At 40.4% G+C, this 72,089-nt stretch overlaps 3 protein-coding genes across 3 annotated transcripts in view; 1 reads left to right on the forward strand and 2 right to left on the reverse strand.

Annotated features, from left to right (window-relative positions):
- Positions 1 to 2,451: 2,451 nt before the first annotated feature.
- On the forward strand, positions 2,452 to 29,008 carry LOC306885924 (gamma-aminobutyric acid receptor subunit rho-1-like). The gene is made up of 10 exons (XM_079442745.1): positions 2,452 to 2,697; positions 5,892 to 5,936; positions 6,209 to 6,315; positions 7,059 to 7,126; positions 7,628 to 7,851; positions 13,217 to 13,299; positions 13,484 to 13,624; positions 25,551 to 25,703; positions 26,015 to 26,211; positions 26,316 to 29,008. The coding sequence occupies exons 1-10, from the start codon at positions 2,582 to 2,584 to the stop codon at positions 26,610 to 26,612; spliced, it is 1,431 nt and encodes a 476-aa protein (XP_079298871.1). The 5' UTR covers positions 2,452 to 2,581; the 3' UTR covers positions 26,613 to 29,008.
- A 14,038-nt stretch (positions 29,009 to 43,046) lies between these two features.
- Positions 43,047 to 51,139, reverse strand: LOC306886344 (uncharacterized protein; the record flags this gene model as incomplete). The annotated part of the gene is made up of 6 exons (XM_079443385.1): positions 43,047 to 43,250; positions 43,326 to 43,493; positions 44,770 to 44,966; positions 45,169 to 45,175; positions 46,429 to 46,570; positions 51,123 to 51,139. 6 exons carry the CDS (start codon positions 51,137 to 51,139, stop codon positions 43,047 to 43,049), a joined length of 735 nt encoding a protein of 244 aa, XP_079299511.1.
- An 8,093-nt stretch (positions 51,140 to 59,232) lies between these two features.
- Positions 59,233 to 72,089, reverse strand: part of LOC306886003 (sprouty-related, EVH1 domain-containing protein 1-like) — a 69,704-nt gene continuing 56,847 nt past the window's right edge. The window contains exons 5-6 of the mRNA XM_079442852.1: positions 64,950 to 65,093; positions 59,233 to 62,771 (exon numbers count right to left, since the gene is read on the reverse strand). Of these exons, the coding sequence (XP_079298978.1) occupies positions 62,190 to 62,771; positions 64,950 to 65,093 (726 nt within the window). The 3' untranslated portion in view covers positions 59,233 to 62,189. The remainder of the gene's footprint in view (positions 62,772 to 64,949; positions 65,094 to 72,089) is intronic.

Here is a 72,089-nt window from a genome sequence, read left to right on the forward strand (position 1 = left end):
GGCGTGCGACCTCTGACATATATAGCAATTGTAAGTCGCTTTGGATAAAAGCGTCAGCTAAATGAATAAATGTAAATGTTATGTTATCTTTGCAGTAACATGATATGAAGATTGATTAAAGCAGTCACTTGTTTGATTACCTGAGTTTCCACAGTCTACACTACAATGCGTAAACAAACCTTTCCATATTGATCTATTTTGGATAATCTTGGTTTTACTGGACAAAACAAAACAAAAAACAAACAAACAAAACAAAAAACAGAGAGAAATAGATGCGGTTTCAATTTATCTGGATTAACATGAACCAGGGACGGATTATGACACAGCAGTGCCCTGGGCATGGACCAATTAAAGGCCCCCTCAGTTGAAATTGTGTTCCTTTTTATTCAAAATTTTATTCAAAACAGACTCATCTGTGATTGGTTATAATGTACAGCACTGTCAAAACTCGTCTGACTCAGTGCCAGCCAAAGCACTGAACGCAGATTTGAATTTGGCAGCTGATGTTGTGTTGCACTGAACTATTAAATCACACTGGTGTGATCGCAATCGCATCAAATATAAAATATTACTAAGCCATTTTTTGTCTTTTGGAAGCGGCATTTAAAAATCTGAGGGGCACAGTTGAAATTGTGTTCCGGGAGGAGCAGTATTTCAGCTGGGCCCCCCTCTGGTCTAGGGGCCTCATTTATAAAGCGTGCGTATGCACAGATTTGATCGTAGAATGTCCGTACGCTTAAATCCACGCCAGTGCTCATATTTGTAAAAACAGTCTCTGACGTGGAAAAGTGCTTAGCGTCACGTCAGGGTCTGAGCAGAAGTAGGCTCTTTTTCTTGTCGGAGTACTGCAGGTTTTTGAAAATGTAAGCTGTTCTTGCAGCTTGCTGTTCTAAATTATGATGATTGGTGATCTTTAATATGTTAATGACATTAATTACGAGTCGTTTAAATGGCAAAGAGCTGAAGCCATTCAGTTGCGAGCAAGTTCAAGACCATTTGCAATTCATAGATTTCACATCTGAAAGAGGTACGCACATTTTCTGTTCGAGATTCTATGAATCACACGCACGTATATTTGAGAGATCAAAGATCAAATTTAGGATGGTTTCTGCACAACATTTTATTAATGAGGCCCTTGGTGTCATAGATTTGATATAATAATGATAAAATTAAATTGAAGGGGATAAATAAATCAATCAATCAGTATATTAATTACATTCTATTATATATTTATTTATAATGTTAAATGCATTCTATTATTAATCCCTTGTTTACAATTGAAACTATTTTAATTTTGAAACCTAATAGCAGTTACTGAACATGTTTTGTCCCATGTCTCAAGAATCAGTGACTGTCTAAAACACACACTGAAGGTTTGGCTTTGAGGATCGTTGGTCAGAAAATGAGAAAATCAGAGCTGGTGTTGTGATCTTATCTCCCTTCCTCAATTCCTGATCAAGCCAAGTTAGGTTTATTTGTATAGTGCTTTTCACAATACACATCGCTTCAAAGCAGCTTTACAGATTATAGCTGAGACAGATATTGTGGTATGTACTAATAATGTATGTGATAAATAATTACTTATTTTGTGGTGTAAATCCATAATTCTTTTTTTCGTGCTTTAGTCACCCAGTGAACAAAACAAGGGCAACCGACACTAGATAATGAATCATTGAGTAAGGACAGTCACTTGGCACAGGCTGTGATTGTGCTCGTCAGATATATAGTAGGAGCATCAGAACATCCGACTGGACTGAGTCTGGATCCCGAAGGGACCGGGGCCAGAATCACACAGGTGAGAAAGAAAACATAAAGACTAACATTAGCGTACATCCCACTGGTTTCTTAATTTAGTGATACTGTTGTAAAATGTTTCTCAGCTCATGAAATGGCTTTGTTGAGGAAGAGGAGCCACTCGGTCGACTTAACGGTTAAAGGGTTAATGTACTGTAAACGTCTACTCATTGACTCTTCTCTTACTTTTCTCTGTGATGATGCTCAGGTTTATCACATGCTTTTTCATTTCATAATTCCACAGCAACTGCTCTGCCATTATTTATATTTCTTCTGCCTGCCATGCATCAGTCCTTGCAATTGCTAGATGTAAATTATTGTAGTAGTGATGTTCAGTTTAATGACAAAAATATGCTTCCTTCCTTTTATCAGAAAACTGTGTTTTACTGGAGACACACAGTCTCTGTGGAGGGAATGTCTCAGCTGTGTTTTCAGAGGCAGATGAAGGCGCTCAAGCATCTCTCCCATCAGCAGCGTCTGTCTGTCTGCGCAGCATCCTCACGACTGACCTCGCCAGAGAAATGCAGAGCACAGTATCATTAGGAGAATTGGTTTGGGGCGGCGCATCACGAGCAGAGCGCATCCACCACTGGAGGGATCAAATCTGTGCCATCTGACGCTCAAGGATTTATGGGTTTAGTTGAAATTGCTTTTCCCAGTGTGGAGATTAAGCTGTGTGTGATGTTAACAGGACAGACGTCCGTGTTCGTTCCAGCTGCACCACTAAAGAAAGGATGAGGCTCGTTTGGGCTGCAGAGCGTTGAGGATGTGAACACTGCCCAGGGATATGTGCACCATGCAGCTGGATACTGTGTTTGTGTTCATCTGCGTCTGTCTGGTGGGCGCCGCCGGAAGATCGGCCCACAAAAGAGGTCACAAACTGGAGCCCTACAAGCAAAGCAGGTAATAATCCTGTTGTGAACGTGGCCTGTCGAGTGCAAAGGAATGAAATCAGCTCTGATGGGAAACGATGGCTCGCTTTTCTAATAGAGTTGTATACTTTCAAAGTGTTTGCCTGCATTCAATTGAAAAAAATTAGATTGTCACTCACTGGTTCTTTAAGGACTTTTGACAAGGTGTGGCGCCCCTTTTTAGATTATTTGCTGGCTAACTCTCTAGACACTTAGACCCCCCCCCCCTTTTTTTATTTTCTTTTCTTGTAAAGTGTGCTGTGTTTGTTAGAATTTTAAGATTGTGTTTTCTTTTTCATGGGAAGTTAATTGATTGAGGGAGGTGTTTACTGGGTTGTAATAGCATGGAAAGCTAATTTCTTGTTGTCTGTTGATTTGATGGTCCATACAGGAAAACTTAATAAAGAAATGTGGAAATAAAAAACAATTATAACACACACACACACAAAGAGCTGTACTTTCTCCCATCAGGAAACAGTGCATAGAACATAGAAAACAGATAATGATGAAATGAACAAGTCTGAAAATGAGGATGTTTTGTTGTCTGTTTAAATCTGATGATATTCTGTCTGCCTGCTTGTTTAATGTAGGATTCCAGATCAGTGTCAGAAGCTTCACTTTATCTCTTCTGAGTCTTACCCTTCTCATGTGTCCAGAAGGCGCTAGAAAGGCATCATCTCTTAAGAGTTGGTATATAGACAGCATATGGTGATTTCCTAGGAGTTTCTCAAACATATAAAACTACTAAATTGTGCTTAATCGCAATGTTTATTCGCAAGATATAATCATTGCAGTTAATAGTGTTCACCGTCTGTTTGATTATGTGTCATTTGCATGATTTTTACTGTACATTTCTGCCATAGTCACCTACTCCTAAATATAATGTAGAAACTTAAAGTTTTCTGTAAAGCTGCTTTGCAACAATTTGCATCATGAAAAGCGCAATACAAATAAACGTATTTTTTTTTTAATGTTTCTTATCAGCGATCCTCATCTAGTTCAGTGGCTGCAAACCTTTTAACTCGGTTTGATGGAAAAGCAGCATTCATCGTTACCAAAACTTCAAGCAGTTTCTTTTAAAACATCCTCATCTCAGTCAAACATGTCTCAGTGTACACAGACTCCTAAAAATAACGGTTCCAAAAGGGGGTTTTGCAGTGATGCCATAGAAAACCCATTTTTAGTCCCCCCCAAAAACGCTTCAGTGAACAGTTGTTAATAGATGCATTATTTTTGTGTGAAGAACATAAAAAGATCCTTTTGTGCAATGGAAGGCTTCCATGGATGTTTATGGACCCATCGATGCCAATAACCAAACTTTATTTGTAAGAGTGTGTGATCTCCCTGTGATTGTCATGATGTCAGACGAGTGTTGTGTCATGGCAGTGGAGGAGATGCACTGCTGGTTTGTTCTGGAGAACAGAGAGGATTTCTACTGAGCGGATTATTAACCAGCTGCCTGTGAGCGGCCGCAACCAGTAACATCACCTCAAACATCCCTTCACACTCACAGCTTCATTTTCACATAATGATGAGTGTGATGTGTTTGATCTGAGCTGAAGATCAAAGATGCTTTAAAACAGCTCAGATGAATGTGATGCACAGTCGGGAATTATGCTGTACAACACAAGCTGGAAATTATCAAAAAGTACAAATGTCTGCTGCATTAAAGCAAACACTGAAGAAACGGCCTCACAAATGTGCAATAGTACAGATGAAGCGCAGTACTCGTCAAACATCCCTCTCTGTTTGTGTGCTCGTTTGTTAAAGGGCTAGTTCACCCAAAATTGAAAATTAGCCCATGTTTTATTCACGCTCAAGGCATCCTAGGTGTATATGACTTTCTTCTTTCACACAAATGCAATCGGAGTTATATTAAAATGTTTCCTTGCTCCTCCAAGCGTCAGAATGGGAGTAGATGGTTGTTTCTGTTCAACAGTCCAAAAGTATTCAAATAAAGCGCATGCATCCATAATAAAGCGTGCCTCACACGGCTCTGGGGGGTGAATAAAGGTCTCCTGTAGCGAATCCATGCGTCTTTGTAAGACAAATATCCATATTTACAATGTTATAAATACTTTTCTGTCACTTCCGCTGACTGTTGGATGAAGTAGGACGTATGCGCAGCATGTGCTGGTGAGATATGCTAGTCTCGCCAGTTTGTTTACAGGAGCAAAGAAAGCAAAGTTTCCTTAATTTAGCAAAGGAAAACCAGTCTTCTCTTGTTTTATATCGAAATTGTTCTTTACAAATCCTCGTTTTGTGCTTCTAATTCGTAACCGGCTTTGTGTTTTGCTCTCTCCTCTGCATTCATCACTAATCTCCGGCGCGTGTGCGACACGTACATCTTACATTGCATCCAGAAAGTATTCACAGCGCTTCACTTGTTATGTTACAGCCTTATTTCAAAATGGATTAAATTAATTATTTTCCTCAAAATTCTACAAACAATACACCATAATGACAACGTGAAAGAAGTTTGTTTGAAATCTTTGCAAATTTATTAAAAATAAAAAACGAAAAAAGTCACGTTGTCATTATGGGGTATTGTTTGTAGAGTTTTGAGGAAAAAAAATTATTTAATGAATTTTGAAATAAGGCTGTAACATAACAAAATGTGGAAAAAGTGAAGCGCTGTGAATACTTTCCGGAAGCACTGTACGCAGAGCTAGAATGGCTTGCACGTATGACAGTCAGCAGAAGTGACAGAAAAGTATTTATAACATTGTAAATATGGGTATTTTTCTTACAAAAACGCATGGATTCACTACAGGAGGCCTTTATTCCCCCCTCGGAGGCACATTTTATTATGGATGCATGCGCTTTATTTGAATACTTTTGGACTGTTGAACAAAACCTCCCATCTACTCCCATTCTAACGCTTGGAGGAGCAAGGGAAAATTCTAATATAACTCATTGGATTCGTCTGAAAGAAGAAAGTCATATACACCTAGGATGCTTTGAGGGTGAGTAAAACATGGGGTAATTTTCATTTTTGGGTGAACTAACCCTTTAAATATTTTGTCAAATGTGAGCAATACGAGTGCAGTACAATCAGCTCCATTGAAAACGTGCAATCATGTTTACATCCACTCCACCGAATCAGTGCAGAAATGCAGGAGAAAGGTATGCAGATCCTGTTGATTGCTTAAATTTCATTTAATTCTCTTTATCTCGTACATTAAGGAGAGAAACGACACGAGTGGATGGACGAACCCACAAGTCTGGCAGGTACAAAATAATTTAATTTGGATCTTTATACGGAGCTCACAGTCTTTTGTTAATATTTCTATTAAAAAACTTTATGGTTTTATGGTGTACGTTGGGATTTTAAATATATTTTTTTCTGTGGAGAAGAAAAAAAATCTAACTTCTAAGATCATAATCTATGATAGTCATACTCTGTTGGATGTAGCTTTTGAAGCATCTCATTGAGTCCCTCGTCCACACAGAGCTTTAGCTGACAGCTTTATCTAATAGTTCTACTCTCATTGTCATTTTAGCCCAATCTTCAGAAGAAGTCCAGACATGACAAAGTCTCCTATGACCAAATCTGAGCAGCTGTTGAGGATAGATGACCATGATTTTACAATGAGACCAGCATTCGGAGGTGAGCACGAGCCACATATAATATCCAGAGATACACAATATCTGCAGTGATTGTCGAGTTCCGCATGGACTTGTGTTGTTTATGGTTTCATGGCTAACACACTGCAGATGTTTGATGCAACACATCTCAGAATGTTTGTCTTGTCAATATCTTTTGTATTTATGGATGCTTTTAATTGCTTAGTTCATGTTATGCTGTCCAACTCTACCTAAAACAATAGACACACACTTACTGTATGCATTTGTCAGGCTCTTTAGTTCAAAGGTGTGCATTTTTATCAGGAATCAAACCCACTGTGAAGCTGCATGTTAAAAACACCCTCTTAATCCAGCTTCACAAGGCATTTCTACTGCAGAGAAGAGCACAAATTCCTTTATGACAGAGGCATCATAACTGGCCGCTGATAACATTACAACACTCTTTTCATGAGCTCTCCTGCTTTGGCTTGTCGTGTGCGCGTAGGAAAAGAAAAACAGAGCCGGGTGTCCAGATGTGAGACGGCAGCACTTTGATTGGTCGTGACCCACTTGTGTTTGAGCGCTTGTGTCACAGACGATAGTGAGTCTGAGCTAAAGTAGGCCACAGATACTGCAACGTTTAATCCCGTCTGCTCACAGAAAGAGAGCGCTGCTCTACTGTAATATCTCCTGATAATGATATATACTTTCTGTTTTATGTATAAAAATATAACCGACACAAGTGAGGAGCAAAGACAATTTTTGCCTTTGACTGTCCACTTACAGGACCTCCGATTCCAGTAGGTGTGGATGTTCAGGTTGAAAGTCTCGACACCATCTCTGAGGCTGACATGGTGAGTGCTTGATTAAGAGCATGCCATTATTATTGTTATCGTGAGTCTTCTGTCAATCATTTGAATTGACAGACATATTCACTGAAAAGAATGGGCTCCTTCACTACATCATTATCACTGTGTGTTGGTTTCTACAGTTTAAAATAGCAAGGATTGATATGGTTTTATGAAATGTAGTAGTACAAATACTACGTTACTTTCTGCCACTGGTCAAATAAAATTCTTGGGATTGTAACTATCGTATATTTTGGGACTCTTGTTTTTACTAAAGAAAATAGTAACATAATCAAATCAGTTGCGAGTCATGTTTAAAGTCCTATTTCCTATAGTGCTGTGTTGTTTAGTAGTTATTAATCATTGAATGTAACATTGATGTCATAATGGTTTGCGTCATGCCTCACCTGTGGTAAAACCACTGCGACGCACAACCTCAAGTGACTCTAATATCTGCTGCTTTCGGTTCGCTTTTAATAGTTTTTACCATCTGCTGTTTCTCCTCAGGATTTTACCATGACACTGTATTTGAGACATTACTGGAAAGACGAGCGTTTGTCCTTCCCGAGCACCAATAATCAAAGCATGACGTTCGACAGCCGGCTGGTGAAGAAGATCTGGGTGCCTGACATGTTCTTTGTTCATTCCAAAAGATCTTTCATCCACGACACGACAACAGACAACTTGATGTTACGAGTGTATCCCGACGGAAACGTCCTCTACAGTCTGAGGTGAACACTTCATATGAACCTGACGGAAACAGTCACAGATGTTAATGATCTCAGTCAATGAAGAGACTCTCTAATCATTTCATTCCTTCTCAACCGATTCAACAGTTCCAAATGTCACCCAAGACCACAAAAGCAGTCATGAGGGTCATTTTTTTATTATTGAGATTTATGCATCTGTAAGCTGAATAAATAAGCTTTCCATTGATGTATGGTTTGTTATGATAGGACAATATTTGGCTGAGATACAACTATTTGCAAATCTGAGAAAAAAATCTAAATATTGAAAAAATCGCCTTTAAAATTGTCCAAATTAAGTTCCCCTTTAGGAACTCAAGCTGCATCGCAAAACGCTTTGGAACACGTGTGTAATCAGTCCAACGGAATGGTGATACATCACGGGCGGCGTGATGTAGAAATCAGAGAGCTTAAAAGCACACCCGAAAACAAGCAACGTTAAGATTCTTTGTTTTCAGCAAGCATTCTGTGTGAAATGTGTCAGTCTTATTTACTGTTGTTTGTTTATTAGTCACAACATCTACAGTATATGGCGAGCTACAGCCAGCACTTTAGGCCGTGTGTTCTTCTCTGCCTGCACTAAACTTTATGGGTGTGGGGATGCACGCGATATATGTGTGGTTTGTTTTGGAGCAGGGCACGCACAAAAATGCATTACATTAGATGTTTAGCTCTGCTCCCGCTGGCGTTTCTTCTCGAGGGAAGAATGTTTTATGCAATATAGAATCAAGTGGCTTGCGCGTTGCCAAGGTCTGTAGCAAAATAATGCCGCGGGAGATTCTCTTCACCCAAGCACGTGCAAATGTAGAAATGCGTTTGCAGGCTGTTATTCGCCATTCTTTTATATTGCATCAAATATTATAATCAAACCGTGTTCACTTGTCTGGTTGTTTGGCTGCATTTAATTCTGAGGAATTAAATGATATATATTCCTCTGGCTTTGAGAAGTTAGATATATATTACGGATATATTTTTATATATATATTTATATATATTATTCAGCACAGGGATCAGAGACGGGCTCCCCTTTCTCCTCCCTCACTCTCTAATACAGCGCTCTCTTGGGATATAAAATTCTTGAGTGAGAGCACAGTGTTTACCTCTCTTCCTCCGAGGAGGTTGATGTGGTTAGCACGTTATTACAAGACTTATGAGGAGTTGGTGGAGGTTGTAACTAGAAAAAGTGTGCCGTAGCATTCTAACACAACCTCCATGTAGGGACTTCTGGTTTTCCCTGTCTCCACACCGAGATGCTGAGAGCATGGGTTTAACCATTTTTCATTCCAGCTCTTTTGCCCTTATTTGAATTTTTCTATTTAGGGGGCTGTCTAAGGTGGGACAGACGCTTGCAGGCTATCTGTTCCATTGCAGCATCACCCCTAAGGCCCGACATTTTCCAATGCTGCACACAGGCCTTAGGGGCTGCTGGGCGGGAGCAGCCCCAACCGTGCTCCAGCTCTTAATTTGGGGTCAAAGGCTTATAAGCACAAGGCGGATCTGCAGACCATCATTCTCGCTAGATAGTCTTTGACTTAAAGTCTTAGATAGTCTGACGCCTTTGGCCCAGGACTTCTGAAGGCAGGCCCCTCTGGGGAAGAGCGATGTACACCTCAGCATATGGTGTCCATCTCTCCTCAGTGCCCTCAGGAGATCGTCTCGTTAACCCTGCCACCCCTGGTGCATCAGGGCACAGCGGTGTCCAGCGAGCACTTCTCTCAGCATCCTCCCGGAAACGTAGCGGTTCTGGGAGGCTCGATACCTCCTAGGAGGTCTTCAGAGCAGCTAGATCTAGCCGCTCTAAGCACACCAGAGGTTTCCCTTAGCAGATTAGGTTTCCCTTAGCAGGGGGGGGGGTTGTGTCTGATTCTAGATCTGTGTCTGTTGAACCACTCAGTCATAAGACTCAATTTCAAAATGCTCACGCTCAAACAAGTCGTGTCTCAAATCAGCTCCGAGGACTGGTTTGTCATGATAGATCTTCAAGATTCATACTTTCATATATCCATCCTTCCTCAGCACGTTCCTGAGGTTTGCTTTCGGGGGCAAAGCTTACCAATATCGGATTCTTCCTTTTGGTCTTGTACTCTCATCCTGCACATTTACCAAGTTAAACATGTGGAAGAAACCATGGTTCCTGTCACAAGGCCCCATGTTGGGGGCTCCTTGTCGACATGTAACGCTAAAAATGGACGCCTCCCTCACGAGCTGGGGGGACAGTCATGAGCGCTCCGCCCTTGGTCTGTGGGAGGGTCCTCATCTCATGTGGCACATTAATTGCCTGGAAATGCTGGCCATGTTTCTAGCATTGAAACATTTTCTCCCAGACTAGAGAGGCCATCATGTGGTAGTTTGCACAGACAACACATCGGTCATCTCTTATAAAAACCAGCAGGGGGGTCTGCGGTTGCGCCCCCTTTACAGGCTGGCACGCCAGATCCTTCTGTGGGCCCAAGGAAAGCTGCTCTCACTGAGGGCAGTCTACATCCCGGGGCACCTCAGTTAGGAAGCAGACATCCTGTCGAGACAGGGGCAGAGGCCCAGGGAATGGAAGCTCCACCCAGAGGTGGTGGAGCAGATATGGAGGATGTTTTACAGAGGACAAGAGGATCTGTTTGCGATTCAAGAGATTTCACACTTTGCCCTCTGGTTTTCCTTCACTCACCCAGGTCCACTTGGACTGGACGCTATGGGACAGACGTGGCCGAGGCTGTGCCTGTATGTTTTTCCCCCAATCGTTCTGCTCCCGGGAGTTCTGGAGAGAGTTCACCGAGAAGGGGTTCATCTCCTATTAGTAGCCCAGTACTGGTGCCATGCTTTGCCGACCTGGTAGCCCTACTCGAAGACTCTTCATGGGAGATTCCCGTCTGGCGGGATCTCCTCTCTCTCAAGTGGGGGGTACCTTCATTTCACCCCCGTCCGGAGTTGTGGAAACTGTGGGTGTGGCCCCTGAAAGGGCACAACTCATAGCTTCCGGTCTCTCAACTGAGGTTGTTGAGACCGTACTCCAGTTCAGAGCTCCCTCAACGAGGAAACTGTTCTTGAAGTGGATTGTGTTCACGGATATCGTGAGCTGCTCCCAGTTAACTGCCCGGTTGGTTAAGTTCTGGAGTTCCTGCAGGAACGATTCTCCGCAGGTTGGACCCCCTCCACCATTAGAGTGTTCCTGGTGGCCATAGCTGCTTACCACATCCCTTTGGGTGGTCAGTCATTAGGGGTGATACCCGTTGGTACAAATTTCTTTCGTTGTGCTTGAGGCCAGGAGAAGTATGGGACCGTTCCAGACTCTCAAGTGAATCTGTCTTAGCTGTGCTCGCCATGATTTCACACTAGACAGGCATTTGTCAGTATGGTGGCATGGGCATACTCGTTCTCAAAGCATTTTTTGCGACGCAGCTCGAGTTCCTGAAGGGGAACGTCTCTAGGTTACGTCTGTAACCCTAGTTCCTCGAGGGAACGAGACGCTGTGTCACGCTGCCATACTTCTTGCATCCCTGTGAGCGACTTGCTTCATCTTTTCAGAAGCTAACGTTGCTTGTTTCGGATGCGGATGCTTGTAAGCTCTCTGGACTCTATGTCACCCCACCCATGACGTTTCGCCATTCTGTTGGACTAATTAGAGACGTGTTTCAGAGCGTGGGAACACAGGGGCTTTCCCAAAGCGTTTTACAATGCAGCGTCTCGTTCCCTCTGGGAACTAGGGTTACAGACGTAACCTAAAGACGTTCTTAGCAATGCATATTACTAATCAAAAATTAAGTTTAGATATATTTATGGAAGGAAATTTACAAAATATCTTCATGGAACATGTATCTTCATATCATGTACATATCTTCATCTTTACTTAATATCCTAATGATTTTTGGCATAAAAGAAAAATGGATAATTTTGACCCATACAATGTATTGTTGGCATTTACTACAAATATACCTGTACTACTTACGACTGCTTTTGTGCTCCAGGGTCACGTATAGTCTGAGCAGGGGCTAAATGAACAATTGGCAAGCACCAAATGAGGGTAACAACTGCCATTGGCGAGTTTATGAAACAGTGTTACTTGTTAGGCCGGTAACTTTTTAATGTTAATTCTATAAGTTTAGTGTAGTTTAGTGTGATTATCAAACTGCAAAGACTGCACTGTAATTCTATAAATATGTAATCTGATTTGCTGTGTGTTTCAAAGTAAAGCGCTGTAGTGTTTTCACATGAGCCGTTCGTGATAACAACACTGTGAATGCAAACACTGTGAATCTGAGTCATTTATAATGTGCCTTGAAACATACAAGAAAATTTAACACAATCTTCCCAAACTAGTACTGAGATGTATTTATAAATCTGTTGTCAACAAAAGAGAAGTATTTGAAAACAGACGTTTCTCTGTATTTTTCTGCCAAAATAAAAGCTCTATGGTTTAACACTTGAATTCAAAGGGGAAAAAGTTTCTTAAAATTCTTCACATTTTCTGTTTTTAATTATTATTATTATTTTTTAAATAAAAAAGACAGTTCAACAGTATTAGAGAGCTATTTCTTTATTGATTTAATTTTTAAATGATAATAATAATTGTTATTATTATTAATGTTATGGAACGCTCCTTTAAGGAATGCAGGAACTAGAGGGTGCTAGTCAACTAGTCAAAAACAGGTCTTTTAATAAAACAAGAGATTCAGAATACATGAAATCAATCGTCAAACAACGTAAACATAACTTTAAGACATGACAACCTAGACCAGGGAACTCAAGACTTATAAAGACCAGGTAAAAAAAGAGCAAACGAGATAATTAACACAAAACAGGTGACAGGACTAAACGATGATTACTAATTAACTAAACCAGAACAGGAACTACCAAATAAGGTCAAAACAGAACTGAAAGGAAACTAAACCATGACAACTAATACTAATAATAATAAAAATAATGACAAAAAATGAACAGTGCTAATAAAAATTTGATGTTTTTTTCCCCAATTGTTCTGCCTGTTTTTTTTTTTATTAAATAATGCACATACAGTTGTATGGTTGGTAAAAAAAAAAAAAAAAAATTATGGCTGGTAAATTTTCTCAAGTCACCGGATATTGGCAGGTGTGGTAAAATGTTCATTTTAGGCCCTGGTCTGAGCTGTACTGTCAATCAACAAAAACATAAACAGCACAAAATAGATCTCTTGTTCCTGCTTCTTTAAAGAAGAAAACGATAAAACATGTAAATCCAACAAAGGTGAGACTCTTAAATATTGAAAATATCAATATATATATAAATATAAAAATACTGAATGTAGCAATATTTACGATTTTTTCACTCTTCTGATGTGTGTCAGCATGTGTTGAATCATCTGTCTGTTGTGTTGTTGTAGAGTGACCGTCACTGCCATGTGTAACATGGACCTGAGTCGATTTCCTCTGGACACACAGACGTGCTCACTGGAGATCGAGAGCTGTACGTGCACAAACACAGCACACATTTATCCATGTCGCCTTCTCTGACATCCACGTGCATGCGGTTTTGTTGAACTGAAGAAATAAGATGCATGTGGGGCAAATGGCCAAACCATTTTCTACCAAAGACGGTGATTTATTTGAACTAACTGTGATGATGCAGGTTAAATGTGTTATTATTTCAGATGCGTACACTGACGACGACCTTATGCTTTACTGGAAGAAGGGCAATGAGTCGCTGAACACCGATGACAAGATTTCTCTGTCCCAGTTTCTCATCCAGAAGTTCCACACCACGACTAAGCTTGCGTTCTACAGCAGCACAGGTAACGATGCAGCGCTCTCAGATGTGTGTCTGATAGGTTTGTGGAATAAGAATGTTTAGCGCAGATCCTTCAACTTGACAAATAAAACCACCAAATCCTGTGAAATATACGCAGTGACTCTGGACATGTCTTAAAGCTCAGATGTTCTTGGTTTTCATCACTGGACAAAGGCTACATTTACAGCTACATTTACATTTATGCATTTAGCAGACGCTTTTATCCAAAGCGACTTACATTGCATTCAAGTTACAGTTTCAGCTCTTGCTTTCCCTGGGAATCGAACCCATGACCTTGGCGTTGCTAGCGCCATGCTCTACTATTTGAGCTACAGGAAAGCTAAACAAAAGCTCATCTCCAGTGTGAATTGCTTCTGTTCTTGTTCTGCCTGAATACTGAGGTTTGCCAGGAAAGGCCCTGGTGAATGTCTATGATGGAGAGTGAAGGTTGTTGGTCTGAAGGTCACTGTGAAGGTGTCACTCATTCACTGACTGACACACAGCATTTAGGTACGAGGGTGCAGACCCAGAGATTCAGGCCGCCGGAGAGCGAGAGGACTGACTGAAGAACAGATGGGCTCGGGATCATCTGTAGCCTACAGCTGGAGCCTGGAGCAGGAGCTGAGCATCTGGCTTCAGTTCATATTAGTCTGGGTTATTTTCACTCGAATACACAACGAACACACACTGCTGCTACAGAAGGGCTTTTTCAAGCTTTAACTAGTTTAACTTAAAAAAATTTAAATTTGCTGTTCATTTTCTGATAACTTTACAATACGGTTGCACAAATATGCATTATTTCATGCTTATCTGATGCACAGATAATCACAAGTTAATATGTGACCCTGGAGCACAAAACCAGTCATAAGGGTAAATGTTTTTAAATTGAGATTTATACATAATCTGAAATCTGAAAATAATCTATAATAAATAATAAATAATAAAATATAATAATCTAATAAATAATCTGTCCATTGATATGGTTTGTTAGGATAGGACAATATTTGTCTGAGATACAACTATTTGAAAATCTGGAATCTGAGGGAGCAAAAACATCTAAATATTGAGAAAATCACCTTTAAAGTTATATATTTAATATATTATAATATATAGTTAATATTAATATTTATATATATAGTTATATATAATATATTTACGGTAGGAAATGTACAAAATATCTTCATGGAACATGATCTTAATATCCTAATGATTTTTGTCATAAAAGAGAAATGTATAATTGTGATCCATTCAATGTATTGTTGGCTATTGCTACAGATATACCTGTGCTACTCATGACTGCTTTTGTGCTGCAGGGACACCAGTGTTGTGCAAGTTATTTCCAAACTGTAATACATTACAGATTACTTGTTACTGTTATTTAAAAGTAATTCCTTACCTTACAATATTATTGTCTCAGAATTGTAATGCGTTACATGACTCCTGTATTACTTTTGAGTTGCTTTCACCAAAATATCTACAGAAGTACAACTTAACATTCTAAAATGACAAAATGCACTAGAGCCCAAAGTAACGACCAAGTGGGTCCGTCTAACGAGGAGATGGCGAATCCTTACTATTTCCCCCGGACACATTCATGGTAATTACGTTTGCTAGGGCTGCAAGCTTTATTGTGTGTATTTGAAGCAGAACTCTTCATCTGTGCTGACGGCTCGCTGCTGCTGCGGGACACTAAACACCGTCGAGACGCTCTTGACAGTCACGGACTCATGTTATTTCCACCAGCGCGGCAATTTTTTCATCAATAATTGATGGATGTCATGAATTGATGATGATCTTTAAAATATAAAGATAAGGAGAAGCCTAAAACAGGCCCGAGGCCCGGCCCGTGTCTGAACTATGACGTGAATATTGGCCCGAAGGGACATAAAAAAGTCGGAGCCCAACTTTAAATTAAATAAAAACAATAAATGAATTTTGGGCTAAAAGTGTGTTGTAACGCAAGCGTTACTGAACATGTACCGAGTAAAATATTACTGAAAATTGAATAGTAATGCCTTACACTACTGCGTTACAGCAAAAAGTAATCCGTTACTGTAATGCATTACTTTTGTAACGCCTTACTCCCAACACTGAGGGTCACATATATAACTCATGAAGAAACAAACCATTTATTAATGATTACTACATCAGCAACTAATAAACATTCTATATGAGTCATAGATAAAGTAATAAATAAACTGTTATTAGTTCAATGTGTCATAATGTATTAGTTCCCTAATAACATATAATATTAACTAATGATGTAAATTCATACGTAAATTATCACAGTGGTCGAAGCCATGCTTATCAACTTGCAGTTGTCTGCTTTAATTAATCATTATCTAAGGATTTGCAAAGATATCATTATGTTATGACTTTATTTGTTGAGGCACAGAGCTATTAACTAATTGTTAATTATTATATCATTGTGGTTATGGATTTTGAATTAGTTAATTAGTCACGTAAACAAGTAAAGTCATAACATAATGATATCTTTGCAAATCATTAGCTAATGATTAATTAAAGCAGACAACTGCAAGCTGAAATGCTTGGCTTCGACCCTTTGTGGTAATTAGCACAATAATTTACTAGGGAATAATAATGTTATTGTTACGGTTCTGTTTCTGTTCAGTTTGGTTTTGCCCATATTTGGTTCTTCCTGTTTTAGTTCCTGACCTAGTTTTGTTAATTAACTATCATCCCCATCACCTGTGTTTGATTAATTATCTCGTTTGTGCCATTGTTCTAGTCCCTTTATAAGTCCTGAGTTTCCCTTCAGTGTTTGTCCGTTCTTAAGTTAGTTAATGTCTTATGTGAGTTGATGCCGTTGAATAAAGAATACTCTTTTTGTTTTATTCCTTCGTCGAGCGCCTTATTTGCCACAACCACTCGACGCATAACAGTTATTAGGGAATTAATACATTGACACATTTAAAGGTCCCATATTGTACAACTTTCTGGAGTTTTATTTTAGGTTTTGATGTCCTTAAGAATATATATTCGCGGTATAAGTACCAAAAACCATCTCAATATATTTTTAAAAACAGGTTGATTTGGCCTGTCTAATTAATATTCACGAGCCTCTCTTCTGATTGGCCTGTTGTTTTCTGAGTGATGCATGGCTAGGCCACCCACAGCTAACTAGGGTCATGTAGGGCCTACGTCACTGCGCTATGCTGGAACCAAAACAAACCAGCGCAGACTCAGCTTCATAAGGAGCTTAAAATATCATCTTGTTGTGATGTTGGGTGCCAGAATCGATGCAATACAGCCTCAAATTAGAAATTTGATCGCATACCTGCTGCCACTGCCAGACAAAAAACCGACTACAGCTGTGGTTAAACACGATAAAACGAGCAGACTGGACAGAAACGTGCAAGAGTCCATGTGGTGAGCGGGTGACCTCTGGTGGTGAGCAAATGGAAGTCCATGAACCTGATTCATGACAGATAGGTAGATTGTTCCAGAGTTTGGGCGCTAAATAGGAAAACAATCTCCCGCCCGCAGTTGATTTTGATATTCTAGGTATTATCAAATGGCCAGAGTTTTGAGATCGCAGCAGACGTGAAGGACTATAATGCGATAAGAGCTCACTCAAATACTGAGGTGCCAAATCGTTCAGGGCCTTATAGGTAATTAGCAAGATCTTAAAATGTCTACGACGTTTAATAGGGAGCCAGTGCAGTGTTGACAGAACCGGGCTAATGTGGTCATACTTCCTGGTTCTAGTAAGAACTGTAGCTGCTGCATTTTGAACCAGCTGGAGTTTGTTTATTAAACGTGCAGAGCAACCACCCAATAAAGCATTACAATAATCTAGCCTTGAGGTCATGAATACATGAATTAATGTTTCTGCATTTGACATTGAGCACATAGGTCGTTATTTAGATTTATTAAGATGGAAAAATGCAGTTTTACAAATGCTAGAAACATGTTTTTCGAAGGAAAGATTGCTATCAAAAAGTACGCCTAGGTTCCTAGCTGGTGACGAATAATTTACAGAGCAGCCATCAAGTATTAGACAGTGATCTAGATTATTACATGCAAAAGGTTTTAGTCCAATAATTAACACCTGTGTTTTTTCGGAATTTAGCAGTAAGAAATTGCTAGTCATCCAGTTTTTGATATCAACTATACATTCCGTTAGTTTTGCAAATTGCTAAGTTTCATTAGGTCGCGAAGAAATATAGAGTTGGGTATCATCAGCATAACAGTGAAAGCTAACACCATGTTTCCTAATGATATCTCCCAAGGGTAACATGTAAAGCGTGAAAAGTAAGGGGCCAAGTACTGAGCCTTGAGGTACTCCATACTGCACTTGTGATTGGTATGATACCTCTTCATTTATTGCCACAAATTGATGGCGGTCAGATAAGTACGATTTGAACCATGCTAATGCACTTCCACTAATGCCAGCATCATTTTCTAGTCTATTTAAAAGAATGTTGTGGTCGATAGTGTCAAACGCGGCGCTAAGATCCAGTAGCACTAATAGAGAGATACAACCACGATCAGATGATAAAAGCAGGGCGTTTGTAACTCTAATGAGAGCAGTCTCAGTACTATGATACGGTCTAAAACCTGACTGGAAATCCTCACATATATCATTTTTCTCTAAGAAGGAACATAGTTGTGATGATACTACCTTTTTTAATATCTTTGGCAGAAAAGGGAGATTCGAGATCGGTCTGTAATTAATTAATTCTTTAGGGTCAAGTTGTGGTTGTTTAATGAGAGGCTTAATAACAGCCAGTTTGAAGGTTTTTGGGACATATCCTAGTGAAAATGATGAGTTAAAAATATTTGGAAGAGGATCCATTACTTCTGGAAGCACCTCTTTTAGGAGCTTAGATGGAACATGGTCTAAAATACAGGTTGTTGGTTTAGATGATTTAACAAGTTTATACAATTCTTAATTTCCAATAGAAGTGAATGAGTGGAATTGTTCCTCAGGGGATCTATAGTGCACTATCTGACAGCTGCATGGTTACAATTTTATCTCTAACAGTTTTGATCTTGGAAGTAAAGTACTTCATAAAGGCATTACTGCTGTGCTGCTGGGTAATGTCTGTGCAACACGGCAAAAGTTGTCAGTATAACACTGTGTTATATCACTCTGAATAGATAGAGGGCTAGGTTCAACCCTTGGGAGGATAAAAATGAAATTTAGGCCAAATGGTATGAAGCAGCTAACAGCCAGCACATTTATTGCACATATAACAAAAAAAATAATAGAAGAACAAATTAGTATTCTGCTCTATTGTCCCAACACAACACTGCTGAAATGGGAAAAATTTGATATTTAGTCCAGGTTGTTCATAACAGGTCCGAGAAAGCAAAGAAAGAGAAGAAGAAAAAAGAAAATGTCCAAAAGTCCTGGTTCCTTTGCAAGTTGGTGTGTGTGTGTAGTGTAAGATGAATGTATGTATAAGGTCTTGTTTTATCCTACTACCCGGCAGTGTGTGCATGAAGTAACAGCTTAGCTGTAATTGAAAAGAATCCCACTGGCCTTGCTGGGCCCCGGTTGGGGGGTGGGGGGCCCTTGGATCTCCGGGCCCAGGGCTCGGTCTGCCCTGGTGTGGTCGGCTGCCGGCGGAGCCTGCGGGCTTGCCGCCACGGCACCCTGGGGTGTCTATACTGTGGCTGTCGGATGTCCCACCTTCGGGCTCTCCTCTGCCCTTTTCTGGGTGGGGGCCGCAGTTGTCCCTGCGGTGGTTCCCTTGGGGGTCCCGTGCCCTGGGGGGCCTCCGGATGTTTGGGGCCTGGGTCTCTTCCATGCCTGCTTCATGCCTTGCGGGATGGGGCTGTTGTTCCCCACACAGACACTATTAAACATTTACATGGAGGAACCTTATGAACACAAGCGCGCTCACACACACAGGTGTACACTCAAGCATTCACATTGGTGTAAAAACGGGTGCTCACAGACACACACTGTTCTGATCTGCTGTTGCTTCAAAACTTATTTTGTAATATTAGTTATGCGTGTTGCTCAATAACATTTAACATTTAGAATTTATTGTGATTCATACAGATGTTGGTTGTTGCTGCAGTTTCTCTGATGTTGTGTCTTCTGTTGTGTCTTCTGTTGTTTTCTCTTTTTGTCAGCAGGTATCGAAGCAAATTGTCAGTTTTTTTTCCCCTTCTCTGTTGACTTTATCCACAATTTTTTTTTTGTTTGTTTTGTTTTCTAATTCCTTTTTTTTTTTTAAATTATTATTATTATTTTTATTATTATCATTATAATTATTATTATTATTTTTTTTATTATTATTATTATTTTTTTTTTTTTTCTCTCTCTTGTTTTCTCTGTCCCCTGGTCTTGTCGGTCATAGTATGGTTAAATAAAAGGGTATATAAAATTTAATTAATTAATTAATTACAAAAAAAATAAAATAAAAATAAATATATAAAAAAAAATATATAAAAAAAAAAAAAAAAGGCTGTGAATGATGATAGCATAGCTACACATACGTACTGTCATGTGTTATCTGTGTTACTGACAGGCCGAAAAAAAAAAAAAAAAAAAGAAAAAAAAAAAAAGAAAAGAATCCCACGATGCAGACTGGTCCGAGTTGAACGTCGGCAGCAGGCCGTTCACAGAATCACAGGGTCTGGCTTGCCATAGTTCGATCAAGATGGCGGCGCGTATGGCTGCTGTGGTGTGGAACGCTCCCGTACTTTTGTTGTTTTTGTTTGTTTGTTCTGTGTTTAGTCATTCTCTTACTGTCAGTTTTACCAGAGACGAACTGGACATAAGGCAACACACACCGGACAATTTTTTTCCGGTTTTTGATTATTCAGACGCTTTGTTGGATGTTTTGGTCGGAGGGGCAGCGGTCCTAGCCAAACGCGCGCTCAGACGGACAAGAGGGAAGCGCGCCGGCGCGCTGGTTAAACTCCGCGAACGCGGCTTCCGAACTTTCCCAAGCATTCATCTAGCGAATCTCCGATCCCTTCCTAACAAAATGGATGAACTACTTCTCCTCACCCACACAAATAAGGACTTTTCAAACTCTGCTGCATTGTGCTTCACTGAAACCTGGCTGAGTGAAAACATCCCGGATAACATGCTTCATTTGCCGGGATATCAGCTGTTCAGATCAGACCGCATCACGGAGCTAACGGGGAAAACGAGAGGTGGTGGACTATGTTTCTACATAAATGAAGGTTGGTGTTCAGATGTAACAACTCTGAAGAAGATGTGTTCTCCTAATTTGGAGGCCTTCTTCATAAACTGTAAGCCATTCTATTCACCCCGAGAGTTTTCCTCCTTCATTCTCGTGAATGTGTACGTGCCTCCGGACGCGTGCGTGAGCGCCGCGATGCAACAGCTGGCCAAACAAATATCTGAAACAGAGCAAAGGTACCCGGACTCTTTTTTAATCATTCTTGGAGATTTTAATAAAGCAAATCTATCCCGCGAACTGCCAAAATACAGACAGGACGTTACATGTCCCACCAGAGACATATTGGATCATTGTTACACAATAATTAAAGATGCATATCACTCTGTCCCACGGGCAGCTCTGGGGCTCTCTGATCACTGTTTGGTTCATCTCATACCGACCTATAGGCAAAAACTCAAATCTTCTAAGCCTGTATTAAGAACTGTTAAGAGATGGACTAATGAAGCAGAGCAAGATTTAAAAGCTTGTTTTGACCTCACTGATTGCAGTGTTTTTGAAACTGCTGCCACCGATCTGGATGAGCTCACAGAGACTGTAACATCATATATCAGTTTCTGTGAGGATATATGCATCCCCACCAGAACATTCTTATCATTCAATAATGATAAACCGTAGTTTACTGGGAAACTCAAACAGCTTAGTCAGGCCAAAGAGGACGCTTACAGAAGTGGGGATAAAATCTTGTATAACCAGGCCAGGAACAGACTAACAAAGGAGATCAGAGTGGCTAAAAAGAACTACTCTGAGAAGCTGAAAAAAGAACTTTCAGCCAACGATCCGGCGTCAGTATGGACTGGTCTGAGGAACATCACCATGTACAAGACACCACCCCCACAGTCTGTGGAGAATCAACAACTGGCTGACGATCTCAATGTGTTTTACTGCAGATTTGAAAAGGCCAGACTGACACCCAGCACCCGCTCTGATCTGCACTTCACACATTCACCTTCCCCCCTGCAACCCCCCTTACTCCCTCCCCCACCATTCTACCTGCGTTTAAAGTCTGTGTAGAGGATGTGAACCGGGTCTTCAGAATCAGGGAAAGCTTCAGGACCAGACGGTATTTCACCTGCCTGTCTAAAAGTCTGTGCTGACCAATTGGCCCCCATCTTTACACAAATCTTCAACAGATCTCTGGAGCTGTGTGAAGTTCCCTGCTGCTTCAAACGCTCCACCATCATTCCCGTCCCAAAAAAGCCCAAAATCACTGGACTTAATGACTACAGACCTGTCGCACTCACGTCTGTGGTCATGAAGTCACTTGAGAGACTGGTCCTGGCCTACCTGAAGGACATCACTAGACCCTTGCTGGATCCTCTTCAGTTTGCCTATAGAGCAAACAGGTCTGTGGATGACGCTGTCAATATGGGACTGCATTACATCCTGCAACACCTCGACAAACCTGGGAATTATGCAAGGATCTTATTTGTGGACTTCAGCTCGGCCTTCAATACCATCATACCTGACCTTCTTTCAGACAAACTGAGACAGCTCTCTGTGCCCTCCTCCATCTGTCAGTGGATCACCAGCTTCCTGACAGACAGGCAGCAGCTAGTGAGGCTGGGCAAACTCACATCCAGGACTCTCACCATCAGCACTGGCGCCACTCAGGGTTGCGTTCTCTCCCCACTGCTCTTCTCCCTCTACACGAATGACTGCACATCAAAGGACCCCTCTGTCAAGCTCCTGAAGTTTGCGGACGACACCACAGTCATAGGCCTCATCAAGGATGGTGACGAGTCTGCTTACAGACAGGAAGTTGAGCAGCTGGCTGTCTGGTGCAGTCTTAACAACCTGGAGCTGAACACGCTCAAAACTGTGGAGATGATAGTGGACTTCAGGAGAAACCCCCCTGCTCTCCCCCCACTCACCATCATGAACAGCACTGTGACTTCAGTAGAGTCATTCAGATTCCTGGGAACCACCATCTCCCAGGACCTGAAGTGGGACAATCACATTGACTCTATTGCGAAAAAGGCCCAGCAGAGGCTGTATTTCCTCCGCCAGCTAAGGAAGTTCAACCTGCCTCAGGAGCTGCTGAAACAGTTCTACTCTGCAATCATCGAGTCTGTCCTATGTTCTTCTATAACTGTTTGGTTTGGTTCAGCTACCAAAACAGACATCAGAAGACTACAACGGACAGTTAGGACTGCTGAGAGAATTATCGGTGCCCCTCTGCCCAGCCTCCAAGAACCTCCAGAGTGAGGAAAAGGGCTAAGAAAGTCACTCTGGACCCCTCACACCCAGCTCACTCTCTCTTTGTACTGTTGCCCTCTGGCCGGCGCTACAGATCACTGAGCACCAGAACAGCCAGAAACAAGAACAGTTTTTTCCCCCAGGCCGTATCCCACCTGAACAACACATAACACACCCCGGTACTGTGCATCTGTAAATAACCCATCAAACCTTCATCTGTACATAGGACTCATGCACGTTCACAGTTCTGTCTATGGTCATGTCTCTTTTATGTATATTTTTATTTTTATTACTATTGTTATTCTTAATTATTGTATATTCTCTTCATTAGTGTTCTTTATCACCTTAATTATATGTTGTCTGCACTATGTTTGTACTTTCTGTACTGGAAGCTCATAACACCAAGACAAATTCCTTGTGTGTGCAAACACACTTGGCAATAAAGCTCTTTCTGATTCTGATTCTCACAAAAGGTCACAGTTGATCATGTCACAGGGTGGAATCAGGCAATAAAAATAGTCAGAGTTCGTAGAAATAACTTCTCGATCGACATCAATATGAAATCCTTTTGAAACCCATGAACATACTCGTGTGTACCAGCTGAAGAGTTTTTTTCGTCTCCTAATCTCTACGTCTCAGTTAACGAATTCATACAGAAACTACAGTACTGCATTGAACTTAAGTATAGAACAGTGTAAAACTCTAGGGTTACATCTGCACCTGCTGATGTTATATTTTTGGTTAATTTAGCCACTGTATTAAATAAATACTTGGGTTTGTGTTTGTTTTCTTCTAAAAGAGATGTAAAGTAAGCAGATCTAGCAGTTTTTAATGCTTTTCTGTAGGATAGGGTTCTTTCCCGCCAAGCAATACGAAATACCTCTAATTTTGTTTTTCTCCAGCTGCGCTCCGTTTTCCGGGCTGCTCTCTTTAGGGCCCGAGTGTGTTCATTATACCACGGTGTTGGACTCTTTTCCTTAATCTTCCTTAAGCGTAAACAAAAATCTTCCTTTTTCATTAGTTTATCTGTATCTGTTTTTTATTTGTTGAACATCAATTAAATTGTTACTTTTACTTTGGTTTGGATGCTTTCTGTATTTTCTAGTTCGGGGAACAGACACAGTCTCTATAGTGTGATATCTGGGTGAAAGAGTCTCTATGTGCTGAGAATTAACTGACTTCTGTGACGTGAGGCGGCTAGCAGACGGTTGGTTTAGCCAGTCTCTCTGCTTCCTGACCTGGGCCCCAGTTAGTCAAGTACGAACTCTAAGACTATGTGCCATATTTCTAGAGAGAAGAGCGGCACCACCCCAAGAGGGATGAACACCATCTCTTTTCAACAGGTCAGGTCTGCCCCAAAAATTCTTCCAATTGTCTATGAAACCTATGTTATTCTGCGAGCACCACTTAGACATCCAGCCATTGAGTGACGACAGTCTGCCATGAATCCCATCGCCACGGTAAGCAGAGAGGGGACCAGAGCATATTACAGTGTCTGACATCGTACTTGCAAGTTCACACACCTCTTTAACATTATATTTAGTGATCTCCGACTGGCGGAGTCCAACATCATTAACACCGACGTGAATAACAATCTTACTGAATTTACGTTTAGCATTAGCCAGCACTTTTAAATTTGCCAAGATGTCAGGCGCTCTGGCTCCCGGTAAACATTGGACTATGGTGGCTGGAGTCTCTAGTTTCACGTTCCGTACAATAGAATCGCCAATAACCAGAGCACTTTCATCATGTTCTGATCGGAATGGAAGAGTGTTGTTTTGACCCGCGACTAGGCCGCCTCACAGTCACCCAGCTGCCCTGCTGCACGGGCTCTACTGGAACCGAACAATGTACAGGACTCCCTGAGCTAGTCGCATCCAAAGCAGTATCTACAGCCCTCACATTCTTACTATCCTCAACTAAAGTTTGGATGCGTTTCTCTAATTCTGAAATCTTCTCTGTCAGCCTACCTATGTCTAATCCCTAACTATAACTAATAGCCTAACTATAACTAATCCCTTGCCCCCAACAGAGAGAGATAAACTGTGGCAAACAGTGCAAACAACAATAGCCATTAGAAGAAGCCATTACTCACCGTGATTGATGAATGATTCGCTTACCACTGTTGTTTGATGAACTTGTGAAAACGGAGTGAGAGAGAAATGAAACGGAGCGAGAGAAAAAGAAAACAGTAATAGGCGCGTATAGAAACGCGAATGGAACCACTAGTGACAAGCTAACTGGCTAATGAATGCATCAACTCTGGACCTGTTGGTGAAAATAAACAATCACACCAACATTCAACTTCTCTCTTTGAAACAGCCTGAAGAGTGTTCTTCTGCTGTACATTTCTGATGAACTCTTCTTCAGTTGTATCCATCTCATCCTCTCAGTTGTTTGGTAGCATTTCTTTACTAATTCTAGTATTTTCTTTCTGGCTCTTCTTATGATGAGCTTCTCAGGTATGGAGTAATGGAGTAAAATATGGTAAAAGAGCATCAACATGGTGGGCTGTGCACATTAATCCAGATTTTTGTTTTCCAGGCTGGTACAATCGTCTCTACATACACTTCACTCTTCGGCGTCACGTCTTCTTCTTCCTGCTGCAGACGTATTTCCCAGCCACACTGATGGTCATGCTGTCCTGGGTGTCGTTCTGGATCGACCGCAGAGCCGTGCCGGCGAGAGTTCCTCTCGGTAGGATAAAACCTCTCCACATGCACATGTATAAATATAATTAAACATGTACTAATTACTGTCATGTAAGTGAGAATTTATTCAGTGCATTTTCAGTTTGAAAGGTGCAAGCAATGATGAGATCATGTGTTTGATTCCCAGGGAATGCATGAATGTAATTAAATGTATTCTTTGAATGCAATGTAAATTGATCTGAATTTTTTTTTAATTTGGACAAAAACCGTCTTAAAAAATCAGGTCGTGTCCTGTTTGTTCAGGTGTAACAGTCCTCAAAATCACGTCCATGCACTGAATGCTGCTTTCACTCACAGGCATCACGACGGTTCTCACGATGTCCACCATCATCACCGGAGTCAACGCCTCCATGCCCAGAGTCTCCTACATCAAAGCCGTGGACATTTACCTGTGGGTCAGCTTCGTCTTCGTCTTCCTCTCTGTCATCGAGTACGCGGCCGTCAATTACCTGACCACCGTGCAGGAGCGCCGAGAAAGGAAGCTCAGGAATCAAGTAAGGCCACTGTTTGCTTGTCCCTGATGCTGGTAAATTAAGACGACGAGAAGAGAGTGATGCCGCTGTTTCATATCTGTCTCTTCTGTGTTTTCCCGTTGCAGTTGCCTTGCACATGTGGAATAGCAAACCCAGACGAGGACATGATGATGACCACGTGCTACAGCGACGTGGATCCCAGCGCAGCAGGGACGTATGGGATGCCTGAGAACGGCACGAGGCAGGAGCGGATCCTGGCCCAGCTGACCCTCGCTGACAGCCAGAGGACGAGTCGTGTGAAGACGGCACGGGGATACGTCAACATCTGGATAGACACTCATGCCATAGACAAGTACTCACGAGTGATCTTTCCTGCCGCTTACACGCTCTTCAACATCATCTACTGGTCCATCTACACTTAACGCCACAGCGGATCTGTACCAGAACAATTATCCACAGGGTCTCTCTGCCTTCTTGATACAGAATCTTGAACTCGTCATATTTTTAAGTGTTGCACGTTTTTATTATTTATCAAAAGCAACTACTTGAGTTGAAATATGTGTTTGAATAATCTGTTATTTCTCACTAATACAAACAAAAAGCCATTGGTGTGAAATGTCTCAGAATCAGAGGACTCATCTGGAAAAGGTGCCGTTTAGAGGCCACACACATGACTCAATTTGTCCTTCAAGAATGTGTAAACATTATTTTAATGCATGTATTTTTCAGGGACGTCAATCAGTGAAATTCTTTTAATTGTTATGTGCAAAATGTTGTTGTGATCACACATTAAGAAAACTAAATGGTGTGCTTATTGGGTTTGTCATTTTGTGTGTGAATGTACAGCAGTGGCTCTTCACTCGTCTCTCACAAAACAACTACGCAACATATAAAACAAATTTCCTTACACTTCATGGACAAACAGTAACCTTACATGCGGTGTGTGAGGATGCAGTCTTCCACTGGCGTTCACATAAACCTTTCTGCACAATATTGATATTTTCTTTCGATATGTGGAGGAACCAATCTTTATAAACAACATCTAGACTGTATTTACTAAAATAACTTCCTTGATAAATGCTTTTATAATGTAATTTTTCATGTTTAATATTACAAACGGTGCTGTGTTTTAATAAAATACATGTTAGGTATGATTAAAAAAGCAATAGTTTTTTTTTATTCAACAGAGGGAAAAACAGACAATGCATATTGCATGATTTGGCATTGTGCATTACTCATCTGAACATATGGATCATTTTAAACCTTTAATCCCTCTGAAATATACATGACCTTTGTTCTTTTCTTCTGCGGTTTAGTAATCTCTGGTAATCTACAGTGGCCTGCTAATGGATCGTGCCATTTGTGACATGAACGCTGGGCTGGGAGAAACCTGCATGATGAGCCTCCTGTCCGTGCATCAGACTTTCTCTGGACTGTACGAGTGTTATGAGCTAGCAGATATTCATTACTTGTCCCTGCTGAAAGCATAAACCAGCATGGACACCAAGCTGATTTATGCTGGTTAGTGCTGGTCCAGACTGGTTTATGCTGGTTAGTTCAGGTATAGTGCTGGTTTAGGCTGGTTAGTGCTGGTCCAGGCTTGTTTATGCTGGTTAGTTCTGGTATAGTGCTGGTGTAGGCTGGTTAGAGCTGGTCCAGCTGGTAGACCAGCATATCCATGCTGTTCTCAAGCAAAATGGAGCTGGTGATGCTGGTTCACCAGCATGGGCTTTGTAGGGTTGACTGTCTACTGGCCAACTGTCCGTATGCAAGTAGTGTTTTGGGACATACATAGTTTTTGCTTGCATATCTCTCTATTTAACACATTAATGATGTAAAGGAAAAACAATATAAGAGTAAAACATATGATTTATTAAATTATATGACAACTTTGTAATTTCTTTTGCTCCCTCTGCTGAAAGTAGAACTGAAAATTTGCTAACATTGATTACATTATTAATCAATGCCACTGGTAAAACTTTTCAAAGCATCAAAGGAATTGTCTCCTGTTTCATAAGACCTGTGCATAAATCAGTTAAAAAGAGCTTGTGTACATTGGATAACAGGGGTTATGAGAAGAGCTCTTTCCATGGGACAGTTAATAACAACTTCGTAATCAAAAAGTTCAAACTGCAATTTTATGTTTTTAAAGACTTTCATACTTATATTGGAAGTCACATATGTCCAAATCCAGCTGTCAGTCACTGATTTAAAAAAGTACACATAGTAAAAGGTATGTCATTGCAGTCAGGACCATGAAATATTATAGAAAATAATGATAGCGTGCACTTTTAACAATTGCTGAAACAGAGTTTCAAAGTCAATGGCCAAGTGCCCAACTAAAGGGAACACTAATCACCATAACGGTAACAAACTTTAGCAACCTTTGTGCATGTACCATATAAAATAAATAAAGCCAAAATTCTTTGCAATAAGTGAATATGGTAATTATGTTTTTGCAGTTGTACGATCCTCTGGTGAGATATTGATTTTATTTAAGGCTTTGTGGCTATAAGTAGTAGTTGTGTTTCTGCTCACTTCTTCATTATTTTCTGTTCTTGCTGTTCCTCTTATCCCCAGTGATTCTGCTTGTTAACTGCAGGTGTCGTCACTAATGCTCAGTCATCATTTGTAGAGTGAATCTACTTTATTTCACTAACTACAACACTGCTTCAGTGTTACTTTTACTCTCTATAGATCAGGATCATATGAAAAGCGAGCAGCGTTTGTTTAACACTGGGGATTTTACAGTGTAAACATGTAACCAGCAATATGTGTTTTTTTTTTTTTATTAAGTAATTTATTAAAATTTATTTGGAAAATTGTCTTGGTCTTTAACTACAAACACTAGGTACTCAGCTCTATATTTCTTCGCGACCTAATGAAACTTACTAATTTGTAAAACTAACGGAATGTAAAACATACTTTATATGCTGGTAACCAGCAATGCTGGATTTTGTCATGTATGTCATTATCATATTTCATGATTTATCCCATGGTTTACACTTTCATGATTGTTGTAGTTTTATACATACCAAAAAAATCCTAAAGAATACCCCTCCTATCTTTTTTAAAACTAAATGATTTCAAATCTAACTTTAGTCTGTGATTTTTCATCACATTAGACAGAAATACAGTGTTTTGTTATGTTTCTCATTTCAAATTGTCAGAGGTGTAAAAAGTACATGAAAAACCATACTTGAATAAAAGTACAGATACCTTAGTGAAAATTAGTCCACTACGTTACAAGTCACCAATTCCAAAACAACTTAAGTAAATGTCTTAAAGGGGTCATATGAAGTTGCTAAAAAAAATCATTATTTTGTGTATTTGGTGTAATGCAATGTGTTTAAGGTTCAAATAACACATTTTCCACATACTGTACATTATTGTTGCTCCTCTATGCTCCGCTTTTCTGAAATGTGTACATTTTTACAAAGCTCATTGTTCAGAGAAGCGAGGTGTGCTCTGATTGGCCAGCTATCCAGTGCGTTGTGATTGGCCGAATACCTCAAGCGTGAGATGGAAATGTTACGCCCCTTACAGTATTGTGATGCTGTTTCCCAACGGACACGAAACAAAAACAATAAAAACCATTATAAACGAGGCATTTGTTGCTTCCAGTGGGGACATAATTACTGATTATAATGACTTATACTGTCTTTTAACGCATCGTGTTGCATCGCGCTGTGTAAACATTACCATGTCTGCATTTGTGATCGGAGAAACGACAAACAACAAGCGCTACTCTACCCTGCTGAAAACTCACGTTTGAATCGTCAGTGGCAAATTCTTTAAATAAGAAAACATGCTTACTGTGAGTCAGAATCGCCAGACAGTGCTTGCAAAGTTGGAATTGCCCCACTTTATAGAAACAGCCTTTGTGTAAGCCAGCATTGTAGGCTAACGTTACTCTCCCAGGATCAGGAAAAAGTCCTCTGTAAAATGCGCTACACACACTCTAATATTTGGGTTGAACTGTTCTGGAACAGTGTCGTAAATACAGCTTAACCACTGATTTCTAGTTGTGTCCTCTTTTGGAAGCCCAAACAAAGTACTTTCGCTTTCACAACGAAACAGCATCTCCCCGACACGGCACCGGCGGCAGTAACAATACTACAGCCAGAATAATAGTTCCACCCTCTTTCATTGCTTATACATTTGGCCGGTGTTTTGCAAATCTTCTCACACCTGTGACGTAGACGTGCGGGTGTGTGTTTGAATGAGCCGTTTTAGGAGGGCGAGGACGAGTCTTAACTTTTATAAAGAATGTCTCTTTGGTTCTGAGACTTTAGTCTTTTCAACTTCAGGGAGCTAATCTATGCACAACCAGCTTGTGACACTCCAAAGAGAAAGGAAAACTTGAAATCGCATCATATGACCCCTTTAAGAGTATCTGATTTTAACAGTTGTTACGGCCAGAGTGATCTTTTTGCATTTGTCCACTAGGTGGAGTTGCTCCACGGTTTTGTCTTTTCCAGAGCGAGAGTCAGGTACAGGTGTGGAGTGCTAAATGTGATTAGCGTTTGGGCTTAAAAGATGGCGATTCAGAGTGAAGCGGAGGCTCTGGACTGTGGTGCCATTCATCTTCCCTCTCCAGCCCTGGATTGTTTTCTTTTTGTTGTCTTTCTTTATACTTATACTTAATGTTTGTATTATTTTGATTTATTTTTGATTAAATGTTTATTTGTTAAATTTAGTCTCATGTGTGGCCTTCCCTTTTGTAATGTTACTTCACCCAGAGTCAGGTGGCTGAAACATTATGGGGGCTTGTCTGGTTAAACATTAGAGCATACTAGTGTGATAAATTGCAAATGTTTTTCATATTTTATTTAATATTGACAAAATTATCCACAAATAATGTTTTTTTCACTCAAAAACTGAGGTACATACGCTCAGATTAATGAGGCCTACGATAAATCAGTTCCAAAAATAAACACAAATCCAGTCCTAATTGAAAGAAAACAAGCTGACAAAAGGATTGATACCAATATTAGGTGATAATATTGCATAACAAGGTCATTTTTGATTGGGAACACCATAAGTGTAACTAGGTTGAATAACATAAAAGATGTTTAATGAAAATTTTAAAAAATTGCGGGGGAGGTAACATTAAGTAACATTTTTGGGAGAAAGAAAATTCTCTCCAGGTCAAAATGAACCGAACACAGCCTGAGGGTTAAGAGGCCTTGTATATTAAGAGGCCTCCCTGTGGGACCCATATGTTCAGGTATAAATCAACATTTGTTTTATTGATGATGGGTTTTCTGTAGCCAGGGCCCCTCCTGGCTCCTGGAAGTCAAGGGCCCCTGGGCACTGGCCCGGTCAGTAATCCATCCTGGTTTAATTTGATGTTACATTTACATTTAGTCATTTAGCAGACACTTTTATCCAAAGCGACTTACAAAGGAGGACAATAGAAGCAATCAAAATCAACAAAAGAGCAATGATATGCAAGTGCTATAACAAGTCTCAGTTACACTTTAGAATAAGGAACACTTATTCACTATTAACTACGACTTTTCTTTCAATAAATTCTTAATTTACAGCTTATTAATAGTTAGTAATGTAGTTGTTAAGATTAGGTATTGGGTAGGATTAGGGATGTCTTGGCAAGGTTGAGTTATTGGTGATGGTCCTTCATCCAGCAAGAAATGTCTGTTAGACACGCTGAGATGCAAGAAGCTATCGTCGGATCATCAGGATGGAATGACAGGTAGTGAAGTGACATTCAGCCAAGTATGGTGACCCATACTCAGAATTCGTGCTCTGCATTTAACCTATCCAAAGTGCACACACACAGCAGTGAACACACACACACACACACAACAGTGAACACACACACAGCAGTGAACACACACACAACAGTGAACACACACACACACCGTGAACACACACACACCGTGAACACACACCCGGAGCAGTGGGCATTTATGCTGCGGCGCCCGGGGAGCAGTTGGGGGTTCGGTGTCTTGCTCAAGGGCACCTCAGTCGTGGTATTGAGGGTGGAGAGAGCGCTGGACATTCACTCCCCCCACCTACAATCCCTGCCGGCCCGAGACTCAAACCCACAACCTTTGGATTACGAGTCCAACTCTCTAACCATTAGGCCACGACTTCCCCAAGGTAGTCCCAAGGTAGAGTTGAGTGTCATTAGCATAGCAGTGATATGAAAATTCATGTTTCTGAATGGCAGAACCTAATGATGCCATGTAGACAGAGAAGAGAAGTGGTCCAAGAGGCACCCCAGTACTTAGATGTTGTGACTTGATACCTCACCTCTCCAAGATACCTTGAAGGACCTATCTGAGATGTAAGACTCAAACCACTGGAGTGTGGTTCCTGAGATGCCCTTTCCCAATAGGGTTGACAAGAGGATCTGGTGGTTATCCGTGCCAAAAGCAGGGAACAGATCCAGCAAGATAAATATTGAAGATTTGGACTCTGCTCTTGCCAGTGTTAGGGCTTGAGCAACTGAGAGCAAGACAGTCTCGGTTGAATGTCCACTTCTGAAACCAGATTGGTTGCTGCCGAGGAGGTTGTTCTGTGTGAGAAAGGCAGAGACTTGCTGAACACAGCTTGCTCAAGTGTTTTTGCAATGAAAGGAAGAAGGCAAACCGGTCTGTAGTTCTCTAAAAGAGGTGGGCTAAGGGTTGGTTTCTTAAATAAAGATGTGTACCTGTTCTCTAATCTCAGAACTGTTTGTTTATGGGCAGGTTTTGGAGTCAGTCATGGCATCTCTCAGCTACAAGTGAAATGAAAATTGTTAAATGAGTTTAAATGTAATATTGTAAATGATGCTGTATTCACCCAAATAAATTCAATTTGTCTTGTATTTTGTCCATGGGTGTTCTTGCTTAATAATAAATGTTCATCTTTTGATTACTGGTGTCTGCCTCTAGTAATTCTGTGTGTGATTTTTAATTTCCAGCCCATTTTAAGCCAGCAATATAATACTTTTTAAACAATAGTTGACTTAAATAAACCCAGCATGGTGAGTAAAAACATTTAACCCAACCAACTGGGTCAAAATAACCCAGCATGTGTTCTGTCCAATATTTACCCAGCGCTGGGTTGCCAAATAACTGAAGTTGGGTTGTTTTTAACCCAGCATTTTTTAGAGTATAGTTATGAGCAGAAATGATCAGAACACACCTCGCCGCACACGAGGCTCATTTTCTGTGTTCACGAACGTGACGTAACCACGCAAACACAAATGAAACCACATTTCCCGTGAAATATGACCCGACAGCTCAAATTATACAACATAATAATCTTCCACCGATCAATGGGGATGAGTTAATGAAAGTTTTTTAAGCAGTTCTTAATGTATTCAATCAAAATTGATTTGGCTAAAAAAGAAAGTCTTCCACACTTCAGATTAACTCATTTAAGGCCTACAAAGAAAAACACACAAATATATTTAATTATAGCTAAAAGGCTAAAAAACAACATTACAATTAAAATCTGATTTTGTTGATCTCATATTTCTCTGTGCAGTGCACTTTAATGTGAAGCAGCAGAGAGTGAGTGATATCTCTACCCAGCTCTCTATACAGCACACAATGGGAACCTACAAACACGTTCTTGAATCAGGACCTTGGGAACACACAAACTGAGAGAATCCAGGATTGGCTCACTTACCTGGGGAGCGTTTCCCAAAACCATCGTTAGCTACCTATAGTCGTGAGTTCCATTGAACTCTATTGGTAACGACGGAACTTGTGACCATAGTTGCTTTTGGGAAACGCAGCCCAGGTTAGCCACTAAACCTGCTTCATGCCACACTTTGGTGAAACGGAAACATCCAGAACACCACAAATAAAAGCAAACCTTCAGAAGAACCGGATTCAGTTAGAGCAAAGACTCGTGATCCAACAGGACCCCAGTGCAATGCTCTTGGCTAAGAACACTGATTTGTCTCAATTCATAAAAAAAGGCGGCATATTTCATAAAATCTTTTTTGAATGGCTTTATTCTTCATTGCTTTCAGCAGGCTTTTGAAGCAATGCATGATGCCTGATGCATGATGCCTTCATGATTTCTCAGGCTGGACATGATTTCACCAGAGGACGCTTGCCACCAGAGAACGCTTCCGCTTCCGGCACACACCCAGACTGAGATCACACACACACACACACACACACAGGGCCTTGCCCTTTTCGCCTTTTTTGTTTTGTTTTTTTCTCCGTGATCCCGTTTGCCACTGAACCTGCTTTAACGACGACAGTGGGGCTTTGACAGCCTTAGTCAAACGGGTTGGCGCGTTTGGTCGGGTTGTTAGTTAGTGCGCTATATTGAACCGTTTGCCACTGAACCTGCTTTAACGACGACAGTGGGGCTTCGACTGCCTTATTCAAACGGCTTTTCTATAACGTGTGAATATATCCTCTATAGCGTTCTATAACAAATCCGATCAGAGTGCCTGTTTATCACTAGTTTTATTCTGATTCTCGAGTCTGCTATTAGCTTATAGCCCGTTAGCATCGGCAGCGTGGCAGCCGCTAATCTCGCTTACATTGCAAATCCTCTATTCACACACATTACTATCGTTTCACTGTTACTTGCTTAAATGGCGGACTTGTGTCTACCTCTGAGTGCAGGTGAGGACACGTTCGAGCTGCATTCGGTGTAGCTGGAGCTGGAGGCCGTGGAGAAACAGATCTGCGACCTGCTGGAGAAAAAGGCCCAGCTGAAGGAACGGAGAGCTGCGCTGGAAACATCCCGGGCTGACGCTCACAAGTCCGGGGTAAGTATACAGCACGCTGCTAACACTCCCACCACCTCTACTCCATGTGTTTCTCTGCATAGACCCTGTGCACCCAGGACTCGATCTTCCCAGATGTCCTTCACTCCGGCGCCGGGACACCACGGACCCTGGGTGCTGCAGCAGCGGAGGACGCGAGCCAGGCCTCGGGTGACGACTTCTCCCCCCCCTGTCTTCGAAATCTCCACAAGGAACAAATACGCCCCCCTCCGCGAGACAGAACGCGACGTTGTGATCGTTGGAGACTCTATTGTCCGGCACGTCCGTGCTACGCTAGCTGAAGGTAAAGTACACGCTTCTAACATCCCCACCACCTCTACTCCGTGTGTTTCTTTGCACAGACCCTGTGCACCCAGAACGCGATCTTCCCAGATGTCCTTCATTTCCACCCGGAACCGCTTCGCCCCCCTCCGCGAGACGGCACGCGATGCTGTGGTCGTAGGAAGCTCCATCGTCCGGCACGTCCGTGCTACGTCAGCTGAAGGCAAAGTGCACACTCACTGTTTCCCCGGTGCACGTGTTCTCGATGTTTCTGCGCAGATACCTGCGATCCTGAAGGGCAACGAGAACATCAGTGCGGTCGTGCTGCACGCGGGGGTTAATGACACCAAGCTGCAGCAGACGGAGACACTGAAGAGGGACTACAGGAGCCTGATCGAGACGGTACGCAGCACATCGCCCGCGGCGACGATCATCGTGTCAGGGCCGCTTCCCACGTATCGACAAGGAAACGAAAGGTTCAGTAGACTGTTTGCTTTAAACGAATGGTTATCGTCATGGTGTAAAGAACAGAAACTGCTCTTTGTTAATAATTGGAATCTTTTCTGGGAGCGTCCTAGGCTTTTCCGTGCTGATGGCCTGCACCCCAGCAGAGTCGGAGCGGAACTCCTGTCGGACAACATCTCCAGGACGCTACGCTCCATCTGACTAGTAAGCCAATTCTCAAATAACTGCTATGACGACTTTTGTTCTACCCACTTAAAAAATAGAAGTAATTGCATTGTCCAATCTATACAGACTGTGTCTGTTCCCCGAATAGCGAGATCAAAATATAAATTCAATGCAGGATCTAGAAAAAATCTGACCGTGATAAAACCAGAAAAACGCAAAATAAATGAACAAAAACAATTTTTAAAACTTGGGCTCTTAAATATTAGATCACTCGCACCCAAAGCAGTTATTGTAAATGAAATGATCACAGATAATAATTTTGATGTACTCTGCCTGACTGAAACCTGGCTGAAACCAAATTAATATTTTGGTCTAAATGAGTCTACTCCACCAAGCTACTGTTATAAACATGAGCCCCGTCAGACTGGTCGTGGCGGCGGTGTGGCAACAATATATAGTGATACTCTCAATGTTACTCAGAAAACAGGATACAGGAGGTTTAACTCATTCGAAATACTTCTGCTTAATGTTACACTGTTAGATATGCAAAAGAAATCTCTCTCATCTCTTGCTCTGGCTACTGTGTATAGACCGCCAGGGCCATATACAGATTTCCTAAAAGAATTTGCAGATTTCCTCTCAGATCTATTAGTTAATGTACAACAGTTATACCCATTCTCTCAAGAAAGAAACTCGTAATCTTGAGCGCAAATGAAGAAAAACTAACTTGGAAGTTTGTAGAATTGCGTGGAAAAACAGTATGTCCCGCTATAGGCAGGCTCTAAAAGCTGCAGGGTAGAGCATATCCGCAAACTCATAGATAATAACCAAAACAATCCAAGGTTCTTATTTAGCACAGTGGCTAGACTAACAAATAAACAGACGCCACCCGATCTAAATATTCCCTCACAGTTTAATAGTCATGACTTTATGAATTTCTTTTCTGATAAAATAGATAACATCAGAAATACAATATCAAATGTAGATTCTACTGCGTCTAGTATTTCAGCTTCATTCATCGCACCCAAAGAAAAACTGCAGTGCTTTACAACTATAGGACAGGAAGAGCTAAATAAACTTATCAGTGCATCTAAACCAACAACGTGTTTATTAGATCCTGTACCTACTAAACTACTGAAAGAGTTGTTACCTGTAGCAGAAGAACCGCTTCTCAATATTATTAACTCATCGTTATCTTTAGGTCACGTCCCAAAACCATTCAAGCTGGCGGTTATTAAGCCTCTTATTAAGAAACCACAACTAGATTCAAATGAACTGGCAAATTACAGACCTATTTCAAATCTTCCGTTTACGTCTAAAATTTTAGAAAAAGTTGTGTCTGCTCAATTGTGCTCCTTCTTGCAAAAAAATTATCTCTATGAAGAATTTCAGTCAAGTTTCAGGCCTCACCATAGCACAGAAACTGCACTTGTTAAAATTACGAATGACTTACTTCTTGCTTCAGATCAAGGCTGCACCTCATTGCTATTATTACTTGATCTTAGTGCTGCGTTTGACACTATAGACCATGATATACTCATAGATCGATTACAAAACTATACTGGTATTCAAGGGCAGGCTTTAAGATGGTTTAGATCCTACCTGTCCGATCGCTACCACTTTGTTCATTTAAATGGAGAGTCATCTCAATTATCACCAGTAAAGTGTGGAGTACCACAAGGATCTGTCCTAGGTCCTCTGCTATTTTCAATTTACATGTTGCCCCTTGGTAATATTAGAAAACACGGGATAAGTTTTCATTGTTATGCTGATGATACTCAATTATATATCTCAACAAGACCAGATGAAACTTCTAAACTATCTAAGCTAATAGATTGTGTAAAAAATGTAAAAGATTGGATGACCAATAATTTCCTCCTATTAAACTCAGATAAGACAGAGATATTACTTATTGGCCAAAAAACAGTACACAGAATCTCGTGGATTATAATTTGCAACTAGACGGATGCACTGTTACGTCCTCTAAAGTCAAAAATCTGGGTGTTATATTAGACAGCAACTTGTCCTTTGAAAATCATATTTCCCATGTTACAAAAACAGCATTCTTCCATCTTAGAAACATTGCCAAGCTTCGAAACATGCTACCTGTTTCTGATGCAGAAAAGCTAGTTCACGCATTCATGACCTCTAGACTGGACTATTGTAATGCACTGCTAGCTGCTTGTCCTGCATCTTCAATAAACAAGCTACAGATAGTCCAAAATGCAGCGGCTAGAGTTCTTACCAGGTCAAGAAAATATGATCATATTACCCCAATTTTACAGTCTCTGCACTGGCTACCTATTCAGTTCAGTATCATTTACAAAATATTATTACTTGCCTATAAGGCCCTAAATGGTTTAGCTCCTGCGTACCTAACATGTCTTCTACCACGCTACAATCCAACCCGCTCCCTAAGGTCACAAAACTCTGGACTTTTGGTAGTACCTAGGATAGCAAAGTCCACTAAAGGAGGTAGAGCTTTTTCACATTTGGCTCCCGAACTCTGGAATAGCCTTCCTGATAACATTCGGGGTTCAGACACACTCTCTCTGTTTAAATCTAGATTAAAGACACATCTCTTTAGCCAAGCATTCACATAATGCATCTTATAATCTTGTACTGCAGTTATATCTGATCAAATGTACATTATTATTATTCTTTAGCTTGGGTTGAACAAATCATTTTTGCTTAGATGGAACAGCAGCTACGCTAATCATGTCTCTGCTTGTCTCTACGTTTCTGCCAGGAATTACAGAACTTCAGTCTGGATCTAACCATTGAGATGACCGAACACCTGAGATGGAGGATCAGCGCCGCAGCAGGGCCTGGCGCTCTCCCTAGCAGTGGCAAGTCGTAGCGCCACTTCCGGTGGCATCGCCAAATGCCACCGGCAGCTGCCAGAGTTCGTGACAGATGCCACGGTTTTTTCTCGCCGTTTTTGGTGCTGTTTAAAACTACACTGTTCATGGTGGCGATCGATGGTGTTTTAATAATGCAAAGTTCCCACAGGTGTGTTATTTATTATGATTGTTTTTATTATTATAATACATTTCTATGAATCAGCTGGCAGAGTTCGTATCAGGAGTCACGATCGTTTATCGCCGTTTCTGCTGTAAACTACACAGTTACATTTTTAAATGAAAGATTTGATGATGCATATTACATACCAGCAAGCAGATGCGATCAGAATATGAACCCTAAATGCCTAAACAGCATTTTCCCATAAAGAACACATAAGGAGTGCTTAGCTGTATAGACAGTATATATGCACGTGTATACTATACACAGGTGCGTAGCCAACATTTCAGAAGTGAGTGGGACAAAAATTTTATTTTATATATATATATAGGATACTGTTTATAAGAATATAGGAAACTTTATTTTTTTTTTCTCTTATGTCTTTCTTTTAATTGGCTTAGAAATCAGATACACTGTTGGACAATAACCAATAAATGCTTTGTTAATGTACTACAAACACTTTTTTTATTCATTTTTAGCAACTATAAGACAATAGTTTTTGTACTGTAATAAATGCTATGTCAGGTAGCACTGAATTGTTCATAAACTTACCTGGTAATTTACCATAAAATCACCTGGTGAAAAAAAGTACAAATAAACATATGGTCGCAATCGTGTGTTTAATGCCTTCATGTTTCCAAAGGTTTCTGCCTTTTATTCAGATCATACAGTGAGAGCTGGATGCTTCTTTCCACATTAGGGATTTCCTGGTACTTTGTAAGTTATTACTTCAATATGAGTCTGTCTTGCACTTTCTAAGCCCTCCGGCTTTGTGTATGTGTATATGTTGTCACATTTCCCTTAAATAAACATTACACTAAAAAGGCCAAATACAATTATATTTTGTATTTTTACACGGTGTAATATTCTGTTTATCAAAACCAATAAATGTCATCAAGTTAGTGTTTTTACGTATTTTTACATTTATTCCAAAATAATAACAAAAGTAGTAACAATACAAACATTTTTTTTTTTGTCAACTGATGTTCAGCTGTTCTTTTTAACTTTACCAGCGGGTGTCGCTGTTGGACAGTTACTTTATACATACTAGTGACTTCAAGATTCAAGAGTTTTATTTGTCACATACACAATTATACAGAGTATAACCAGCTGTGAAATGTAGGTCAGGTCCGCTCCAAGGACAGTGCAATTATAAAGTATACAAATATTAAGAAAAAGAAAAGTAGAAAAAATAAAATATAAATATAAATGTGCAGGTCAGTATGTTGTTGACTTAAATAATAATAAGAGGAATGTGCAAACAAGTTGTACAGGGTATGTAAATAGCAGCAATACGAGGTAGAGAAAAATTATGAATAGCTTATTGATATGGTGATATTTACATGGAGTCAAGTGATGTTATGACACAGAGTTAAGAGTTTAGGAGCCTGATGGCCTGGGGGAAGAAGCTCCTCCTAAGTCTCTCAGTTTTTGCCATCAGGCTACGGAAGCGCTTACCAGATGGAAGCAAAGTGAATAGCTGGTTACCAGGGTGATTAGAGTCCTTGATGATTTTAACAGCTCTATTTTTGCAGCGTTTGAGGTAGATGTCCTGCAGAGAGGGGAGAGCAGACCTTGAGATGCGCTCAGCTAAGCACACAACTCTCTGTAGTGCTTTGCAGTCCTGATTGGAGCTGTTTCCATACCACACTGAGATGCACTGAGTCAATACACTTTCTATGGTCCCTGAATAGAAAGTTTTCAGGATTGCTGGTGAGACCCTGAATTTCCTCAGCTGTCGCAGATGGTACAGTCTTTGCCTGGCTTTCTTAACCTGTGTTTGGATGTGTGTAGTCCAAGTCAGGTTCTTGGAGATGTTTACACCGAGGTACTTGAAGCTGCTCACCCTCTCCACAGGGGTCCCACTGATCATAAGAGGAGTGGGACATAAGAAGACTTTTACGCTTTTAATGTCATATTTTGTAATACTTGCATTGATTTTTTTGTAATATCGATAATTTTCTCATCCATTTTTTTTTCTCTAAAGAGTCTCTGCCTCCCTTGCCTTGACTGATGGCAGGCATCGACTGATGACAGAAGCCGTACAACACACACACATCAGAAATTCAGTATTTTAAATTATGATCCTTGCGGCTTTGAGGTTATGTACATTTTTGCAGGTTATTTTACATTGATTTCATGCATGCAAATTAATAAAGTGATGAATGGAAATTGGGCAGTTCAATTAAGTATAGAATTTTTGAAAAGCTAAAAATTAAAATGGGCAAATGTGGGATCACCGTGAAATGAAATGTTTTTTTATTACAATTTGTAGGCTATAGCCACAGTTTTACTACAAATAGCATGCTTAAACTATGGTGAGTGTAGAAAAACGTTTTATTTGTTGCAAAACAATGTGTAATTTTCATAAGTTTTGTTGCAAATAATTTTTACTGTTATTTTACAAAGAAAAACGGTAGTAATGTATTTATAATATTTATAGAAAACATTCATTGTTAGAAAAGATCATTTATGTCATGTACTGTAAATGCTCTAGGCCTACAAGTTTGAGGCATTAATTGTAACATTTGTATATACACCAAATATTTTGACCATACTTTCTTCTTTCACAGCAGGAAAACATTTTGTGAGAGACACCAGGACTGCAGCTGACTGGTGCAGAAATAGAAATACAATTTCCCAGTGTCCTTTCACTGGAAAAGGAGGAACAAATTGCATGCCAAAGTAAATTGCAGAGCTGGATGGGTGACTATGATGAAAGTTCTCCGGTGGAATTTTTCACTTTTGTATTTTTGGAAAAAAAAAGATTATGAGGTGTTGTTCTGCACAGAAATGATTGATAAATCAAAGTATAAAATCTTCGCCAGATTTGAGGAAGAATAAGTCATCATAAGTCATAAAAAATCAATCAATGATCAATAAAAAAAATCAATAAAAACTTGAGTGTCTCAATTACAATGGTCTCATGATTATTTATATATATATATATATATATATAACAATATTTACACACTTCCTATATATTTGTCTCCATTTCTCACTATTAACTAACTAATGACTTTTGCCTCAAACTCCTAATTAGCCTACTGTTCAGGTATAGGGTAAGATGTAGAATATGGTCACGTATAATACGGCATTAGTATGTACTTTATGAGTACTAATAAACAGCTTATATAGTAATATGCAAGCTACTAGTTAATAACTAGTGTTACATTAAATACATCAAAAAATATGTTTGTGTGTGCGAGCGCGTGTGCATATACAGTATTGGCTAGCGGCAGCATCTGTGTGTATGTTCTTAATGGCAAAATACTTATGCAATTTAGCTTATTGGGTTCATATTCTGATCGCTTGCTGGTATATAATATGCATAATCAAATCTTTCATTTAAAAATAAACGGCGACAAACGATCGTGACTCTTGGCACTAACTCTGGCAGCTGATCCATAAAAATTTATAATAATAATAATAATACAACAACTACAACAAAAAACACCACCGCACGCCACTGAGAACAGTGTAGTTTTTACCGAGCAAACAGCAAAAACAGCGAGAAAAACCATGGCATCTGCCACAAACTCTGGCAGCTGCCGGTGGCATTTGGCGATGCCACCGGAAGTGGCGCTACGACCTGCCACTGCCAGCATTTGCGCTTGCTCTCTCTCCAGCGCCGGGAGATGACGTATGTGTCCCTGATCGTAGGCAGAGGCCAAACACCTGGATGAACGCCAGAGACAGATCCCCATTGAGGACCCCGCCACTTAGACAGCCATCGGAAAAGACCACTGGAACCAGCTGAGCCCATTCAATCTGACTTGCTGCAGTTTGGAACTGAACTGCTGGTTTGTTTGGCCAGAGGAGAACTGCCCCCCGACTGAGCCTGGTTTCTCCCAAGGTTTTTTCTCCATTCTGTCACCGATGGAGTTTTGGTTCCTTGCCGCTGTCGCCTCTGGCTTGCTTAGTTGGGGACGCTTCATTTCCAGCGATATCGCCGACCTTATTGCAAAGACACTATTTAAACTTATTGACACATTATTTTCCTTTTTTTGATATTGTGCAGTGCTTTGACACAATTTGCATTGTAAAAAGCGCTATATAAATAAAGGTGACTTGACTTGACTTGACATGTAGAAGTTAAAAAGCTCAATGAAACAAACAACTAACAGGCTTATTAAAAATGAATTTCCCCAAGAGGAAAGACAGTCCGAGTCTCTGATCAGTGATAGTACTGTCCTCCTCGGCCTCCTCTGCTCCATCGGCCTGCTCTCCATCCCCCTTTCCAGCCGCCTGCTCCTCGATTCCCGCCGTGTCCTCGTCCTCCTCCTCCATCAGATCTCTTCTGCCACACGGGCATCTCCGGCAGAGGCGCTTCGATCTCAGACGGCCGTCCTCCGCGGTCAGGAACCCGGCCCATCAGGATCTGAGGATTCACCAATCATCACACGCCAGCCACAAACAAACAGAGAAGCCAAAAGATGTAGTATAATCTACGCACTCGGTTTATGGCGCAGCTGGTTTTCTCTCGGCACGAGCCGCTGCTGGTCTTCACCATATAGCAGAGGTCCTGTCTCGCAGCGAGCAGATGAGCCGCACTCACCGCCGACCGCAGCGACAGAGAATACCGCATCGGCTGATATGCTCTGGCCATCCGGTCAATCTTCACCTGAACAATAAATAAATACATACATCTGCTTTTCTTCCAAACACTAAATGACACGTGCGTCTGTCAGTCGCTGATGTAAAGCTCGCTGTAGGAACAAAATACGCAGCCAAATTATACATCATCATTAGCGTCTCACTCCTGTAAACTAGTTAATGTTTTGACCAGGAAACTACTGGGGCCAGTTGTTCAAAAGTAATCCGATCGGATTTTGGCCATCGGATTGGATCAAATCTTGAAAATAATTTTGATCCAAAAAACTGGACTATCCTGGTCCCAGCAGAAGAGTGGATTTCAGGTACAAAAATGTAATAAAACTTTAAAACTGGTCCAAAAAATACAACATCTGTAACATGTAATGTTTCCCCAAACAGCTGTCAATATCAAGCTAAAATATTATATTTAATTTAAAGTTGTTTTTTTTTTATTACCAATTGTAAATTGGCACGCTCATGAGAGATGGACCAGTCAGAAGTAGTTATTTGTGTTAATGCAATGCAAAACACTGACATTTCATTTTTTTCCCCATCAGCATGTCCCTTTAGGGCCTCCGTACAGCACTAGTAATCCAGATTTGGAAATCTGAAAAAGTGTGTTTCTGGATCAGGGTGATCCAATCCGATTTGCTTTTAAAAACCAGCACAAAAGTAAAATGGGTTACCGATCCTGGATAGCAAAACATGGGATTCCCAAACCTAGATCATTCTGATCCAGATTACACTTTTTGAACAACTGACCCCTGGAGTTCACATGAACTGAAACCCAGATCACTGGTGAGTTCAGAAAATCAACTGAACTGAATGTGGTTCACTACTGCTGCTCTCAGTGAGAAACAACTTCACAAGAGCAACAGTGAGAGATCAGCGGTTAACACCATTCACACATGGACTCCCCATTCTGGGTTAAAAATAGGGCTGCTCCATTAATCGAATGTGATAGTCATGTGCATCTCGTCAGTAAAGTGCTTTCAGATGGAGCAGCATTTACTGCACAGAACCGTAGTTCATGGACAAGCTACACAAAAAAAATTGAAAAAATTCAGACGATATAATCGCACGATTATGAAATTGTTTGCGATAATGACAGCTGTTTGTGTAGCTTGTCAGTGAACTATGGCTCTGTCTAGTAAATGCTGCTCCATCTGAAAGCATGTGAAAATACTACATTTAATAATATGTTTTTTCTCCAAACTCACTTCATAACATCAGCCGAGTGTTTGAAATAAATCCTTCTGTGAGATGATGTGGCTTCTTTTACTCCGACGCCAAGAACACTGAACCCAGAGACTCTCGGTCAACATGGAGACCAACATCCACCACAAATCTGAACCTTCAGACCACTCACAGACGATCTTCAGATGCTCCTCGGTGTCCTTCACATCTCCGTCTGCTAATCGCGACGCCAGGCCTTCATACGGACAGCACAGGTCCTTCAGCAGTCTGCCAGTGTCCAGCATGCATCTGTCTGGATCTTCTGCTAGCAAACACAGCCACAAACACATTCAGTTCAGTGTGACTGAAGCTAAAGCATCACAAAACATTTCATCTCACCACTAAGAGTTCTCCTAAATAGCAGTAAAAGAGTTTTCTCTTAAAACCTCTTCACAAAGCTGCGGAGACACACTTGTGCTGAGGAATAGAGAGAAGAGTTCAGCTCAGAGTGAGGGGGCGGGGTTTACCTCGTTGCTATGGGTGATGTACACAGTGCACAGTGATTGGCTGATCAGAGATTTATTCATAGAAATATTGTAGAGTGATATTATGTTGCCATATTCAAATAAAGGTTAAAAATTTAAATTTAAACATTCAAATAAAGATTTAAAATGCAGGCTGTCACTAATTAAACAAGTATATGTTCAGCTAATTGTCAGCCTCTTACATGTGTGCTTCTCATAATTAGTGAATATGCATATAAACATCCTTTTAATGAACAGTAGAATAATCACGGCTGATAGTAAGACATGCAAACGTAACAGAAAACCAGACTGGACACAAGAACATGTTACTTCTCATCCAGCTGGTTAATAACAAGGATATAATCAAAGGAGAATCTGCAGTTAGGATAACCTCCAAAACCAAAGGAGATACTTTATAAAAGCTCATTATCATCAAATGTTTCTAAAAATGTTTACATTCCGAGGCAGATTTCTGGAAACAGCTATTTTAGGATAGTTTGTGGTTTAGGAGTCCTCTTCTCTGCTCCTAACCTTTCACAGATTTAGGAGCTAGTTTTAGTGCTAAAATACTCTTAGAGCAAAAGTTTAGGACTGATACACCCATTGTTTGTAAGATTTTCTCTTAAATCGGCGAGTTATGAGCTACTTTTAGCCTGAATATGTTTTGTGAATACGGGCCCAGATGTCCAGCAGTGTGTGTGTGTGTGTGTCACCTGTGATGAGCGGCTCCTGTGTGTGTGTGTGTGTGTGTGTGTGTGTGTGTGTGTGTCACCTGTGATGAGCGCCTCCTGTGTGTGTGTGTGTGTGTGTGTGTCACCTGTGATGAGCGGCTCCTGTGTGTCTGTGTGTGTGTGTGTGTCACCTGTGATGAGCGGCTCCTGTGTGTGTGTGTGTGTGTGTGTGTGTGTGTCACCTGTGATGAGCGGCTCCTGTGTGTCTGTGTGTGTGTGTGTGTGTGTCACCTGTGATGAGCGGCTCCTGTGTGTGTGTGTGTGTGTGTGTCACCTGTGATGAGCGGCTCCTGTGTGTGTGTGTGTGTGTGTGTGTCACCTGTGATGAGCGGCTCCTGTGTGTGTGTGTGTGTGTGTCACCTGTGATGAGCGCCTCCTGTGTGTGTGTGTGTGTGTGTCACCTGTGATGAGCGGCTCCTGTGTGTCTGTGTGTGTGTGTGTGTGTCACCTGTGATGAGCGGCTCCTGTGTGTGTGTGTGTGTGTGTGTCACCTGTGATGAGCGGCTCCTGTGTGTCTGTGTGTGTGTGTCACCTGTGATGAGCGGCTCCTGTGTGTGTGTGTGAGTCTGGATGAGAGCCACGTCACCAGACTGACATATTCAGATGAGCTGAAGCCCCGCCCACACGCCTCCAGAAGCCCCGCCTCCTCCACCAGGGGCCCGTTGAACCTGACACTAGTGATGGGCGATACCACTTATTTTATTTTCGATCCGATACCGATATTTTTAAGCCCAGTATCATTGATACCGATACCGATACCTTGACTAAACTGATCTTTTAAATTATTTTAAAAATATAATCAGTAATTATACTCACTTAATATTAGATGGTTTTTTTTAACATTTCATAGGCTTTTTTGTTTTTGTTTACACTCAGAAATAAAATAAATGGTATTTCAGCCCTTTACTGGGGCAGTAACCTCAAAGGTGCACCTACCCTAAAAGAGAGCATATTAGTACCATACAAGTATGCATGCTTTAAGGGTAGATAACAAATGTGCACCTTTGAGGGTACCTCAGGAAAAATAAACATTGTGTTCCAGGGGCCCGTTTCAGAAAGGAGGTTAAGTGAAAACTCTGAGTATGTTAACCCTGAAATGAGGGAAACTCTGGGTTTTCGGTTTCAGAATGGGAGGTATGTTAAACCTGAGAAAGCAGAGTAAGTCAAGCCCGTTTCTGGAAGAGAGGTAACTTATACTCAGAGTCAGTTACCGTGGTAACTTACTCTGTGAACCTAACCTGGTCGGGAGCAGGTTTTCTTTGGTAAACCCAGAGTTTCTTTCGGTCTCCTCCCCCTTTTTAAAGTGTAAGCGATGTTTTAATACCTCATTCATTCATTCACGCCGCAAAATTGCTTTTCTTACTGAGTATTTTTGTCTTATTTCAAGTACAAACATTTAAAATTTAAGTTAAGATGCATTTTCTATACATGAAAATATTTTTTTTAGATATTTAGTCTTGTTAAAATATAAAATTGTTCTACAGAGTGTAAGAAAAATAATCTTAATGCAAACGGAAACAAGAATAGGCTAATTTTAATTTCTTACCCCATTGCCAGATAATTTGGAAAATAAAATAATATTTTAATTTTCTTTTCCTTCATGGAAACAAGACTAAATACCTTATAGCCTATTATTTATGTTATTATATGTTTTTTTTACACCGTATTCATGTGCATATTTATTTGAGCGGTACCATTTTAAATGGTAGTTTTCTTTTAAACATCAGAGATGCAGAGCACATTATAAGATATGCAGATTTTAAGTAAAGTGTGCATCGCTCTCACGCTCTTTCTGGGATTTTTTTCCTGGGCACAAATCCGTCAAAGAGGAGTATCACAGGACTGTAGGTCAATGGTGTAGCAATGGGTTTAAATGAGGCTAATCTGATAAATGATGTTCACTTGATAACATCTTTCTGTGACCTGTGGAAGTAACCTGAAATAATCAGAATTTGCTTCAGGATTTCCAGTGTGGTTGGATGCATTGATGACAAGCATTATTACTGTATGAAATGGAAGGATGCCAGATGGAGGGGTATACGAGCCATAACCACCACTACAGCTGTTAAATAAGCAAATTATTAAAACATTTTGGTCATCTTTATTTCCTAATACAAAAGCAAAAGTTATTATTTTTACTTTTGGATTTTAGAAATCTTCCAATACTTGACCAGATCCTCTTCATCTGTCAGTGGTGCTGGTCCAGGTTCTCCCTCTGCCTTCTTGTCAGTAGTTAATTTTATTACTCTAATTAAGAAATGTAACAGGTTGGATTAGAGAATATTTAATTATGTGAAAAGAGTGTTAGACGATGTGGAAAAAGCTGCAGCGCATTGAAATAGACACTGAAAATGATATTTAATGTCAAATGTCTGTAAAGTCATTTAGCCCACACCCATGAACCTTTCATGTTTAAAGCTTTACCTTGATTCAATTGTGTTTTTATACTTCAATTTTAGCTGCTGCCACATTCTTGTTTCTTTTTCTGTCTTTTTTTTTTTTTTTGTGGCCATGAGATACCATTAAAATGAATATTAGTTCAATAATTTACAGTTTTCACCTCAGATATTATAACAGTTATTAAGTTATAGACAGTTATTAAGAATTAATGTTACGCATTGACGGAGGTATGCGCGCTGACGTCTTTTTGGCGGGAGCTGTTGCCATGGTGAATCGTAATTTCGGCGCTCCATTGATAATGGCTTTTTATAGTTGCGGTGCACGAGCTTAACTCAGAGTCAGTCAACTCAGAGTTGATTGAACTAACTCATTTCAGCTGTTCTGTAACCGAAAACTCAGAGTTTCCCATCTCAGGGTAAGTCAACTCAGAGTTCAAGTTTTAACTCAGAGTTGGTTGAACCTCCTTATTGAAACAGGCCCCTGAAGTACTAAAATTATTATTATTATTATGATAAATTTGTGGTTACTGCAGTTTTACTACAAATACTGTGGTTACTGTAATAAAACCATGGTTAATGTTTGTAAAAGGCTCCCAGGCTGCTGTACTCCTAAAGGTGAAACTTTAGCATTTTTTTTATTAACAGCAATTACAGAACCTAGCACAATCCATTTGAACTTTTAACAACCAGTTTAAATAAATGTACTTGCACAAACTAGCCTATTTAAAATAAATATTTCATAAACCAAGTTTGGGGTTAGTAAGATTTTGTAATATTTTTTAAATAAACATCATGCTCACCAAGGTCGCACTTATTTGAACAAAAATACAGTAAAAATAGCAATATTGTGAAATATAACCATAACCATTAAAATGACTATTTTCTATTTTAATATATTTTAAAATGCCTTTGTGATCTGCAGCTGTATTTTCAGCATCATTACTCCAGTGTTCAGTGTCACATGATCCTTCAGAAATCATTATCATTTGCTGCTCAAGAAACATTTCTGATTATTGCTGCTTCATATTTGTGTGAGACCTTAAGAAGTAGAGGACATTTAGAATAAATGGAACATTGTTTCTAAATATAAATGTCTTGTATTAGCAACACTTTGAAGCTTGAAAACACAACAGGGTCATGCAAACACATTTCAGAAACTCCCCCGGCTCAAGTTTGTGATTTTGCTAATATTTATTCTGAAGAAAGATAAACATGTAAGGTGATGAAAGCCAAAATATTAAATGTTGTGGATGAATATTTACGGAGTAATACAGTATTTTGTAGAGGGGGTCAAAATGGCATTTTTCACCTGAGATTCGGTGCTTTACATTAAGATACTTTTACTGGAGAAGCAAACTGATGAAAGACATCTTTAAACATCCTTAATTTGGTTTAATTTCTCAGAAAACAAGACTAACTGTATCTTGATTGAAGGACGTTATCTTGATGATATAGATGTCTTCTGAAACAGCTAAAGCTAATATATTTATCTGTCAAACATTTGAATAAAAAGGCCGTTTTCATCGCATTCTCCATAAACACAACAACACTAGGGAGACACGATGAATAACTTATTCTGTTAAGAAGACATTTATGAAACATAATAAATAAATACATCTGACAATGAATCATTATGATCTGATCCTCATTTAAAGCAATCAGAAGACTCCTAAATGACCTGATCCAGGATGTCCAGTATATCGCTCTCTGTCCTAAACGCGTTCACATATGATCAAATAAACCACATTCTTCTTCTTCCCGTTTTTGGCGGATCGCACGGTGATTCGCACCAATATCGCGCATTACCGCCACCTACTGTGAACTCGATCCAGAGACTCTGATTACCCCCCCCCCCCCCTCCTCTCAACGACAATCTATGCTATAGCCGCGTGTTCAGCTCCTCTGGCTTAAAAAATAAATATTGCTAACTACTAAATATTATTTATATTTAGTATATATAAATATATATATATTCATTCAAATCCTATTCATTAAACCTGTGTTCTCCAAATATTTCATTAAAGCTGCTCTATTATTACTTCTCTGTTCTGGGTTTAACAAGTATCTCAAATTCATTTCCATAAACGGGTCTGTGTTTGCGCTGAATGGCTGCTGGCCGGATGGCTGTTTCGTCTGAACTAGGATTACTATGCAAGTTATGTTCCTGTGTTGACTGTGCTCTATGCTGAGGTTTTTGTCTGTTCTCACACTGCACTCTCGTTCAGGAGCGTAGTGTGAGGACTATTTTTTTCTCCTCTCTTTCCTCATGTTGTGCTGTATTCTTCTTCTTTATTGCATTTCGTTGCCTTGTACCTACATGTGCAATGACAATAAATTGAATCCAATCCAATCCAATCCAATATCCTCTTTCCTCTGAACCTCTTCCAATAACTTTTCTCCATCATCTTTATATTTTTCACAATACATAATAACATGTTCTACCGTTTCATTTTCCCCACACCATTCACAACATCCTGTCGGATGCTTGGACATTAATTGCATTGTTTTATTAAGTCCTGTATGTCCTATTCTAAGTCTGGATAAAATGTTTTCCTCTCTACTATATCCACCCGAATACCTACTTTTCCCCACTTTTGGCGGTATCTCATACTGTTACGACCCTGCGTTCTACTTGCTCGCCTGCTGGCGGTGTTCTTCCAGGAGCGCGTGGGAGATTGCACACCCCTGTTACCTGTTCACCGCTTAATTACAGCGAGGACAAAACATTGGCTTCCACCACTCCTCTTCACTTCGTCCAGGGGATCGACAGCCTCTGGAGAAGTCATTTGTTTTGGCGTGCCTTTATTTGTTTACAGCCCATACCAACCATTTTCTCTTCCCCATTTGGATTATGATTTTGCCCCTTTGATTTTGAACCCTAGACTTTGTTATATTAAGTTATTTGTATTTTTGAAGACTAATAAAATCTTGCAAGTCATTAAATGTACTTGTATACTTCGGTCAAAACGAGCTGGCTGTAACAATACATATGTGTACCTTTTATTTCCTGTCTCCCACATTTGTTACCATCTTTGATTGATTTGCTTTTTAATTTCATATCTACTGTATGATATTTCCATTTCTATTCTATTGGCCCTCAGAGCTTGTTTCGCCAATGTGTCTGCTGCCTCATTCCCCTTCAGCCCCACATGAGCTGGAGCCCACATGAATATTACGCTCGCGCTTTTCTGCTGTAATGTATATACTTCTTGCAGAATCTCCACTACTAAATCCTGTCTAGTGTCTGACTGTTGTGCTTTAATGCATATAAGAGCCGAACTGGAGTCTGAACATACTACCACGTCCTTTAATCCTGCCTCGCTTATCCATCTTAATGCCATCATTATTGCTATTAATTCCCCTGAAAATACTGATCATTTATTTGCGATCCTTACCTTTTTGGAAATGTGCATTTTTGGAATGACAGCTGCTACCCCTACTTGTTCATTATCTGGATTTGTTGACGCATCCGTATACACGTATATACGTATTTTATGTCCATACTTTAACCACATGTATTCCCTTACCTGGCCTTCTTTTATCCTATGTTCCAGCATTCTTAAATCAACTGAAGGCTGTGGCAAAACCCACTGGAACTGCTGGTATAACACTCTTGGAGAGATACTTAACTCTTTAATAGAATAAACCACATTCTTCTTCTTGTATTTATAATGGCGGGTGGCACCTAACGGTTAAGCTGTATATCCGCCTCCTACTGTGCTGGAGTGTGGACCAGAAATGTATACTTAAGAAAAAAACAAAAAACCCTAGCAGTTAAATTCTTTTCATTAAACCAGTTTCTTTCAAAAAAGTAAACAAAGCTTTATATATCTGATCTCCAACTTTGAATAGGTTTTTAAGATTTAATGTGCTCTCTCCATATTTCTTTAATTCATCTCTTAATTTTATCCTTTGATTTTCATACGTGACACATTGGCTAATCACATGTTCCGCTGATTCTTCCTCTATTCCACACGCACACATACCTGATGGATGCTTTTTCAATAAATGCATTGTTTTATTCAACCCAGTATGCCCCGATCTCAGCCTCCAAATAATTATGTGTTCTCTTGTATGTCTGTTGATTTCATTCTCCCCACCACTTGTTTAATATTGTATAAATGCCGTCTCTTCTTCCCTAAATCCCATTGTTTCTGCCAGTCCTTCATAATATTATTCCTTATGCTTTACTTTCAGCTTTACTAAATGCTACTTCCATAATTGTGTCATGTTCCAGAGCAGCTTCATTCCCCCAATGAGCTGGAATCCACATAACTCTGATTTCTGTTTTAATTTGCTGAAGTCTGAACAGAATCTCATATACAATATCAGGTCTGTTATTAGTTGATAAAGACTGTAGAGACATCAATGAAGATAAGCTATCTGAACCTTGCCAATTGTATTTAGTTCTACCCACTGTGATGCCATTAAAATATCTAACAGCTCAAGCGTAAACACTGCTAGATGATCAGAAGTTCTGGAATAGTGAATGCAAACCCAGTAAGATCCATCGGTGAATACTGCTATAAAAGATGTATATACAGAACGTAGTCTGCCATCTACTATCTCTGCCCAGTCGCCCTTCCCTTTATGTCTTTTTATTTCCTCTTGTAAATGTAGATCAACAGTTAGTGGTGGAAACAGCCAAGGAGGGGTGATTGATAAGGGACCGTAGGACTGAACTTTCTCTCCTGTAATTCCATTTCAATTGCTATTTGACCAGCTGCCCAAGCAAAACACTCTACCTTTCCCTTTGTACTTTGCCAACATGGGTTTAGCTACTTTACTGTAGGGTGCCTTCTTTCATTATGCCCTTGTGGGTTTGCCCAATAATTCATCATCAACTGTTTGAATGGTAACTTTAGAGGAAACTCAGCCATCTCGACTTGAACTGCACAAGCTGGAGAGGTCCTTATAGCCCCGCAGCAGATTCTCAATGCTTGATTTGGAATAACTTCTAGTTTCTTTAACAATGTTTTCGACGCTGATCTATACACTACACTTCCATATTCTATCACTGGTCTCATTAAAGCCACATCTCTCAATGCCCTTTTGCTAGCGCCCCACTCTGACCCAATTAAGCTCCTCATTATATTTAAAATCTTCTTGCATTTTTCCTCTACTTTTCTTACATGTTCTGTTCAGTTTAATTTGGAGTCAAATATTACTCCTAAAAACCTAAAGTTATTTACCTGTTCAATTTGTTTTCCATACATCAAAATCCTCGCGTCCTTAAGCCTCTTCCGAGTAAAAACCATCATCTTTGTCTTCTCTGCTGAAACCCCATGAATAAGACCATTCTTCAGTCACTCGTACAGTTTCCTGCAGTTTCTCTTCAATTAGTGTTAAACTCTTGCCATTCTTCCAGAGGACCGCGTCATCAGCAAACAGTGACTTCCCGATATCATACTTTATTTTGCTAAATACATCATTTATCATGATAGAAAACAGCAATGGGCTTATCACACTACCCTGCGGAGTCCCATTTTCCACTCAATTTATTGGACATTGAAGTACCAATTTTAACCTGAATATACCTTTCATATAAAAAGCTTTTAATCCAATTAAAAGTTCTTCCCTTAATACCAATTTTATCTAATTTAATCAATAATCCCTGTTTCCATACCATATCATAGGCTTTTTCTACATCTAATAAAACTGCCATAACAGACTGCTTTTTTATTTGAGCTTTTCTAATTTCAGTTTCCAAACAAACCTCAGGATCCATTGTTCCCCGTCCTTTCTGAAAACCACTCTGATAAAGCGATAAAAGACCCTTATTTTCTACAGAAAAGGTCATTCTTTCTACAATCATCCTTTCCATTATTTTCCCAGCATGTGATCAGAGTGCAACAGGCCTATAGTTCGCTGGATTTGTAGGGTCCTTACCTGGTTTTGCTATAGGTATAATAATAGCCTCTTCCCATTTATAGGTAATCTGCCTTCTACCCAGACTTTATTATATAATCCTAAAAGTTTAATTTGAGTTAAAAATCCTAAGTGCTTTAACATACTATAGCATGGTCTTTTCCTGGGGCAGTTACGTTTGCCTTATCTATTGCACGGTTCATTTCTCTTCATGTAAATGCATAGCATCCTCTGTACTTTCCTTTCTTCTTAGTGCTTCTGGATATGCATCTCTAGTCTCTTCCCGCCTCTGACAAATTATTAGAACTATGAGTTCCAACAAAGGCCTGAACTATTATTTCAGCTTTTTCCTCATTTGTTACAGCTATGACTTCTCCTGATTTTAAAGCTGGATACTGCCAATCTTTTCTAATTCCGCTCATTTTCCTTATCATTCCCCACACATCCCCTAATGGAGTTGTTCTATACTATTACAATATTCTCTTTTTGCCTGTCACTACTCTCCTAACTTGTGCTTGAGCCTTCTTATACTCCATGAATCTTTGATAGTTGTGCGTTCTCTTCAGTCTCTTAAATGCCCCGTTTCTTTCTTTAATGGTTTTACTACATTCTTCTGTCCATGGAACTGCTTTCCTATTCATTTTTCCTTTGCTTCTTGGAATAGATAGCTTAGCTGCTCTCAAAACTACTTCCCTAAACTTAACATCAATTTATCTATGCCTTGATTTAGATCTATTTCACTACTTTCCACCTCACATAAATACTCAGATTTGTCCCACTTAGCTTTATTAAATATCCATGTATGCTCTCTTTCTCTACCCTCTCATCACTTCACTCATATATTTGACCTGAAACAGATAATGGTCACTACCTATAGTCGAATCTCTCCCACTCGCAAACACCTGCCACCTCTTTTGACAGCAGTGTTAAATCAAGTGCTGAACCTTTGCCTGTGTGAACATCTATTCTTGTTTTCCTCCCATCATTAAGGCACACCAACTCATTTTCTTCCAATAACTGTTCTATTATTTGTCCATTTCAGTCAGTTTTTCCGCCTCCCCATAATGAACTATGAGCATTAAAATCACCACATTACAAAAAAATTGATTACCCACTTTTCCTACGATCTGACATTGATCAAAAACTAATTTTCTATAAACCACGTTAATCACAGAAATCACATCATATTTGATAGAAATCCGTCTCCGGCGGTGCGTCGCTCAAATGAAGCCGACCGCCAGCAAACAACAACAACACAAGAGTTCCGCTAAACTTCACATTTATACATCACTGCAGATCAAACTCGTCTTATATAATAATTAATATACCACAGCTTCCTATTGCAAGAGCACCGTAGATAATTTAAGTTTTGAATAATAAGTTTTCTACAACTATATATTATAGTATATATTATATTATAGTAGAATACAGTTGATCAGTTAATACTGCAGTATGCTGTGGCACAGTGCTGTAAATACAGTATAATACACTTTACTATAGCACGGTTCAGAAACACTACAGTATTTACTATAGTACTTTCATGTGGTAATCACAGAGTATATCAAGCGTATTAATGCTTAAATAAGAAATAGTCTGGCTAAAAATAAAAATTCAGCCATTATTTTATAACCCCAAGGGTTTTCTGTGGAACACAAATGAGAGAAAGGCTTGCTGTGGAGCCTGAAGAGGAGCAGATCTCCTTCATTCTGAGCTCTTCATGATCCATCAGCTCTGTGTGTTTGGACTAATCGTCAGGATTTGAGTGGCACTCACTATGGCAAGCCGGTTTGACTTGTTCCTTCTCAGGATATGAATTATTGATATCAACAATTCAGTTTTTACTAGTTAAAATGTAATTATTGATATCAACAATTTAATTGTCACTAGTGACAATGTTCATTTCTGAAATCTGAAAATGTATTTCTGATATCAAGAATTAACATTAACTAGTAAAAACTGAATTGTTGATATCAATAATTGATATCCTGAGAAGGAATAATTCAAAACGGCTTGCCATACAGTTTTTTCAGCTGCTTCCACACCAAATCTTTCCTTGTCACACAGTTTCTGAAAGCTGTCACTCAAACAGCAGAAGCACACACCAAATCTACAAAACCAGACACTAATTCTCAGACTTTGACTCAACACACAAAACACAACACAATTCTCTATGAAACACACACAAATCTAACAGGAATTAATATTATGGCAAAGGTGTTTGCAAATGTTGCTTTTGAGATGTGTTTGTGATATTTTGAATGCAGTGCTTCATTTTGCAAGAGATGTGAGGTGTTTTGCATTTTGTGTGCAATTCTTGGATTTGTGTGTAAAGTTTTTTAGAAACAGAGTTTTGAAAATGTGTGAAAGCAGCTGAAAATAACTAACACAGGCCTACTGACTGTAATCCAGATGATTATCAACTTTGGGCTTTTCTCAGAAACACATTTAAGACATTTCAAAAGCCTTAAATGAAGATTTATTGTTTACCCTCATCCCAAACCTTTCATTTTAAAATATGAAAATCCATCAAATAAATATAAATTACTACATGTGTAAACCTACAGTAATCTAACAAGACTGAAATAAAGATTTAGATTTGTTTAGAGCTGCTTGATCTGTGCAGATTTCTCTCCTGATTCAGACCAGAACACTTTTAGTCGTGGCCTAATGGTTAGAGGCTCGGACTCGCAATCGAAAGGTTGTGGGTTCGAGTCTCGGGCCGGCAGGGATTGTAGGTGGGGGGAGTGAATGTCCAGCGCTCTCTCCACCCTCAATACCACGACTGAGGTGCCCTTGAGCAAGACACCCAACCCCCAACTGCTCCCCGGGCGCCGCAGCATAAATGCCCACTGCTCCGGGTGTGTGTTCACGGTGTGTGTGTGTTCACTGCTGTGTGTTCACTGCTGTGTGTGTGTTCACGGTGTGTGTGTGTGTGTGTTCACTGCTGTGTGTGTGTTCACTGCTGTGTGTGTGTGTGTGTGTGTGTGTGTGTTCACTGCTGTGTGTGTGTGTGTGTGTGTGTGTGTGTCCACTGCTGTCTGTGTGTTCACTGCTGTGTGTGTGTGTTCATGGTGTGTGTGTGTGTGTGTGTGTTCACTGCTGTGTGTGTGTTCACGGTGTGTGTGTGTTCACTGCTGTGTGTGTGTTCACGGTGTGTGTGTGTGTTCACGGTGTGTGTGTGTTCACGGTGTGTGTGTGTGTGTGTGTTCACGGTGTGTGTGTTCACTGCTGTATGTGTGTGTTCACGGTGTGTGTGTGTTCACTGCTGTGTAGGTGTGTTCACGGTGTGTGTGTGTGTGTGTGTGTGTTCACGGTGTGTGTTCACTGCTGTGTAGGTGTGTTCACGGTGTGTGTGTGTGTGTGTTCACGGTGTGTGTTCACGGAGGTTTGAAAAGTTATGAACGTAATGACAAGATGTGCATTTTAAGCTTGAATGTCAAACAGATTTGATTTGATTCTAGGTGTTGTAGATTACTCACAAATTGTAGTCCATTACAGATTACATGATGAAAACTGTAGTAATAATGTAATCTAGGTTACTCATTTTAGACTACTTTTGGATTACTTGATCAAACTTGTTTTAAACTTACCATCAAACGTGCCATATTGATATGAAAAAGCAAAGAGAAACAACATATTCCATTATTTGATTTCACCTTCATAAACTGCATTAAACGTCGCACCCGTTACACCAGTGTTTCCCAAACTGGGCTTCATGTCAGTACTGCAGTGAGTTTGAGAGATGATAAAAAGATACGAATTAGTGAAATCATAAAAACACGCAAAAATCATCTAAACACTAAAAACAGAAATAATTGTTTACCTGTCACTGTGACCATTAACTGACATCAGAGAACTGGGAACATACGAATATGATGTTCAATTATTTGAAATATTAACTTCCTCAGAGATATCTCATATAAATATGTCAAAGGGCTTTGGCTGATACATTTTTTTTTGTGAATCCCTGTATTATATGAACAAACATGAAAACATAAATGACATCACACAGCCAAAGTCTTCCAGGTTGGAATATTTGTCCAGAATCCAGAGTCACTGAAGGACACTGGATATGATGACGACGAGTGTTTCACAGCTATATTTAGAAACTTGCATAATTAGTTGTTTCATACATGGTCTAATTGCTTGATGGTGCTTTCCCCACAAATTCAGATGCATAGCTCACAAATTTATTTACATGACATTTGTGAATATAGTCAAAGCTAACAGGTACGACACAGGACTTTTAGAAAGAATCAACGAATGACGAACAATTTACTGCCATTGTGTGAATAATGTGTAATCATGCATTATGAGCATTTAAAATGTATCACTCCAATATACTTTTGGAATCTGATGACATAATCCAGATGACATGTAATTAATTGTAACGCAGCACTGCTGATACTGTACAGATATCACGTGAACACTGCTGCAGATGAGGAGAAGCTGATGTTCTGATCAGAGATGATCTTTAAACAGTTTGAGATCCAGTGACTGGTCAAGAGTGAAAGCTTTTCATTTAAAACATGTCAACTTGAAAACATACCAAAACACATTCTCTACTTTATACAGATTTCTGAAGTGAAAACATCCCTTTAGCTCATTACTGGGTACACATTTGTTCCTGAAATACGGTATACACAACAACAACAACACACACACACACACACACACACACAAACAAGCACACGCCCCCACACACACACACGCACACGCACACAGAAACACACACACACACGCACACAGAAACACGCACACACACACACAAACACGCACACACAGAAACACACACACACACGCACACAGAAACACACACACACACGCACACAGAAACACGCACACACACACACAAACACGCACACACAGAAACACACACACACACGCACACAGAAACACGCACACACACACACAAACACGCACACACAGACACACACACACACACGCACACAGAAACACACACACACACAAACACGCACACAGAAACACACACACACACACACACACACACAAACACACACACACACACACACACACACACACACACACACACAGAAATACACAGCACTAATTTAAATTCTCATTTTATTTTCATGGTAATGTTAACTGATGTAATAAGTGTATGGTGTAACAAAAACTGTCACAAACATCTGTATGCATATTTAGATTGTATATTTATGAAAGTAAGAAGCTACATCTGTATACAGAAAATACATCTATGACATGAGTTACTGAACTATAAATATTACATCATATATTTAGTATTTTCAAACCATGATAGAAATACCTCTACATAGATATAAAGCGATAGAAGCGGAGCGTGAGCGTTACGGGCGAGTCTACGGCGGATGTGAGGCACTTCTTCAGATGGAGGAGAATGAAGCCGATGGCACTAAAGCTAAACGACTTCACAGGCTCAGAAAACCACTGCTATACTACATCAGCACACGACTACACGACGCAATTCATAACCGCGAGAAGAGCCAACACTGAGAGAAGCACTTCCATGAGTAGAGAAGAACACGAATAAAACAATAGCAGCACATGATTAAACTGGGAGTCACATGAACGCAACGTTACACGCGAAAGCGTTGCATAATCCGCGAGGTCTGTGTGAACCGAAGAAGCCCGATTGGCCTCCAGCCGGTTCTCCAGACGCCACCCTGATAGCACACATACATCTCTGAGACGTCTATTTGATGTCTGCATTTACATCTGCAAGACGTATTATTTAGGGTGTTTGCTCATCTGCAATACGTCTATAGGACGTTTCCTTTTAGATGTCAAATAGACATCTATTAGATGTCTTTAAGATGTTTATTATTTAGAATGTATGTAAACTGACATCTGAAAGACGTCTGCCAGACGTTTAGAAGCAGATGCTTTCCAGATCAAGAGATCTTTAACAGACATCTTGCAGACGTACGTGTGCTATCTGGGCAGCGATTCACCAGAAGCAGCAACACAAAAGCGTGGCGAGGGTTAAACCATACTGAAGAACTAGATTAACAGTCATCCAAATAAATCTTGCGATGCGGTTAGTGATTGTTTCTAGCAGCTTCATAAGACGAGCTTCAAAAACGTTTGTTCGGCGCACTATTTACTATCCGTCGTTCGGCGATACAAAACTAGAGACTCTCGATTAAAACCTCGGACGTCTTTTCCATCGTCTCCACTACTTTTCAATGTGAAACAATATTAAGATGTGACCTATGTACACAATGCTGTGAAGTCAAACCACGATACGTACCGTCACTGTGGGAATAGTGTCGGTACAGCCGGAGGTCCGAGAGCGTCTCGTGGAAATACTTGCATAGAAAGTAAACCGTTGTTCTTTCCCACAACACTGACAGATCATCTTTGCACAAAACATCTGATTATTAGTCAAAACAAGATTCGGCATCAATATAAACATGCATTTAAAATGAACACTTATATTGTCCTCGATGTTGAACGTCCCTCAGGGTTTTAAACCGTCTGCGGTCAAAGTCTGGATCAGAAGGAGCTTCTGTAGACGAAGCGCTTGTGGGATTATAATAAGTGCCCGCTGGATTGAAAACATCAGCGCTTTAGGAAACCTGCGTCCCGAACACGATGCAGGAGCAAAACAAGAGCACAAGAGTCTGTACCTAAGTGCATTTCTCCATCTAGTGCTGATAGCGTCAAAAAGAAAAGGTCACGGTTAATAACTGCATGAAAAAGCGGAAATCCCTTTAGCGTACGTGTTACACCGTGTCCTCGTTACACACCACACCACACACAATAAAAGGCATCTTTTCCATGTTAATCAGAGTTTCTGTCCTAACTAGCCACAACACATGAAATTTCTATTTTAGGTTTGTATTTCTGCAACATCGCGGCTGGAACAACAGCATACAAACTATATAACAGTAGATAATCTCAGGTGATTATGTGCTTTATTCAAAATTTGAATATCTTTTTTGTGTGACCCTATCCCAGAGGTTGCGTTAGACTAATATTGTCCGTCATTTTGACAGACAGGGTCGTAAAAATTCTGTCATAATCTATTATTACCCGTCATTTCAATGTTCATATTTTAATTATAATACATTTAATTGCTTGTATTTTTGTTCACATTTTAATATTTAATAATGAACCTACAGGATGAGCATATAGGCTTATGCATTTACTTATTTATGAAGAGAACGGATTCATTCACGTTTCATGTTCAACAACACACCATAACAGCCGAGGCCACTAAAAACAACAAAATATGCTAGGGCTGGGACATTTTTTTTTTTCCTCTCTATTTTAATAGATTCTCATTTTTATGAACCGATATCAATTCTTAAATCCCAATCGATTCCGCCTCCAATCCATTAATCGCAATAGACTAAACTTTGTGCATTGTTATTTTTGATATGAAAAAGTTTTAGATTTCAAATTCTGTCCATTTTATTAGGAAATTGAAGCCGTTAAATAAATACCATTTTGGCGCTCTTTAATGTGGCGTGATAGATCGCTGTAGACACCTCAGATCAAGCGAAGCGGCAGCGCACTGATCTGCTCTCTCTCTTTACTAGTCTGTACTCGCCTGTGCCTAATCAAAGGCATAACAAAAAACTTGTTCTGGAGCGCTGCTGCCTCACTGGAGCGCACGCGCCACCAACTGGACAGGAGTGTGAATTACAGCTATACATTACAATAGATCACCCTCAGTATAATCTGTCAAAGTAACAGACGGCCTTCAGATTTTTCCATCACTGCTAAAAAACATTCCGTCAATTACAAATTTCTGTAATTTGATTGATTCTGACAAGTCTGGTGTGGATAGCTACATTGCTTGTTGTATAGCGTGTAGTTAGGACACGGTGTTAGAGCTCTGTACAAGACACGATAGTATTGTTATTTCTTCACACAGTTACACGCAACGTGTGGTTTCGGACATGCGCCTCGGCATGTGTTTCCGGACGCTCCTCCTGGCGTCAGGAGCTCCTCCACCTGCGCTCCACGAGCGACGCTCTGCCCGTCTCGGGCCAGTGAAAGCAGCGCCGTCCGGTCCGGCTCAGCCCGCGGCCTTATGCTTCCCCCCGCAGCACCGGCAGGCCTCTCCACAGCGGTGGCAGGCGCGCAGCGGCGGATAGCAGCACATGCAGGGCGCCAGCAAAGACAGCCCCAGCAGCGCCAGCCAGCGCACACAGAACTGCTCCTCGCTGGCGTCGCAGGAGCAGGGGTCCGAGAAGTCTCCCTCCGAGTCAGACATGCAATGGTACAGCATGCTCTCGGCGCACAGCATGCAGCTCAGCCGGTAGATGCACTGCTTGATGGGGTCGGGTGCGTCGGGGCACTGGCCGCGCCGGTTGTCCTCGTGGTTGAACATCTCGCGGCAGTAGATGCAGCGCGAGCGCTCTCCGTCCTCGCGTCGCCTGCGGCCTGGCGGCTGCTGCGTCTTGACCGGGTCCTTGGTGTCCGGCTTGGAGAAGGCGGTGGAGGCGTCGGGCTCCTCGCGCTCCAGGTCCTGCTTCCACAGCACCGGGTGCCGGTAGTCCTCGTAGCCTCGGATGAGGACATCCTTGCGCGGGTTGATGCGGTCGATCTCCTCCTCATCCATGTGAAAACTCACATGCCGCCTGCCGCTGGAGGAAACCTGAGACAGAAACCAGACAGCCTGAGAAACTGCAGATTACAGTCAGACCAAAATTTATTCAGACACCTTCAGCATCTCACATTGTCAGTTTATTCGCTACAGTTTAGTAATAAAATATGCCAAGAGCTAGACAAGACAAGAGTTAAACTGTGTCAGAACAAATTCATCTTGATAATGCCAGATACATTTGATAGAAAGACGTGTAACAAAACATGGTCAGGTCAAAGTGTCAAATCAAATTTCTGGTCCAATTTTTTATCAGTTTTGCTGGTAGTGCACTGTATGAGGAATTTTTGGGTGTCACAATTTACTTTATTTTGCTATCCTCACTTACATAAATTAACTATAGAGTCCTGCAACCACTAATAAAAAAAATATAAAAAATTATATCTGCTGTCTGAATGACTTTTGGTTTGACTGTATCTGCACTCTGACCACCAGCTGAATCGTGGAGTCGTCCTGCAGGCTAGGGATGAGCGTATCAATCCCGAAGTATCGATATATCCATACTGATGCCACGCCAGTATCAAAAGTATCGATACTCAAATAAAAAATATGGATACTAAGGTGTATTATTTACCAGTGATTTTATTTAACAAAAAAATGATGCATACAGTTTGCATTGAATTGGAAGAATAACCCATGTTAGCGAATAATTGTGTAGGATAGAACTATTTACTGCTCATCTGAACGCACACAAATGTTGCAAGACAGAACCAATCAATCACAGAGAGCGTTCACTCACTTCTGACAGAGCATTCAAACAGGGCTGCGTTTCCTACAAGTAGCCTATCATAAGAAAGCATTGATGCTTTTGGGAACAGCAGCCCAGAACAATGCTTTTCAGAGGACAGAAAAAAATATACGCGAGTTATTTCACAAAAAAAATAAATAATAATTTAAATTGTAGCCTACATAGTTTGTGCAATTACATTTATTTAAATAGAATGTTAAAATTTCATATTGATCATGTTCTAATCGGTATGTTAATATATATCACACTGTCAGAATGAAAAGGTTGTATTGTATGCGTGCAACAGCCTGTCACGGGCAGCCCCTTATGAAAATCAACCATGGTTTGACTAAAGTGACCGTATAGTTCAACTATAGTAATATTTGTAGATTTCCATGGTTACCACAACAGTAAACATTTTAACCATGTGTAAACAAAAATATAACCTAATATGTTGCAATTAAGGCATATTGAATTTTAAAATGTTTTTAAATATAAAATTAAGAGGGTATCATTACCCATTTTACTCTAAGTAATTTAATAAATTTCCTAATTTAAAGGTATCGTATCGGTATCATTATCGACGATACTGGCCTTTAAAAGTATCAGTATTGTATCACCCATCCCTACTGCAGTCAATGTTTTTTTTGGTTAAATGATGAAATAGGGTCTGTGTTTAACACAAGCACAAAATATCTTCATGCTTAACTGTTCTCTAGAAAAAGGAGCAACACTTGACGTTGCAGGATGAAATGCCTTCGTTTTTGAAGAAATAAAGCTAATCAAGGCTACAATTATAGAGTGAGTCTTGCAGTTTTCTTCTTGAGTTGAATTATTTTTAACCTCTTCTACAATCGGTTGAGCACCTGCTAATTCAATACTGGTGCAGTTATTCTACGACATTTTTAGATTTGACTTGTCTTGAAAAAAAATGTTTGCTAAGTGTGTTCATGGGGCCACAGAGGTCGTCTGGGAAATGATCAACACAGCGAACAGGTAAACTCATCTACTCACTAGTGACTTTCACTGCTTCATTACGTTTATAATCAAACTATTCTAACGCAGTGTTTTTAAATAAAGACTGAAAGAGTTGTTAAATCTTAATGATGGCGATGCTGAAGTCATGTGACCGTGCTGTAGTTCGATTATAGCCTACATTTAGCTTTTTACTTCTGATAATTGTATTTAGGCTTCAAAATTCATGAACGTTGTGTTCATTTGTGAAGATTATTACAAAAAGTGTAAGAATCATGAACTTCTGTTGGTCACAAAGCTTATTTTCTGGGTTTTTGTGGAGGAAACCAGAGTGATGTAAACTTACAGCCTACAAAAATACACTGCAGCACTGCATTTGACTCCATTTTTGACAAGAAATTAACTTCCAACACATTGAGTAGGAATACAGTAACTGTTAGGTGGTGTGTGTGTGTGTGTGTGTGCTGTACCTTTGGAGGCAGGAACCGCTGGCTGGCAGTAAGAGCCTCGTCGAAGGGCTGAGCTCGAACATAAGAGCCGTGGAAGGGTTCGGTAAACACGACACCACGAGAACAGAAGACTTCCCTCACCGGAGTACCGACAGACACAGTCTCCTGTCAATCACAGCAAACTCAAGCATTAGCAAGATCAGGATGAGTGTGTTTCTTCATCAGGTTTGTAGAAATGTGTCTCTGCATCAGTGTCTCAGTAATGGATGCTCTGCAGTGAATGGGTGCCGTCAGAATGAGAGTCCAAACAGCTGATAAAAACATCACAATAATCCACACCACTCCAGTCCATCAGTTAACATCTGGAGAAGACAAAAGCTGAAACTAATCCAGCATTAAGACGTTTTTAACTCAAATATGAGTCCATAATAATAACGCTTCCTCCAGTGAACCGGCAAGCAGATCTGCCTATGGCTAATCGACCATCACTGCTACACTTAATTGCACCGCCGGATCTGTCAGCTCTGGGGGAACCTGCTACCCAACCTCATCTACAGGCATTCCCGAGTACCATAATTGATGGGAAATATCGAAGCTTCAACGCCAAGTGGTATGAAAGGTTCAACTGGATTGAATATAGCCAGTCGAAAGACCTGATTTTTTGTAAAGCCTGTCGGCATTTTCCTGAACAGCACACTGAGGGGACTTTTACTAAAGAGGGTTTCAAAAATTGGAAACGTATCGGCCAGGTCTGTGAGAAGCATCAGTCTAGCAAGCTACATGCTTCTGCACTTGTAAAATTACTCTCCTACAAACAAAGTCATGCGCAACAAGGCAGCGGTACTGTATTAAATCAGATGCACGGAGATTCCATTTCATTCATTGAACGTAATCGACAGCACGTCAAAGTTGTGCTGGATGTTGTCATGCAGTGTGCCAAAATGGAGATACCCCTGAGAGGGCACCGGGAAACTCAGGAAGCGTTAAACAAGGGGAATTCGAGTTTATATCGAAGTACGACCCAGAAAAAAAAAAAAAAAAAACTTGTTGAACTGCCACGAAATGCTACACTCATGTCCCACCACATTCAGGACGAGCTGCTTGAGGCTGCTGCTTCACTTCTACTCAGGAAGATAAAAACGGAGATGCAAGAACAGCCTAGGCCCACATATTTTGCCATACTTGCAGATGAGTTTAAAGATGTTTCGAAACGCGAGCTAGTTGCTGTCTGTGTTCGATTTATCCATAGTGGGACAATCAAAGAACGAGCGCTGGGCTTTGTCAAAACAGCTGACCTGTCTGCTCAAGGAATATCGCAGAGGATCCTTGAAATTCTAGAACCACTTGGTTTGGACCCTTCTCTCTGTGTCGGGTTCTGTTTTGATGGGGCATCGGTCATGTCTGGGAACAGAGGAGGCGTTCAATCTATCTTAAAAGAGACATTTCCCAAAGCTGTGTATGTACACTGTAATTCCCACAGACTGAATTTAGTGCTTTGTGCTGCTGCGGAATCATCTGGACACGTCAGTACTTTTTCACTGTCATCAATCGGATACTTCTTCACTGGGGCCCAGAGGCACGCTCGGTTTGTGGAACTTCAGAAGGAAATGCATCCAGAACGCCCATGCAAGGAACTGGAAAGGTCATGTGACACCAGGTGGAGCTCTAAATCAGGATCTGTTCATAAAGTTTTAGAAATGCTAGACGTGTTACTTGAGACTCATGCTGAGTATTCTGAGACAAGCGGACCGACAAAACTAGATGCAGATAACCTATTACAACAGATGCAAACAAGAGAGTTCATTTTCATGCTTGTGTTTTGCAAGTTGTTTCAGTGCAGCGATTTTGCCACAAAAGGGCTGCAAAGTCCAGCAATCTGTGTGACGGACTGCATCTCCTTAATTGAAACATTGAAAGCCACCCTTGCCACTTTTCGAGATGATTCAGATGGTGACTTTGACAAAGTTCTCAGATTGATGGAGGAGTTGATGGATAAATACGAGATAGCATGCTGGGATCTGATAATGTCTCGTGAGCGAAAGCTGCCTGCAAAGTTTAGTCAGTCTATTGTCACCACAACATTGGGAAAAACATCCGCTATCAAGAATAATGGTGATCTGAGAGCACTCTGGAACTGTATTCTGGATAACGAGATGGCTGAATTGAACAGCCGATTCAAAGACGACACCTACGGGATAATGCGAGCTTCACCTGCCCTCATCCCAGGATCCACCACTTTTGGCACACAAGAACTGACCAAATCTCCTTGCAGCTTGTATGGGATAACAGTCTGTGATGTGGAATTTGCCTTTTTTACCCAATTCATCAAGGGCAAAGCTGACAAAGACAAAATGCCCTCACTAATTGAATTGTTGGATGCCTGCGCTGCTGATATTTTCCCCGGAATGAACCGTCTGTTAAGGGCCCTCATCACACTACCCATGACGTCCTGCAGTGTTGAAAGACTTTTCTCCGCTACTCACAGGATCAACACTCGCTTGAGAGCATCAATGGTGACTGAACGCTTGAACAATTTGACCCTGTTATCTTTCGAAAGAGAGCTGACAGAAACACTGGATTATGACGAGATCATAAGCATCTTTAATTCAAAACCCAGGCGACTCCGCCTTGTGTAGCCGGGTAAGGTATAGGCCATGGTTTTCTTTACATGTAGGCCGTGGCTTGATAGCAGGATGAGACTATTAAGTAGGCTACTTTGAGCCTCTGAGCTCAAATAATGTTGCTTTTTTAGAAAGCTAAACGTGTACGTGGGGGTTGACCTCAGCCTCTTGTTCAGGGCCTAAATATTGGTTCAGTTAACATGTCATTACTTTAAATGTTCACTGAATAGAGTGTTATGTTGTGGTTGTTTTTTGTTATTTTGTTAGAGCTAGGGCTCTCTAATTGATCTTCCCTATGCACTATCACAATGTTGCCTTTTTGTGAATGATATGTTCCTGGCTCGGTAGCCATAGCCTATGTTATAGGCTTATGTATTTAGCTCAGTTTTGACAGTAGATTAAATTTAAATTGCTAATAAACTATTTTTTTACCATTATAAAGCAGTTTGAATGCTTCATTGTGTTACAGTATGGTTCTAATGAGAAAAGTATTCCCGAGCAGCTTTCAGCTATGATCACTTTGAGAACTTTTCTTGCAAGCACCGTGAACTAGACAAGTGGGAAACGTATTTTGAATAACACCACGTTATAACCTTATTTTGTTTTGTTTTGAATTATTTTGTTTAAAGACATTTCAAGCTTTGTGCATTTGATGTATTTCTCATGTCTGTGTGAGGCATACACTGAGTTTGGTTAAGTTAGGATGAGATGTGCTCCAGTTCACCTGCAGTGTAAGTGAAATTCACTTTAAAGAAAGTCTTTCTACAAAACAAACCTATGAAGTGGTCATAATCATGTCTGACCATGTCATATTGCGCCTCTTATAATGCTGTTCAGTGTTCACTTTTCATAACCAAAATAGATTAAATAAATAAAAACATATAATATTGAACATATATATAAACCTAAATACGTTTTCTTTAATGGCTACAGCACCTCGTAACGTCAGAGGACTGAAGGTTTCAGCGTTTTCTTAAAGAACGCGCACTAAAAAGCCTGTCTAACAGCGCCTGATTACTCAACTAACTTATCTTTTGAACTAATACGGTCAAAACACACAAGGTTTACATACAGACTGAGTTGGTTATCTCTAAAATGAAAGTAAATAGTTAAGAGAGAAACGGATGCGTGTCTGTATATTAGATGCGTGCAGCTCTTAAAGGGACAGGACACTAAACATGCTGTCAGCTGTCACTAAAGGGTTAGTTCACCCTAAAATTACATTACTGTCATTATTTACTCACTCACATGTTTCCCAAACCTCTAGTAATTTCTTGTGCTGAACCCAAAATAAGATATTTTGAGTAAATGATGGTATAAAAATAAAACATTGACAGAATTGACAGATGACAGAATATTTATTTTTGGGGGGAACTATTCATTTAACGTTAACAAAACGCAAAGAGAAAAATCACTCACTATTCTTGACTGAAAATCTTTAATACAGTTGCTTTAGGAATCAGTCTATTTAGTGTTTTATTTTTATATTTGTTCAATTTCATTGAATGCTCTGCTAAATACACCTATTGTACCTGAAAATAAAGCACTTGTTTTATTTGTATATTATGTGTATTTGTAATGTGTATCTTTGTTCTTATTTTTTAATAAGAAAGACAAAATAATGACGAAGATTTTTTTATCTTCGCCCACTTTGGCCTAAATATCTGCCGTGCATCTTTGTGTTTCTAGTTTGGCTGTAATGCTCAGACAACTTGTGAAACCAAAATAGTAAAACTAACATGACAAAGAATCGTGATAAAATCGTGAATCATGATATTTCAAAAAAAAAATTGTGATATGATATTTTTCCCATATCGCCCACCCCTAGTACATCAACACTGAAATCTAAAATCGTGATGTTAAAAAGCTCTTGGGCATTAAATGCATCATCTGCTGAAATACATGTGAGCCGGTGTGAGTGGATCAGCACGAGCAGAGCCTACTGGAACACACCAGCAGAGGGAGCGCTGAATCAGATGCTCAAACACGTGTGACGCCTCGAACCACACAAGCCACACCACACTCCACATGATCCGGCCCATCACAGCATGACCTGGCAGTATCACTCTTCACCTGTGTGACGCCTCACACACACACATCAGCGCACCACTGTCTGTGCCACAGCATGGGACGCGCTCACATTACAAGAAACAGAAAGAGGAAATATCACACTGACACCGATTAACACTGAGTGTGTGTGTGTGTGTGCAGTCACATGAGTGGAAGCGTGTCCAGGTCTGTGTTTATATCTCTTTTATACTGAACAAACTGTGTGTGCTATTGCCCTACACCAACCCTACACCTAAACTTAGCCTCACAGGAGACTTTGTGCATTTTTACTTACTCAAAAAAAAACTCACATTTATAAGTTTTTTGAAATATGGGAATATGGGGAAATGTCCTCATAAATCACCTTCTCCTTGTAATACCTACTGTATACCCATGTTATTATACAAATGTATGTCCTCATTTGTCACAAAAACATGCACACACTCACGGGTACTCGCACACATACACACACACACTCATGGGTACTCACACTCACAAACACAGTCGCATACACACACACTCAAGTGCACTTGCACTCACTCCCATGCACTTGCACACTCACACTGACACACGCACACACACACACAACGCACACACTCACACTGACACACACACGCGCACACACACTCACGCGCACTTGCATTCACTCACTCACACACACACACACACACACACACACACACACACACACACGCTCATGCACATTCACACTGACACACACGCGCACACACACACACACGCTCATGCACACTCACACTGACATTCACACTGACACTCACACTGACGCACGCTCATGCACATTCACACTGGCACTCACTCACACTGACACACACACACACACACACACACACACACACTCACACTGACGCACGCTCATGCACATTCACACTGACACACACTCACACTGACACACACACACACACAGACGCACGGTCATGCACATTCACACTGACACACACTCACACTGACACACACACACACACTCACAGACGCACACAGACGCACGCTCATGCACATTCACACTGACACACACTCACACTGACACACACACACACACACAGACGCACGCTCATGCACATTCACACTGACACTCACTCACACTGACACACACACACACACACACACACACTCACACTGACGCACGCTCATGCACATTCACACTGACACACACTCACACTGACACACACACACACACAGACGCACGGTCATGCACATTCACACTGACACACACTCACACTGACACACACACACACACTCACAGACGCACGCTCATGCACATTCACACTGACACACACTCACACTGACACACACACACACACACACACACACACACAGACGCACGCTCATGCACATTCACACTGACACACACTCACACTGACACACACACACACACACACACACACACACACACACAGACGCACGCTCATGCACATTCACACTGACACACACTCACACTGACACACACACACACACACACACAGACGCACGCTCATGCACATTCACACTGACACTCACTCACGCGCACTTGCATTCACTCACTCACTCACACACACACACTCACTTGGACACTCAATTTTCATGCCATAGTTCAGATGGGGGCCGGGCCTCGGGCCTGTTTAAGGCTTCTCATTTTTATATTTTAGACATCCATCAATTAGTGATGAAAAAAAATTGCCACGGTGGTGGAAACAACACGAGACCGTGCCGCGACTGTCAAGAGCGACTCTACGGTGTTTAGAGTCCCGCAGCAGCAGAGAGCACTGCGAGGCATGTATTCGCTGACTTTCGATTCATTTTTGTGAAGCGCTCCTGTTCAAGACGAGACAGTGCATCGTTGTTTTCTTTATTTTATAAAATTATTTTATAGATTTTATAAAAAGTTTTGTTGATATTGTGAGTGCACACAAATAAAAGTAGACCCTTTACAGTTACGAATGATGTATTACTCTTACTTTTAGGAGCAAAAATTGCAGCGCAAGCTGTTTCCATTGAAAAAAATGCAATTGATTGCGCCGGCGCCTCCGTGTCCTGCGCTTTAGCTTCCACTCTCCGCACAAACTACTGATGCAGCGCACATTAATTTAGGTTTAACATTTAAACATTGTTATATCTGTATAGTGGTATGTACATATGTTTAAACTGTATTTATCTGTATTTGAACGTCTACTGTCAGTGTTTAATGTTAACTGTATGCACCAAGGGTCTGAGCGTAACGCAATTCTCTGTATGTGCTGTACATGTGGAAGAATTGATAATAAAGCAGATTGATATGCTTGAACTGCTTTAGTATATCTATAGATTTTATTTTAAGCAAGTCGTGATGATTTGAGAAGGCTAAATTGATCAAACATAAGCTATGATCAGCCTGCCGGTCTGCCACTGGCCACTTGGTCGTTACTTTAAGAAAGAAAAAAAAAAAATTAAACGAAGAGAAAAAAAACGCTCCAAACGTTTTTCTAAATTAACTTAAAAAAAAGAAACAAAATATAAT

The sequence above is a fragment of the Barbus barbus genome, assembly GCF_936440315.1.
Source record: "Barbus barbus genome assembly, chromosome: 20".
NCBI classification, from domain to species: Eukaryota; Metazoa; Chordata; class Actinopteri; order Cypriniformes; family Cyprinidae; genus Barbus; species Barbus barbus.

Coding starts and splice junctions, on each gene's coding strand:
- LOC306885924 (XM_079442745.1), top strand. CDS start 2,582: ATGTGCACCATGCAGCTGGATACTGTGTTTGTGTTCATCTGCGTCTGT. Junction 5,937..6,208: donor CGAACCCACAAGTCTGGCAG/GTACAAAATAAT, acceptor TTGTCATTTTAG/CCCAATCTTCAGAAGAAGTC. Junction 6,316..7,058: donor AATGAGACCAGCATTCGGAG/GTGAGCACGAGC, acceptor GTCCACTTACAG/GACCTCCGATTCCAGTAGGT.